The sequence below is a fragment of the Scyliorhinus canicula genome, chromosome 10 (assembly GCF_902713615.1).
Source record: "Scyliorhinus canicula chromosome 10, sScyCan1.1, whole genome shotgun sequence".
Lineage (NCBI taxonomy): Eukaryota > Metazoa > Chordata > Chondrichthyes > Carcharhiniformes > Scyliorhinidae > Scyliorhinus > Scyliorhinus canicula.
The window spans coordinates 112,616,884-112,688,972 of NC_052155.1; the positions used below are offsets into that span (position 1 = coordinate 112,616,884).

The following is a 72,089-nucleotide window of genomic DNA, read 5'->3' on the forward strand; positions in this document are numbered from 1 at the left end:
GAGTCATTGCCTGGCATTCCAGTCAAACCTTGATGTCTGGACACTGTGTAGGGGTCAACACCACACATGCAGCAGCCAACATCCAAACACCCAGGGGATGGGACACAGCTCCCGGAAGACAACCAGGGCCAGAGGGTGGGTTGGTGCTACTGGGAGGGGGGCTGCCTGGAGAGACAGGCAAAGGGTCTGGGGGTCAGAAATTGCGAAAGAAAGTGGCAGGGGTATCATAATCTTTGTGCAAAGAGTTGTTCAATGTGCTGTACAATGCCCCATTCCTGATAGGACTGCCCCCAACCCCCCTAGCCCACCCCTCCCCCCTGCTTCAGTGCCTTCAGTGATGCTCAACGTGCTTGGCCCTCCTAGCTCTACCACTACGCCTTGGTGTTTCCCCAGGATCCAAATCTGAGGTGGTGACAGCCAGCTACTTACCTTGTCCCGTGGTCTTCGATGCCCTGATTGGGTGTGCTCTGGGGCCAGAGGGCCCGGGCTCACTTGTCGGGGGCACATGCACATTTATGCTGCCCTGTCCTGTGTGCTGACCCTGAGACATGGCCTCATCAGTGTTCTGTTATGCTGCTTCGGATAACACAGGCTGCTACTTGATGCAGTCTTAACTAAAGGATGCTCCAGACTCTGAAATGAGTTCAACTTGTTTATTGAACTATTAACACAGTTCTCAAATGAGTTCGACTCTCTGCTAATCCAACTGTAGTAACTCAGTCTAACTGTACCAGCTTGCTCTAAGCCACGTGTTGGGGTGTGATGCTGCTGATCAACCCTGTCTAACTCTCTAGGTGTCTGTCTGTGGAAAGAGGCAGGGTGTGAGTGTGAATGTGTCTCTAATTCACTTGTCTCTCAGTGACATGTCTGCCAAATCTTAAGATTTGTAAGTTCCAATTAAAATGCATCTTCAGCTGTGTGGACTGTTCATTACTTTATCAGAATTAAAAGGCCAGAGCTCATAGGCAAACCAGCATGGGAGTGTCAAGACATCTTTTGGATTACGCACAAAAGCTTGTTGAAAGGGTTAATTGTCTTGCAGAGCCAAAAAGGGGCGTATAGGGGGTGGATAAATTGGAATTATGCCATTCGCATCTCTAAACGTTTTTTTTAATTTTTCACTCAAATGGACTGGGAGTAAAAGTTGGAGTGCTGCCAAATTCCCGTTATCAAGTCTTTCAGGGAACACAATATGTTATTGAAACTCATGGACATATCTCATTTACTCATCTGTTGTTTATAAGTAATTCTGCAATCTCATAATTAAAACATCTGCGTTGTCAGACAGTTTAGTTTCACCCTACTGAAGATTATTTGTGTCAGGGAAGTTTTAACCCTGAACTAATGAAACACCGGCTTGACCATATTTGTCATATGTATTTCAACTATCCTAACCTCCACTGAACACCATAAAACTAATATTTTCTTATTCTTACATACGTGATTTTGTACCCTGATTAAAATTCCCTGTGTATCAAAATTACACTGGAAATGCCAATGATAGCCTTTGAAAAGAAAAAATTGTTAACTGTACTCAAACTATAATCTTTAAAGACAATGTGTAGACAGTTTGAAGCTTTCAAATAATCACAGCTCGTAAAAAGTCAAGGTCTGAATACAGAGACAGTGAATAGTTCAGAACAAAGTTTAAATGCCTAAAACTCCCTCTCTACAGATGCCTAAAACTCTCTCTCTCTCTCTCTCTCTGTCTGTCTCTCTACGTAACTCTGTCTGTCTCTGGAACTCTTGTCACTCTTTCTCTTTATCTAACTACCCCTCCCCATCTCTGTCTCTCCCTGACTCGCTCTCTTTCGCTCTCTCAATTTTCGCTGTCTCTATCAGTCCCTTTCTTTGTCTCTGGCTCTCTCTCTCTAACCCTCTCACTCTTTCTCTAAAATGGAGCTCAATTAAAATACTGAACAAAATTTTTCATTCTCCTTCGAAAACTTTATCTGTGTCATCCATTTAAGTCAATTTCCACTGATTAATTTTAGAGGCATTAGCTATTCTTAGAGATGTATATTTCTTTGTGCAGATGACCTGCTTGCTGAAATGGTTAAAACTTTTGTACAGAATCAAAAGTGGTGGAGAACTTGGCATGATGCCATCTCTGTCCGTTATGTGACCTTAGACATTACCCATCCTTTCTTTCAATTTTCAATGTTCGTTATTTAACCGGTTTTTGGAAAGAGACATTACTGGATGTTTATTTTTCTTTTATTTCAAATGAGTTGAATTACTGCTGAATTTATCTGGACGGCTTGAAACGATTATTCTCGACATGTATCCATTGTTAAGTTTCTAACCGTAATCTTGTATTGATTTTCCTCCCCATTTTTTCGTTTTGGGAGGGGGGGGGTTAGTCATCCTCAGATATTCCTGAACAAAACTAATTGAGTGTTTTAGCCCCTTTCTGATCTTTTGGACTTCACTTAATTTGATTATTTTTTCTCTCCTTGAGACATTCCGGGACAGTCGTTAGCCGTAATTGTTGGCAGTTTTGTGAGGTCTTTTGCTAGTTTGCTGTTATCTGTACCGCCGTATCTTTACCCGCTTTGTTGACATGCTTAAAGGAGTTAGAGCTCAATTCCTTTAAACCAGCCTATCTTCCAAATGGTGTGAAGGTTTAATTGATGTCATTTGTGCTTCTAATTTTATTTGTCTTATCTTTACTTCTGTGTATCTCACCATTTTTCTCCGTTCCACAGAAATCACACCCATCTTTGACCATTGTTTTTTTTACCAGAGTATTTTGCTCTTCAAAAACCAAAAAAAAAATTTTAAACTGACTTTTTTACTCATTTGGCCTTGATACCAGACTTATTGGATGTTACCTCACCGTCTGTCCGCCTTGCCAAGTGATTCTAATTTTTGGCGGTCAAAGGTTTGACTACTTGCCTTGTCCACCGGCTCGAGCGGCGTCCAGCTCAGCAAATCCTTCCAGACTTACACTAAATGTTAGGGGTGAAAATATTCACACGAAGGCCTGAATATCAGTAACAAAGCAGTTTACTATGCCAGAATTCTGGGAGATAAGATTTGGGAACTCCGCAGTCCCTGACAGCACCTTATCTCACTTAAGCTTAAACTCACATGGATTAATATACAGATTCAAGGCGGATAGCCTAATGACTTGGTTCTTTTCCCATATGCGTCTTCCTCTTTTTTTTTAAGACCTTGGCTGTTTTAACTATTTCTTTCTCTGTCAATTTTATACCCAATTTTAATGCATTAGGTTTCCCCCAGTGGCCATTTTTCTTCTAAATTTTTATGCAATTCTCCTGACAATTGTCTCAGTTGCTTGATAGTGTTCACGCAAGGTTTGAAGCGTGCTTCCACTATCAGAGGTTGTATTACCCATCTCTAACACTATTGGCAGTTAATGATCCTTGCGATTATTGTTTATTTAGCGAAATGGTCCTGGACCACTTTATTCAATCATGAATATAAACGGAGTTATCCTGCTCCATTGCCCAATTCAGGCAGGCTCATCTGTGCCTGCAAGCCTATCTAACTACAAGGTTATAACGTCCTTGTTATATTTTTATCACGCACCCTTCTAAAGCCTCTTATCGCGGGGGCACTTTAAGACAAAAGCAAGGATCATGATGATGCCGAAACCTCTTCTGTAGCTATTACTGTAGGGGCTACACTCCCTCCCTCTAAAGCACTAGTCCCTGACTGTGCCTGTGACTATTGCTGTAGGGGTCACACTCCCTCCCTTAAAGCACTAGTCCCTGACTGTGCCTGTAGCTATTACTGTAGGGGCTACACTCCCTCCCTTAAAGCACTAGTCCCCGACTATGCCCAGTGACGATTACTGTAGGGGTCACACTCCCTCCCTTAAGGCACTAGTCCCTGACTATGCCTGTAGCTATTACTGTAGGGGCTACACACCCTCCCTTAAACGGGTTCGCCGGACTGACCTGGATTTCGTAGGAGCGTCCCTGAGCGCTGACAGCGGGGCCGACTCGTGGACGGTACAGCGGAGGGGAATACCAAAGTGGTAAAAGCTTTACTCACAATGGTGGCCCAATTCCTCCTTCGCTCCCGAACTCGATCAGTCGCTTATGCCACCAGGCCCAGCGGTGACTCTTTGAAATCCCACCGCTGCCACCAAAATGTGAATGTGTCTCTAATTCACTTGTCTCTCAGTCCGGAAGAAACGGTCTCGAACACGTTCGTACTTTAGAATATTCTTTATTGGGTAGCCCTCTAGGTATTCTAAAGAAACACCTGTGAGAGTGTGCCAAAGTTTTGCTCAAAACATCCTATCTTTATATGGTTTTTAAGGGGCTGTCCCTTACATTCACTTGAGCTTGCCCCCATTACAAAGCATAGCTTGTTTTTACCATAGTTTCGATACATGATTTTACAGACTTTAAAGTTATCTATTGGCACATTAGTATATAGCAATTTTAGCAAAACACCAGGTGTCCAGCCATGATTTATCAATGGCTCCCACATTTCATATTCCGTCATCCAGCCATCTTCCTTGTTTCTCAAGGCTATTTGGCTTACTGTCATGAGTCGGCTCACAAATTCAATAATAACTCCCTTATTAGTAACTTTCCACTAATGTGTCCCATTAATTCTGGAGTGTTCTAGCAATTAACCCTTGCTTCACATTCTCATGAGTGCCTCATCCCTTTTATAGTGTTTATGTCATGCCCCCTTGAAGTGATGCCACCTCTGAGTGTCCTGACTGCCCATTGGTTGTGTCCTATTCTGAGTGTTCATTGGTTGCATGCTTGCATATCATGACAATCAGAGGGGTGGAACTCAGGAGTGCTGGTGGCCACCTTTGCTGCCCTATGGGACGGGTCCAGTTAGTGCTCAGCGCCCCTTCCTCCCGCTCGGTGCCTTTAGGGCCCCGGGGTTCACCCTGGGACGGAGGAGCAGCTGGTTCGAGCCCCGGCTGCCCCTGCATCATCTAGCTCTGTCAGCCCTGGAGGTTCCCCATAGCCCGCACCCTCATGTCGACGCCCTCGGCAATGCTCCTCAGTGACTGGGACACATACCCCAGTCACCGGGCCATGTTCTGCAGTGCCTCAGCCATGCCCAACTGTGACTGGGACAAGCTCTGCATTGCCGTGGCCATTCCCATTTGAGAGTGGGGCATGTCCTGGTACTGGGTGACATCCCCCAGTGTGGCGCAGTGTGACCCTCAGCTATGGCCGTCACCTTGGGGGGGTTGAGGGATGGGACATTGGTGTCTACTCACTCTGGCTGCTTGGTGTAGGTTGTTGACCTTCTTCTGACACTGGAGGCCCATCCACCTGGTCACACTGCCCGAGCTGACTGCTGCCGCCACCTCGTCCCAGGCAGTACTGGTGCCTTGTGGCTGACTCTCCGGTACCCTCAGGAGAACTGGACATCCCTCCTGGTCTCCACCACATCCAGGAGTCTCCCCAGGTCAGCATCAGCGAATCTTGTGGCTGGTCTGCTGAGCACCATTATTGCGAGCTGGCTGGTGTTGGCTGAGCAAGTGCAGCTTAAGTGCTGCTCTACCTTGTTAGCGGGGAGGGGGGCTGTGAGTGCACTCCCGGCGAATCTGCTGGTGAGCTGGCATTTGGGGCAGGAAGCCCGTGAGGCCTCGTTAAGTGGACCAATTAGCGTTGAATAGTGTTGCCGGCCTCGCCAGGCTGAGCGCCAGGAAACACGCGGCATTCCCGCTCGCTACAGCACTTGGAAATGTTTCCGGAGAATTGCGCCCGTAACTTCCAGAGTACTGCAATCCATGTGGTGTAAGTACACCCACAGTCAGGGGTGGATTTGCAATGAAAGCACTGTGCCTCGGCACAGGGCCAGGACCAATATGGGAGGCCCCATGCTGACCGGTGACTGTGTGCGCCAATCTTGGCCCGATAACTCTACATTTGTTGATAGGCTCAATGACCCTATCAACAGGCAATGCATAGCAAATCAGACTCATGTTGCTCAAGCCCCCTTAGAACAGGAAAACAGACTGGTCTGAATGTTGAGGCACATAGGCGGGAGGAATGAGAAGCGACTAGGTGAGGAGGGAGAGAAGCAGAAGATCCTGGGCTGGATTCTCCGTCCAGCCGTGCCAGATTTCTGGTTCAGCACGCTGGCGGGATGCTCCATTTCACCGGCTGGTCAATGCGGTTTCCCATTGTGGGGCAGGCTCATGCCATCAGGAAACCCCTGGGCTGCCTGCACTCATTTAACATGTGAAAATTATAAATGCTTCAATAAAATATTTTCTAAAAAAATAAGAAAAAGCTGGACAAGAAGTGGACTCTGAAATGACAACGGAACTACAAGATTTTGCTGATTCTTCTGTTGAAGTCAGGGAAGAAACCTACCCTGAAGACATTGCCCCATAGGCAAAATCTTTTCCACTGGGTATGATAGAATATTTTGTACTAAAAACAGGAAATATAGGTAATATGAAAACTTTGAGAAAAGAGTTTGAGATAGGAGGCTGAAAGCAGGTTAGAAAGTCATAAGTCCCATTTTCTAAGGGCAAAGAGAAATGGGATGACGGACATTAGAAATTGGTTGATTTTTTCAGAAACCTCTAACACAGTCTACTGTTATGTTTGCAAATTATTTCCTGAACCTGGTAAAGGGAAATAAGCATTTGTCGATGGGAACTCTAACTGGAGAAATGTTGGAAGAGATATTGCTGATTATGAAAATTCCAATTCAGCAAGTATGCGTACTGTACAGGCATGTTTTTGCAAGTTAAGAAGCACTAAAGCAGTGATCAATTTATGTATTTTTGCGGCTTGCGTTTTTGTGTTCTATGGGTCAAAGGTGGGCGCAATCGGGAGGGGTGTGACATCATGTTGGGGGGGGGGGGAGGGCAGAAATGAAGGTGAGCATGGAGCCCACAAAGTGCAAATCTGCCTCCCCCTACAGTGCTGTGAGGGAGAGAGTTCCAGTATTTTGACCCAGTGACAGTCAAGATGGTGGGTGGCTTGAAGGGGGAATTGCAGGTGGTGGTGGGCCCATGCATCTGCTGCCCCTGTCCTTCTAGGCAGTAGAGGTTGTGGGTTTGGAAGGTGCTTTTGAAGGAGCCTTGGTGAGTTACTGCAGTGTATCATGTAAATAGTAGACACCGCTGCCATTGTGTGCCAGTGGTGGAGGGAGTAGATGTTGAATGTGGCGGATGGGGTGCCAGTCAAGTGGACAACTTTGCCCTGGATGGTGTTGAGCTTCTTGAGTGTTGTTGAAGCTGCATTCATGCAGACATGTGAAGAGTTTTCCATAACACACCTGACTTGTGCTTTGTAGGTGGTGGTAGGTTTTGGGGAGTCAGGAGGTGAGTTACTCACCACAGACTCCCTAGCCTCTGACTGGCTCGTGCAGTCACAGTATTTATTTGGTTGCTCCAATTCAGTTTCTGGTCAATGGTAACTCCCAGGATGTTGATAGTGGAAGATATGACCCATTGGTTGTGGGATCGCTTAGTTCTGTGTATTGCATCCTCTTTCTATTTGGCATGCAAGTAGGCCTGTTTATAGCTTCATCTCATTTTTAGGCGTGCCTTGAGTTTCTCTTAACATGTCACCTTGAACTTTTATTTTTTTCTATTCATTCATGGGATGAGCCAGCTTTTGTTACCCATCCTGAATTGTCCTTGAACTGAGTGGCTTGTGAGGCCATTTCAGAGGGCATTTAAGGGTCAACCACATTACTGTGGATCTGGAGTCACATGTAGGTGAATTCAAATTGCAACATTTGCCATGGTGGGACTCGAACTTGGGTTCCCAGAGCAATACCCTGAGTCTCTGGAGTACGAGTCCAGTGACAATACTACTATATCGTCACTTTCCCCTCATTGAACCAGGGTTGATCCCCCAGCTTGATTGTAATGGTGGAGAGGCTGATATGCTGGGCCATGAGATTGCAGATCGTGGTTCAGTACAATTCTCCTGTGCTGATGATCCACAATGCCTCAGGAATGCTTAGTTTTGAGTTGCTAGATTTGTTCAAAATTAATCCCATTTAGCACAGCAGTAGTCCCACGCAACACATTGGAGGGCATCCTCATTGGGAAGACAGAACTTCATCTCCACAAGAACGGTGCGCTGGTAACTTCGACCAACGCTATCATGGACGGATAGATCTGTGACAGATAGGTTCGTGAGGATGAGGTCAAGCAGATCTTTCCTTCTTGTTGGATCCCTCATGACGTCCCTCATCAGTCAGCAGCCATGTCCTTTAGGACTAAGCAACTCAGTTAGTAATGATGCTACTGAGCCATTCTTTGTGATGGAAATAAAGTTGCCCACCCAGAGTACATTCTGTGCCCTTGCCACCCTCAGTGCTTTCTCCAAGTCATGTTCAACATGGAAGAAGTTTAGCATGCCCATGCTCCTGATGCCATGAAACTTCATGGGGTACATGCTGGTTGTTAAGAACACCCACGGAAACTCCATTCCAACTGTACATCACTGTGGTGCCTTCTCTGATGGGTCTGTACTTACAGAGCTGGGCGTGGAGAGGCTTTTGTCAGTCAGAACTGGAAGAGCTTGAGATAGACAGCTATTTGTCAGTATGAACTGACAGAGCAGGTTATGGACAGGCGTTTGCAGCACAAAATGAAAATGTGGATATGGATATGTGTTTGTCAGTATGAAACGGCACAGCTGGATATGGACAGGAGTGAGTCAGTGTGAACTGGCAGAGCTGGATATGGACAGGAGTGAGTCAGTGTGAACTGGCAGAGCTGGATATGGACAGGAGTGAGTCAGTGTGAACTGGCAGAGCTGGATATGGACAGGAGTGAGTCAGTATGAACTGGCAGAGCTGGATATGGACAGGAGTGAGTCAGTGTGAACTGGCAGAGCTGGATATGGACAGGAGTGAGTCAGTGTGAACTGGCAGAGCTGGATATGGACAGGAGTGAGTCAGTGTGAACTGGCAGAGCTGGATATGGACAGGAGTGAGTCAGTGTGAACTGGCAGAGCTGGATATGGACAGGAGTGAGTCAGTGTGAACTGGCAGAGCTGGATATGGACAGGAGTGAGTCAGTGTGAACTGGCAGAGCTGGATATGGACAGGAGTGAGTCAGTGTGAACTGGCAGAGCTGGATATGGACAGGAGTGAGTCAGTGTGAACTGGCAGAGCTGGATATGGACAGGAATGAGTCAGTGTGAACTGGCAGAGCTGGATATGGACAGGAGTGAGTTAGTGTGAACTGACAACGCTGGATAGTGTTGCTCTGTTTATCTGTTTCTAAATATGCCGCTTGATTGGGGGTGGTATGCGATATGGAATTTCTGTTTTAAACCGAAAATTGTGAGGATGTTTTTCATAACACGTCCTGTAAAATGGGAGACTTGATCGGACTCTATACTGCGGGGAAGTCCCCATCTTGTAAAGATGTGCTGAGTTAGGATTTTAACTGTTGTTATTTGCTGTGTTCATTCTGGATGGAAACGCTTCCACCCATTTTATGAAGGTATCAATGACTGTGGTGATCTATACCACTGTATATATGTGTGTGCTTGCATTAGGGGATGTATGACAGTACCTGTATTACAGGTTTGCTGGTAAGTCCCTGCCGGCTAGCTCCGCCCCCAGGGAGCCATATAAATATGCATGAGTTTTCCTGAGATGTCATTCTACAGCTGCAGTCAGAGGAATAGCATCTCACTGTAATAAAGCCTCTCTTGTACCTCATTGAGTCTTTCGTGTGCAATTGATAGTGCCACAATGACCACCAACACATACTTGAAACCATTCCTGCAGGGGGGCAGTGGTCCTATATAATCGATTTGCAAATTTGTCCAGGGGCCATTAACGGGGCGGGTGTGACTCAGCTGACCTTTTCTTGCATATCTGTCCGGATTGCTCTGGGCACAGATCAAGCAATTCTCAATGTAGTGAGTCACATCAGCCTTTAAATCAGGCCACCAGCAGAGAGGTCTGAGGTGGGCTAGGATGGGTTCAACGCCCTGGTGTCCATGGTTGTCATGGAACTGACAAATAATTTGATTCCGGTCCTGGCTGGGGACGACATAAATGCCGTCTTTTAAAATAACACCATCATGGGTTGTCAACAAGTGTTTAAACTTATCATAAGGGGCTGGGAAGTTCCCTGAGCTTCTCATCTTCCTTTTGGGCCTTTGGTAGGTATTGAATGTTGGTCTGTGAGACCTTAACCGCGTGTACTGGGGTGCTCTGGGGGGTTCCAAAAGTGACCATATCTGGAATCTATCTTTGCTAGGACGTCTGCCTTAACGTTACCGGGATGGGGGGGGGGGGGGGGGGGGGGGGCGAAGAATGATGATGGCTGCGAACTTTAATAATGCCATATCTCCTTTCTTTAGCTGTCTCTAGGATATGCCGGAGTAATGGGGCTGAGGGTAGGGGTTTTCCATCTGCGGAAACAAATCCTCTAGTTTCCCACAGGGATAGAAATTCGGTTAAACTATTGCAGACATATAAACTGTCAGAATATATGTCGGCTGGGGTCGGAAACGAGTTGGGGTGGTCTACAATGTACGCCATGGCTGCCAGTTCTGCTGCCTGCAAGCCTAAGTGTCCTGGCAATTTTAATGAAATCTTTTCTAACGCGCGTCCCTGCGCGCCCTCTACATAGATACCGCAACCGGTAATCCTTTTGCCGTTTAAAACTGTGGAGGAGCCATCCACATAAATTCTAAGGGGTGCGCATGTGTCTCTGGGGTGAAGTTCCTGCTTTCAGGAGAGCTGACTTAGGTATAAAGGGTCCTGTACTGTGTTTAGTGGAGATGATTTCACATTCATGTGGGGTGCCTGCATATTGTAAATTGTCAGCGAGGAAGGTGTGGGTCTTTGTCCTCTTAACTGTAATGTCCCGTCCCTGTAAGAGAAGGGTCCAACGGGCTGCGCGTATTTGGCTAACTGTGCCATCCTTACGTCTACAATCTAATAGGAGTTGTGTTAGGGTGTGCTCAGTGAGAATGGTGATGGGGTTGAGTCCTGTAATGTAGGCGAAGTATTGTACTGCCCAAAAAACTGCGAGCAGGTGCCTCTCACAGGCAGAAAATCCTTGCTCGACAGGATCTAACACGCGTGAGGCGTATGCCACGGGGCCTAAACGATCATGTCTTTCTTGGAGGAGCACGACCGAAAGGGTTCGGTCGGTGCTTTCAACTTCAATTGCGTACGGGGAGAGTGGATCTTGGACCTGTAACGCGGGGGCTGTGCTGAGGGCTCTTTTTAATGCATCTACGGCATCCGTGTGTTGTGGAAGCCATTCCCAAGGTGCTTGTTTCTTGGGACGGTCGGATCGGGGCGCTGCCTTTGTGGTGAAACCGTCAATATGGTTTCTACAGGAGCCAACCAGTCCTAGAAATGACTGGAGGGCTGTGACATTATGGGGGAAGGGCAATTTTACGATTGAGTCAATTATCTTTTGCTCGATCTCATGTTTACCATGCGTGATTACTGTACCCAAGTAAATCACTTTTTCCCGTAAAATCTGGGCCTCCTTGGGGTTCGCTTTACATCCAATTTGTTGTAGGAGTCCTAATAGTTCTTCGAGAAGCAAAATGTGCTCTTTCTTAGTGTCTGTCTGCAGAAGTAAGTCATCTACGTATTGGACCAGACAATCGGGTCAGGAAAATTTCGCTAAACCATTTGCCAGCTATCGGTGGAAAATGGAGGGGGAGTTGTGGAAGCCTTGTGGAAGGCACGTCCACGTATATTGCTGTCCCTGGAATGTGAAAGCAAATTTGTATTGGCACGCTTTATCCAATGGAATGGACCTAAAGCCGTTGCTAATGTCCAAAACCGAAAAAAACTTTGACTGTAGTCCCTGTTTGAGCATGGTCACGGGACTCGTGGCTACGGTGAGGGCTGCTGCTGGGGTTACTTTGTTTAGTGCCCGATAATCAATGGTCAGTCGCCATGATCCATCCGGTTTCTTGACAGGTCAAATTGGGGCATTGTTCATGGAGGCTACTGATCGGAGTACGCCTTGATCAAGCAGACTCTGTATCACTTTTGAGATTTCTCCCTCTGCTTCTTGGGAAAAACCGTACTGCTTTTGGGGTCTGGGGTCGGGACCTGTAATGTTCACTAAGCTAGCGATCTTGCCACAGTCATGCTTGTGCTGTGCAAATGCTGCTTTGTGTCGCTGCAGGACTTCCCTAACCTGTTTGTCCTGGCTAATGGCTCGAGGGTCGAACCAGAAGTCTCCTACTGCGCTGATCCTATTTTCATAATCTCCAACTGTGAGCGTGGTGGGGGTTTGTGCTGCCGTTGCCATTTTCCACACACATCTATTTACGGGGTCGAATGATAGATTGTGGGAGCTCATAAAGTCAATTCCTAAAATATGTTCGGCTGTCTGGTGTAGGCCAACTAGAACTACGGGATGTTTTGTTTTAATGTTCCCGATCTGTATTGCTACAGGGGCTGTGATGTTCCCTGCTGTAAGTGCCCTGTAAAACCTCTGAGAGTAATGGTGTCCGTGGTGGGCCATGTGTCTCTCTGAAACATTGTGGAGGAATTTATCGTGGTACGGGACCCTCCTGTGTGCCAAAGAAATTCCATGGGGGGTCCCCGGACTGTGCCTGCCATTACCGGTCTACCGGATTTGTCCCAAAGGGTGTCGCAGACCCAAGTTGGGGAATCTGAACACCGTCAATCGGTGCCGTTTATATCTGGGTTATCTGAACGGGTGCTAACACTGTGAATTGGCTTTGCTCTATTCCTATTTAGGGTGCCTGTCTGCTGGTTTCTCTGCTGTTTCTGGGGTGCATTGCACTCTCATGCAAAGTGTCCTAATTGGCCGCAACAATTATAACACTCCTGGGATTTGGTCTGCTGTGGGCTGTTCCTGCCCTCATTTACCCATGCGGGGTTCTGGTGCGTCCTAACTGGATGCATGTCTGCCTGTTCTTCTTCTGCTCTACCAAACGCTGATTTTCCCTCCATGGACTATTCCCAAGCGCGGGACAATCTTTGCAAAACCCATTTCTCATTGTGGGCCTCGTCTGAGGGGTCATAATTTGCACAAGCTCTCGGTCCTGCCTCTGTTGCATGAGAGACCAGGATTCAAATCCATTTGGCCATATTATCTGGGGATAAATGGCCGCGTGCTAAATCTCCGAACACCGCAGTAAAATGTATCCACAAGCGTCCTGCAAATGCTGTGGGGTGCTCTGTCTTCTTTTGACTACACTTGTTTCGGCCTTCTACGGGGTCTCCTTTGTTATATCTGATCGCTTCCAGGATCGCTTTGTGCATTTCTTGGAGTGTACCTCCTCCTACATTTTGTGGGTCGGGAAGGGCTTCCCAACTGAAGGGTCGAGGCTTAAAACTGTGAGCTTGCTCCTGACTTTTGCTCCTTGCTCAAAACTTGCTCCTTTTCATCCAGGCCGTACATGGTCGCCCGCTGCTTTACTCTTGCAAAGAACTGGTGGGGGTCCGATGTGGGTGGGAATGGTGTAATTTTCTCACATGCGTCCCTTAATTGAGTGACGGTTAATGGGGTGGTGTATAGGAAATCTGGGCCTCCGTCTGTTGTGGCCCTGTGCTGTGTGGTTACAGGGTTCATAGGGGTGTGTTCTGCCAGTGCAGTCGGGGGTTGGGGCGCTTTTCGCTTCTGGGTTTTTTCCTGTGCACATGTGCCATGTACGTATCTATAGGCAGTCTCACTTAACTCCTGCCAGTCGGGGCCGTTTTCTTGGTCTAATTGGGGTCCAAACATGCTCTGGAACCCATTCTGAACAGAAAGCAGGGATTGCAGTTCTGCAATTTGCTTCCGGCACTTTGCGTGGTCTACCGAGCTCTACCTTTGTTCCATCGTGGAAGTGTGGCGTGCGTGTAGGGCTGCTTTTAAGTCATTACACTGTTTCTGCAACTGCTCAACTTGTTCAGTTTCCTGTCTTACCAGGACCGCACGTTGTGTGTCTTGGTAGGCTTTATCATATTGGGCCTGAAAACTACTCAAATGGGCGAGACAAGATTGGTGTGCCCGCTTGGCATCAGCCACCTCTTTGTCCCTCGCCGCTAACTGCTCTCTCAGTTCCCTGTTCTCTCTCTCAAATTCGCTCACATCTCCTTCACTATTCCTGTCTCTCTTCTCAATATCTCTACGGAGCGTCCTCACGACCTCTACTGTGCCTCGCAATTGTACCAAGCAGGACACAATTGCCATCGGTTTGCGAGCTTTCCCTCAGCTCTTCTTATGAATCTCTGACAGGTTCTTCCACCAAGTATTCCCTCTACTTCCGGGACCTGTTTCATCATTCACACAGAATTCACTCCAAAGGGGCCAACCTTTCCCTTTGAGGTACTTTGATTTCCTCTTCCCATACGGGACATTGTCCTACTCTACTGATCACTGCAACCTCGAATTCTTGGGGGTTCATAAGGCGTCCCATTGCCTTCATTGCCATTTTACTCTCTATCTCTGGGTTCTCTACTGAATTTGGGGAACAGAGGGTGATAAAGTGGTAATGTAAACACGGGTACGGCTTACGTTAATTTCCAGCCTATAAAACTCCCGACAGTTTTACGCAACAAAATCGCTCAGGTTTACCTTATATCCCTGTTAGTACGCATGCAAGTAACACACTTCCGAATCTTGATGGTTTGATCAGTATTGGTCTTACACTTGTGGTTTTTCTGTTTCCAATTGGATTCTAATTCAAAGTTCTCTCGGAGTGACAAGACCACTTCTAGGTCGAGTCCCATCTGGGTCGCCAGTAAATGTTGTTCTGTTTATCTGATTCTAAATATGGTCCCCTTCCTTAATCCTAATTATGTTTTCTCTAGAGTCGGCAGGTATCTTTCGATACCGCCACAAGGTTCAAACCTGAATACTGATCAAAGAACCAATGCGCCAGTTAGTTAGTTCAAAGTCAATACTATTTATTTACACACACACAGTAATATCTACTCATGCACGGATACCATAAACTAAACTATCTCTACCGCTAATGCCTATACTTAACTTTGGGTGCACACTCAGTCAGAGGAACAATGGCCGTTGTTTGGATCTGAGGCTGCTAGGTGTGAAGGTGTAACAGGAAAACAGCTAAGGTTGTCTGTCTGATGGCGAGTGTTGACCGTGGACTTACTTGCTTCTGGTGCAGCTGCTGGACGGGTCTCTCTGCTTCGAGAGCCGAGTCCAAGAGAGTGATTCTCTCTCGGGGGCTTCTTCTGAAACTCGAAGGAGCTACATGCGCTTTTGGGCGGGCCTTGAACCTGGCCCCAATTAATTGGACCGCATCTTGATCATTGGTATCGATCTTGACCAATAAAGGGGTGGGTGCCCTGATGGCTGGGCTTGTCCTAGGTGGCCGTTGGCCTTGCTTTGTTTGTGTCTTTCTGGCGCCGGGGTGTCTGCCTTAGTATCAGTTACTTGAATGTTATTCCTTTGTTCCCGGAGATGGGCCATCAATATGCTAATTGACCTACAGTTTCAGTCTCGTCTGGGAGTTGCCTTCTCAATACGCATCCAGGCTCTGTGCTTGCCTGCTTTCTTAGCACTGTCCATGTTTCCCTATAGTCTTTGCAAACATCCATTTTGTAATGTGGAAGTGGCCATCCCAGTTGGCTACAATATGGACAGGAGTGAGTCAGTATAAACTGGCAGAGCTGGATATCATAGATTTTACAGTACAGAAGGAGGCCATTCGGCCCATCAAGTCTGCACCGGCTCTTGGAAAGAGCACCCTACCCAAAGTCAACACCTCCCCATATCCACATAACCCAGACACCCCACCCAACACCAAGGATAATTTTGGACACTAAGTGCAATTTAACATGGCCAATGCACCTAACCTGCACATCTTTGGACTGTGGGAGGAAACCGGAGCACCCGGAGGAAACCCACTCACACACGGGGAGGACGTGCAGACTCCCCACAGACAGTGACCCAAGCCGGAATCGAACCTGGGACCATGGAGCTGTGAAGCAATTGTGCTATCCACAATACTACCGTGCTGCCCTTTATGGACAGTAGTGAGTCAGTGTGAACTGGTAGAGCTGGATATGGACAGGAGTGAGTCAGTGTGAACTGGCAGAGCTGGATATGGACAGGAGTGAGTCAGTGTGAACTGGCAGAGCTGGATATGGACAGGAGTGAGTCAGTGTGAACTGGCAGAGCTGGATATGGACAGGAGTGAGTCAGTGTGAACTGGCAGAGCTGGATATGGACAGGAGTGAGTCAGTGTGAACTGGCAGAGCTGGATATGGACAGGAGTGAGTCAGTGTGAACTGGCAGAGCTGGATATGGACAGGAGTGAGTCACTGTGAATTGGCTGAGCTGGATATGGACAGGAGGGAGTCAGTGTGAACTGGCAGCGCTGGATATGGACAGGAGTGAGTCAGTGTGAACTGGCAGAGCTGGATATGGACAGGAGTGAGTCAGTGTGAACTGGAGGAGCTGGATAGGGACAGGAGTGAGTCAGTGTGAACTGGCAGAGCTGGATATGGTCAGGAGTGGACAGGAGTTTGTCAGTATGAACTGGCAGAGCTGGATAAAGACATTAATTTGTCAGTATTTTTAAAGAAAGTGTTTTTATTGCGTTATCACATTTTCTATTTCACAACTCATATGTTATATGTTACACTTCACATAACTGCGCCAACCAGCAAAAAATAAAACATAGCAAAAACGAGCAGGAAATATTAGGAAATAAAAACACAGGCAGATGTCTGGACACATATTTACATACAATTGCTTTCCTTCCTGCTGTGGCCATGTCTTTCTTTTGATCAGCATACATTTGTTGCCGTTGCTAGTTTGGCCTGGGTGTGTATTTACAGATGTCTGTCTACAGTTTTAGTCCATTATCCCTCTCGTTTTTATGGTGTGTTCTCCCTCCACCCGCCCCCTTCCTCCTCTCTTTTGCATGAATTGCATGTTTCTTCCCCCTCCTCCCTCTTACTCTGCTGGCTACAAACAGATTTTGGAACAGGTTGGTGAATGGCTTCCACGTCCTGTGGACATCCTCTTCTTACCCCCGGAAGACAACTTTTATTTTCTCCGGTTTGAGAAACTTCGCCAGGCCGGACAGCCTTGGGTGGCATTGCCGATCGTCAGCCGAGCAAAATTCTCCGGCGGTTATCCGGAAAGCAAAGGCTAGGGCTTCGGCCCCTTCTGCCCATGAGAGGTTCTGACTCTTCTGAGAATCTGAAGAACACCACTTTGGGGCATGGCTCCACCGTTACCCCCACAACCCTGGACATGTCCTCAAAAAAAGGCCATTCAGTGTGGTGACATGCCTGTCAGTAATATTGTAAACAGTTAGCAACGCGACCTCCAACCAGTGGGTGGCGTCAGGCATGTAACATCCGACTTTCGGCAGTAAGGTGTACAGCAGGACAGTCGCACATAAGCATAGTTTCAGGCGAGTTAACGCAACTCACCTCATAGCTCAGTCTGTATAATATTCTGGTTGTGATCTTTTTCACATGTCAAATCGATAAATCATCATTCTAGTTAAGTCATCAGTAGTTCTGTGTGCATCATTATAATGGCAAGGTCACAGAACACAACATTTAGTACCTGGCAAGTCTGGGGCAGGCCCAGAACATGTGGATGTGGTTGGCCAGGCCTCACTGGCACCGTTCACACTTGTCCACTGCTTCCGGAAAGCGCCCACTCATTTGAGTTCTGTTCAGGTGCGCTCTGTGCACCAGGAGTTTGTCAGTATTTTTTTTAAAGTTAGCTGCGTTAGGCTGAGCCCTGCGCAATTGGAGGTGGAGTTAGCCTCGTGCTGAGCTTCAATCCATGGTCCATCCCCTATTTCTATGCCTAGTTCCTCCTGCCATTTTTCGTAGGTCTCGTCCAGGGAGGAGCACACCATCTCCAGCAGCCACTCGTACAGGTCCCCAGTTTCCCTTCCCTCGGTTGTCCTCGTCCAGCAGTTCTTTGACTAACTAATATCCTAGGGGTATCTGCGAGTACGTCGTTGTTTCCTTACAGAGCATGTCTTTGACCTGTATGTGTCTTAGCTCGTTTTCTTTTGGCAATTGGAACCACTCCGTGGGTTCCACCAGGGTCGTAACTCTGTCATCTGCGTACATGTCCCTAACCATTAGTGTCCCCTCATTCTGTCTCCAATTTGTGAGGGTTGAGTCCATTATAGCGGGAGTAAACCTGTGTTTGTTGCAGATGGGAGCCGTGGTGGACATTTTGGTTTGGCTGAAGTGTTAACTCGTCTGGTACCATGTCTGGAGCATGGCTACTACCACTGGGCTTCTCGAGTGCTCGGTTGGGGAGATGGGAGTGTGGTTGTGACTAGGGCTCGGAGGGACATGCCTATGCAGACACGCTCCTCCATCTTCGCCCAGTCTGCACCTGGTGCAGTGAAATAGTACTCCCTGTCCTGGAACGTCACCCAGAGCTTGGTGGGGCACAGCAAACCGAACCACACATTGTTCTTATATAGAGGGCCGCCTTGGCTGTATTAAATTCCACCCGGCACTTGGCCAGGTCTGCCCCAATGTCCTGGCACACCCGGATAGAGTGCCCTTCCTGTTTACAGGACCTTGTGCATCCTGCCCAGTTTAGGATCTATTCCAGGTTTTGGTACCAGTGCAGTTTCGCAATGATGACCCGCGGCTGTTCCCTGGCCTTGGGCTTTGGCTGGAGTGACCTGTGGGAACTGGAAGAGATGGATATGGACAGGAATGAGTCAGTATAAACTGGCAGAGATGGATATGAACTTTGAAACGTTTCCACATGAATTGCACTGTGGTTAGGGGGCACGGTGGCGCAGTAGTTAGCACTGCTGCATGTGACACTGAGGATCCGGGTTCGATTCCGGCCCTGAGTCACTGTCTGTGTGGAGTTTGCACATTCTCCCTGTGTCTGCATAGGCGTAACCCCCACAACCCAAATATGTGCAGGTTAGGTGGCTTTGCCACGCTAAATTGCCCCTTACTTGGAAAAAAATAATTGGATACTCTAAATTTATATAAATGAAGAATTGCACTGTGACTCTACTGCAGAGAATTTTACACCTGGGCTCATCAAAGTCCACTTCAATAGGGACTCTCTTGAAAGAATGTCATTAAAAATGCAGAATGCCGGACTTTAATGAACTGTCATTCCATCAAGACAATGGGAACTGTTAACCAGCCATCTATGCATCAGATATTCAAAACCCCTTGTGCAGGACAAAGCATCCCAATTTTGTGTTGATTTTTATATTGAAATGTATCAAAAGGTTTGGAGAGGAAAAGATTTTAAAAATTGAGTCTAGTTGGTCTGCAACAATGACTGCAAGACATACTAATCAAATTCCATTGTGGGAATATACAGACAGGAGTTTAAAATCTTGTTCAGCCAAACACACTGAAGGAGGAAAATGAAACATGACAGTCACCTGAAAACACTGCTGGAAAAGAGCAGTAAAGATCTCTCTCTCTTAAGGTAAAAGAGTGTGTTCAACAAAGGGTTGTAGAGAATGAATGAAGGTCAATGATAAAAGCAATGGATGTCACTGAAGGGGTATGGGTGGTAACAAAGGTGTTAGGTATGAGATCCAGCACATTCAGCAGAATTCTCCACCGGCAGTACGCACGGTAGCGCGCCCACGTGTTTCCAGATGGCTTGAGGCGTTGACAATGGGAAGGAAACTCCATTGGCCAGCGTCAGGAACAGTAACACAGTGGTTAGCACTGTTGCTTCACAGCTCCAGGGTCCCAAGTTCAATTGTTGGCTTGGATCACTGTGCGGAGTCCGCACGTTCTTCCTGTGCCTGTGTGGATTTCCTCCAGGTGCTCACATTTCCTCTCACAAGTCCCGAAAGATGTGCTTGTTAATTGGAATTCTGAATTCTCCCTCAGTGTATTAACGTGGCGACTAGGGGACTTTCACAGTAACTTCACTGCAATGTTACTGTAAGCCTACTTGTGACACTACTAATGATTATAATTATTATTTGAAATAAATCAGAATGTATCCTTTAATAGTAAAAATCTAATTTTTTTTGGAGGGGGGGTCATATGATGTGAGCACGGAAGCTGCCATGTTTTCGGAGCTCTGGCTCCACTCATTTTTTAATCCTTTATTTTATCCTGGTGCATTTTTCATAATTATCTTCTTATTGGATGCCCATGTGGTGGGGTTCCCAGGTATCTTCCGCTCTTGCCCTTTAACACGGTAGCAGTCGTGGGTTTGGAAGGTGCTGTCTAAATCAACCTTGGTGAGTTACTGCATCTTGTAGATGGTACACATGGCTGTCACTGGAGGGTTTGAATGTTTGTGGAAGGGGAGCAATCAAGCGGGCTGCTTTGACCTGGATGATGTCGAGCTTCTTGAGTGGTGTTGGAGCTGCACTCATCCAGGCAAGTGTGTTCCATTACACTCCTGACTTGTGACTTGTCAATGGGGGACAGGCTTTGGGGTCAGGAGGTGGGTTACTCGCCATACGATTCCTAGTCTCTGACCTGCTCTGGTAGCCACAGTATTCATGTGGCTAGTCCAATTCAGTTTCTGCTCAATGGTAACGCCCGGAATGTTGAATGTGGGAGATTCAGCGACAGTAATGCCATTGAATGTCAAGGGGCGATGGTTAGATTCTCTCCTGTAGGAGATGGTCATTACCTGGCACTTGTGTAGTACGAATGTAACTTGCCACTTGTCAACCCATCACTTGTCAGTTCATCAATAATTCTGGACTTTATTCCTTTGTGATTATGCTGTTGATTTAATATTATTGTTTTTTCTCCTAACAAGGGTGTACGATGCTTGTGCAAGAGGGCGGGGTTGTTTGTTACTCTGTTTTAACAAAAACCATATTGGATTGGTAAACTGATATGTGGTTTGCGCATTTTTTTGTGTGCTGTAATCGTTGCATCCATGAGAAGGGATTGCATTTTAGGCACCTTGCATATCTTTTATAGAGATGAGTGGAGCCATGGCGGGCTGATGGGTGGATGGTTGGTGTGGTGGCTAGTGGGATTAGATTAGTCGATAGCCCCCAGTTAGAGCTAATTGTATCCGGTTTTCAAATTGCATTTATTTTTGCTGTAGCTTTGAATTTTGAGAATCCGTACTTGTCTCCTTCGAACGGCCTGTGCAGATCATGTACCCTGGAGAGAGGACAGAGTTCCTTTTGATTCATTTTTGTGGTTTGCTTTTTTACGGCTATTGGGGTAGGGGGAAATGAATGATGACTCATGCCTGGATGTGGTTGGTTTATCCCTGTTTGATTTGTTGAAGTGACAGCCTATGTTCGATGCCTCTTCTTTGTCGGAGCCCTTCCTCCGTTGGAGCAGGCATGATGGGGGAGTTAGGTGGTTTTTTCCAAGTGATCTTATATTGTGGATTCCGGAGTGTCCTTCTTGTTGTGGTTGGGTCTTCCATGGGGAGGCAGTGTTTTGGCTCTGTTAAGGCAGTTCTGCTCTATCCCCAATTAATCTTCTTGCAAACTTTAGCACACTGGGCTAAATCGCTGGCTTTGAAAGCAGACCAAGCAGGCCAGCAGCACGGTTCGATTCCCGTAACAGCCTCCCCGAACAGGCGCCGGAATGTGGCGACTAGGGGCTTTTCACAGTAACTTCATTGAAGTCTACTCGTGACAATAAGCGATTTTCATTTCACATTGCAATGGCATACAGAGCTAGTCTGTGTCTAATGTTCTTGGGTCTATCTGGGCATTCCTCCCTCTTCATCTGGGTGCTGTTCTGGTGTTGGTGAGCTGGTACGCTACCCTGGGTGGAGTTGGTGACGTGCAGACTGGCCCGAGTGGTGGGTCCGGGTGTGTGCTGGGTGCCTTGGGGTATTGACACCTTTGTCTCAGAGTGGACTGGACTAGGCCGAGCACCCAGATTGATATACTGTGGTTTTGTTGCATTATTTGTTAAAATGAAAATATAAATACTAAAAAATTTCAGGGAGCATCATAGAACATAGAACAGTACAGCACAGAACAGGCCCTTCGGCCCTCGATGTTGTGCCGAGCAATGATCACCCTACTCAATCCCACGTATCCACCCTATACCCGTAACCCAACAACCCCCCCTTAACCTTACTTTTAAGGACACTACAGGCAATTTAGCATGGCCAATCCACCTAACCCGCACATCTTTGGACTGTGGGAGGAAACCGGAGCACCCGGAGGAAACCCACGCACACACGGGGAGGACGTGCAGACTCCGCACAGACAGTGACCCAGCCGGGAACCGAACCTGGGACCCTGGAGCTGTGAAGCATTTATGCTAACCACCATGCTACCGTGCTGCCCCAAATCATGCCTTAGGATCCATTAGAAATGCATTACAGTTATGTGCCATCAACAGCTGGATTTCTCCTTTAGATTCTCATGTACTTACATGCTTTCCTGCAATACAATTGGAGGAATATTAGTTGGGCTCTGGGCACCGTTTAAGTTGCACAGCCTTTCGCATGCCAGCCTGGCAGAGCGGACCTCCCGCTTACTACAGAATCGTCTGACTTTCACAACATTGCTTTCATGTTGAGAGACTTCTTACTGTGCCCACCCCTGTCCAGGGCCGGCATCGCCACATCGGGAAAATCAGGCGGGAATTGTTCTGCCGGATTGCTGCCACAGGCACTGAAAACGAAAATGAAATTCCTTCTTGTTTTCAGGAAATGGACAGAGCGCGAATTGAGGTAGCGATCGCATTTCATTTTTGGAATTGTTGGTTGACTTTTTCAAGTTACAGCCACATTGCATCGTCGACGAAACGACATCATGAGATGGTCAGAAGACCGACAGCACATGAATGAAAAGTCTGGGATTGAGCAATGTGCAATCTGACTACATGTCAATCTTATTGGACGGAAGGGGGAGGAGACGGATAGTTGGCCTCTGGCCGCTCCCTCAGGCGCTTCTGAGAGGGACTTCGCTCCCCTGCTGTGCAGTCATTTGCATTACTGGACAGCCAATTTCTCCTCGCAATCATATGATGACTGACAGGTTTTCACCCAGATGACAACATGCATTTAACATTGGACTAATTCGAGTGACGTTCCCTGGCTACATTGAAAAGTGAAAGAAAAAGTCACCCTCACTCAAGTTGGGACTTTAACAGCAGTTCAACAAGTCACTATGGTTTGACTGCGAGAAGGATTGCAGCTCACAATGACACGCCCGAGAGAGTTCACCAAATTCGATTTTCTATTGACCCTAGCTGGATTCGTATTGTACCTGGTAGACGTTACGACCGACGTCTGGGTCGCTGCATTGTATTTTTCCGAAGGACATTTTATTTGGTGTGCGCTAGTTGTGACGGTGACACTGGTTTCCGCGACGATACTTCAGAGTTTTAGCTGGTCTTGGTATAAAGATGACGAGGAAAGACAGCAGGATAATTCAGAAATGGACTGTCCCCACAACCAAGGCTGCAAAGGTGCTGGTCTCTGTGTGATGCATATCTTTCAGATGGGGATGCCACTAAGGTAGGTACCTTCAGTTCCCTTCCATCCATGGGTGGCATGGTGGCACAGTAGTTAGCGCTGTGTCTCAGCTCCAGGGTAACTGTGTCTCACAATTCCAGGGTCCTGGATTCAATTCCGACCTTGGGTGACTGTCGATATAGAGTTTGCACGTTCTCCCCGTGTCTGCATGGGTTTCCTCCGGGTGCTTCCCACAGTCCAAAGATGTGCAGGTTAGCTGGATTGGCCATGTTAAATTGCCCCTTAGTGTCCAAAAGGTTAGGTGGGGTTATTGGTTTCCGGGGATAGGGTGGAGACATGGGCTTAAGTAGGGTGCGCTTTCCAAGGGCCAGTGCAGACTCGATGGGCTGAATGGCCTCCTTCTGCATTATTACATTTTTTTTTAAATTCTAAATACCTTGCACGTCCTTTGGGAGGCAGAAAAGCTGTCAAAATGGCCAATGGCACAGGATGGCATGCCTGATTATGCCCCCATGTCTTTTATGCCATCAGCAGGAAAGCTGGCAGATTGACCCCCACCCTTATGTGACCAAATAAGGGCCATTTCCCATCTCTGTGGGAACTTTGATCTCATCGGGAGGGCCCACTGCCATTTCGGGAGACCGCCAAGTAAACCCTGTTGGCTTCTCAGAAGGCTCAGGAGATTGGGACCTTTCTTTTTGATCTCTCTTTAGTTCCTGGAATGGCCTCCGGTGGCAGTGGCTGCTGTGTGGAAACACTGGTGCTTGCCCTCACCTTGCCCCTTGCCCCCTCATTGATGCCTGCCTTACTGGCTGTGGTGTTCCCAGATCTCACTTACCTAATTTAGAGGCTGCACGGCCCTTGATGCACCCTTATCCTATAGGTGCAACCCTACCAATGGCCAGCCCTCCTGAGGGTGCTGAGCTGCAGGTCCCCAGGTCCTTTAATTGGGCAGACAGCTCTTGGGGTCAAGGATGGAGGTCCTGGTGGCAGCTACAATTGGCTGGTGCTGGCAAATGTGACCCTTGGTCATCCTGTCCAAAGTAGGGTCACCTCTTACTTTTGGGCAACATGACTCATGCAACGTGACAAAAATTTCATGCAAATGTATTCATGTAACTAGTGCAAATGTCCAGAACCTATACTAATATAATAATCTTTATTGTCACAAGTAGGCTTACATTAACACTGCAATGAAGTTACTGCGAAAAGCCCCTAATCGCCACATTCCGGCGCCTGTTCAGGTACACGGAGGGATAATTCAGAATGTCCAAATTACCTAACAGCACGCCTTTTGGGACTTGTGGGAGGAAACCGGAGCACCCGGGGGAAACCCACGCAGACACGGGGAGAATGTGCAGACTCCGCACAGACAGTGACCCAAGCCGGGAATCGAATCTGGGACCCTGGTGCTGTGAAGCAACAGTGCTAACCACTGTGCTACCGTGTCGCCCATTACTACCTACAGGAGTACATAGATGCTGTCAATGTGGGATTATTTAATTAGAGAATCAAATGGGATCAGCTTGGTTTCAGTGCAACCTGGAGCAATGTATCTGGGCTACGGCCAATTGTACATTTTTTGTAAATTTAAAATTTTCTAACCAGTTTTTTTCTCGGGTCAGTTATTTTCTTCAGGAGTAGAATGCAACTTCTCTCTATCTATGGCTCCACGTTTGTTGTATATAAAAACTTTAATCCAATTAATTATAAATGTGTCACTGTTTTTGCAGAAAATCTCCTGAATCAGAGGTTTTCTGATGTTCCAGAAGTTCCTCTGCCTTGACCAAAAGTAGAGGCAACACTGCTTCAGCGGATGCCTCAACACAGGGCTGTATTTTGTAGGATACTATCATGGCATGATATTAAGGATGATGGCCCACTCCCAAGGGCTGCAGGCCCAATCAGAGGTTTGGTAGCTCAACAGCTTCACCACTGGCTGGGGCTGTACCGACAGGATGAGGGCACATCAATGGCAGCTGGAAGTGATGTGAGGGGAGCTGGAGCCTGGCAGGCAGGCCCTGATGATCGGAGGGGGGGGGGGGGGGGGGGGGAGACGTCTGTGGATAGTTGGTGCAGTGTTTGCGAGATGGCCAATGTCTCAGGGGGCCCTCATTAGTCCAAAGAGTGCATAGGAAGAAGCCACAACTACCCCTCCCTCCATCCAGCTCCTGTTGAGAGGCCGTCCGATTTCATTGGATGGGCGGCTCACAACGTGTAGGAAAACAACTCTTAACTGGCCACTTATGTGGCTCAATCGGGCTCCCAGCGGGTGGCTTGTCTGCTACCTTACCTCCTGCTAGCAGAGCGGCATGGCAGTGTGAAGGTGTTGGACCTTCCTAATCCATTTTGCCTGCCTCTCACCTTCCATCCCAGCTGATAAAATTCAGTCCATGGTTTCTAGTGGACTGACTACAACAGTTCCAACCTCTTTACAAGTTACTCTTTTTACACTTTACATTCTGATAATATTTATAAATAATGATGCAATTCAAATTATTTACCACACAAAAAAATGGTAGTTTTGCCCTTTGGCTCTATGCTGGTGCTTGTTCACTCACCCTCCTCCCATCCTTCATCTCACCCCATCAACATATTCCTTCCTCTCTTTATTTCTCCTTTGTTTCTTTATCTGGACTTGTCTGTAACGTGTCTCTGTTATTCAAAGTAACTTAATTGCAGTGTTAATGTTAGCCTACTTGTGACACTAATCAAGATTATTATTATTTGTCTCAGCTATTCTTGTGAGAGTAAGTTCCACATTTTAACCACTCTCTGGATAAAGGACATTCTCTTGAATTACCCAATCAGGTGCCGAAATGTGGCAATTAGGAGCTTTTCACAGTAACTTAATTGAAGTGTTAATGTAAGCCTCCCTGTGACAACAAGGATTATTATTATTATTGGGCTTTTCTCTGAACATGGAACATTGTTTTGTAATATTCAGCAACATTTGAGTCTGTATTGACTGTGTGGCATCTGAAGCAGTGAACATGTCTGTGGAAGGCAATCCAGGCAGTAAAGAGTTAATGATATGGGCATTGCTTTTGGCAAATATCTCACACTCAGACCTCATGTCATTGAAATTGGACCTCATAAGTGAATGAGAGCACAGTGGGATAAACAGCTGGCTTGTAATGCAGAACAAGGCCGGCAGCGCAGGTTCAATTCCCGTACCGGCCTCCCCGAACAGGCGCCGGAATGTGGCGACTTGGGGCTTTTATCCAGTAATCCAGTGGATTATTCCCTCTCTAGCCAATTTCATTCTGGCTCAATTTTCATAGATTATCATAGAATTTACAGGCCGACGGAGGCCATTCGGCCCATCGAGTCTGCACCGGCTCTTGGAAAGAGCACCCTACCCAAGGTCAACACCTCCACCATATCCCCATAACCCCACCCAACACTAAGGGCAATTTTGGACACTAAGGGCAATTTATCATGGCCAATCCACCTAACCTGCACATTTTTGGACTGTGGGAGGAAACCGCAGCACCTGGAGTAAACCCACGCACACGATCAGGAGGATGTGCAGACTCCACACAGACAGTGACCCAAGCCGGAATTGAACCTGGGACCCTGGAGCTGTGAAGCAATTGTGCTATCCACAATGCTACCGTGCTGCCCGCACAATATCAATCAGGTATTGATTTATAATCTATTTTAAGATTTAATTAAACAAAATCATGTTGTACTAATGTGACGTATTGTAAATGTCGCCAAAATGTGGATGTCATTGCATTAATATTCACTATTTGCATTGGCATTTAGGATTGCTTGAAGCTGATGTGATCTAATGATGCAATTGTTGGAGGGAAATTTTACAGCAGCTTGTTGAAGGAATAAGTCATCACAGTTACAGTATAGGCCAGGGTTGGGCAGTAGTATAGGCTGGACAGTCACTTAAATTGAAGACCGTTCACGTAATATCAATTGTGTTAAGAACAGCTATTTTAATATTAAATATGTATAAGGCCATTCTTTGTTGAATATTCAGCATTCAACATCTACTTTTCTCTTCTTTGATGAGATCATTCCCTAATTTAGGTGATGGTCTGAGGAATCTGGTCAGATTTTGCAAACATAGTCACAACAGAATCAAAGAACGGCAACAAGGCCCAAATTACACCACAGAGATATGCCTTTATCAATATGCACAGTGGTAATATATATATGTATTATATATATTCCCTTTTGTTTTTCTTGTTGCTGGACCCGTGGTCCTCAAAGGTTTTGGTTGAACAATCTCTTTGAAAATAGATTAATAATCATGGATCCCCCATCTCATAGGCATAAGGTTTTACAGCACAGCAAGAGGCCTTTTGGTCAATTGTGTCTGCGCTGGTCATCAAGCACCTATCTATTCTAATCCCATTACATTGTCATTTAAAGGCTAATGGAATGCTGGTTTATCTCAAGGGGACTTGAACATTCTTCTTCTTAGGCAGTTCCTCAGGACCGAGGATAACTGTTTTCCACTCCAGGGTTGTAGTTCCTGAGGTAACTAAACAATCCAAAGCTGGCTCAACACACACTGCCACAGATGGGGCGGGTAGTGTTTGTTGAGGCGGTTTGGTGGTGTGCTCGGATTTTGGTATGCTCCTTCCACTGTTTGCATCTGTCCTCCACCTGGGTGTGTAGAGATGTTTGAAACGATTGGCGCCTTTACCAATAGTTCTTCTCCAATTTGGATGGTCTCATGCAAGAGATTACAACATACCAATGGAATGTTGCTTTTTTTTCAGGGAAGCTTTGAGGATGTCCCTGAAATATTTCCTCTGCCCACTTGGTAATCACTTTCCATGATGAAGCTGAGAGTAGACAGCTTGTTTTGTGAATCTTGTGTCAGGCATGTGGACAATGTGCCCATCCAATGTAAGCAATTACCCATAACCAGTGCTTTGATATTGGGATGTTGACCTGAGAGGGACACTGATATTGGAGTGCCAATCCTGTCATTGAATTTGGAGGATTTTGCTAAGGTATCATTGGTGTTATCTCTTCAGGGATTTAATGTATCTGCTGTATGTTGTCCATGTCTCTGACACAAACAGTAGAGCAGGTAGCACTACAACCCTGTAGATCATGAGATTGATCTTTTCCACAGATGACTGAAACTGTGTTGTCATACTGGAAGCAATGTTAACTCTTATCATCAATGTCTGCCCTCACTGAGAGGAGGCTCCCAAGGTATGAGAAATGATCAATATTGCCCAATGGATGTTAAGTGGGTGTACTGCGCAGAGGGAGAAAGCTAGTAGAAGACCCTTGCTCTCTGGATGTTTAGCCTAAGGCCCATTCTTTCATACGCCATTGTTAATGCATCAACAATAGTTTGGAGCTCGGCCTCTAAATGTGTGCTTATGTATGTGTCGCCAGCGTTGTTTAGCCAGTGTTTGAGATGGGATGAAATACAATAGCTATACAGCAAAAATATATGACTATGACAAGTAGTGAGTATCGGGCCAGATCAGGCAGGATGGTTGGCAGGCACAATCAGCTCGTTTTTTCCTTCTTCCATTTTTTGCTTGGTGCCACAACACTTCTAAATCTCTCATACCCTTCATGAGTGCTGGGAGCTTTGCTGGAATTGTGCCAGTGATTCATTGATTGGTCTGTGAAGCTGGCAGCTAGAGAAATGCACAGACTGTAAGCCACAATTGTTCGCGAGAGAGCTGGAATTGTGCGAGGGAAGCGGGAAATTGTTGAGGCAGTATGAGTTGGAGCAGTTTTTGAGGTAAATCAGAGGCTAGAGTGAGAAGAGCTGAAATCTCTCAGGAGGAAGAGTTTTAAAGAATGCTTGCAACTCACTGACATCTGGGTAGGTTGCTGAGAAATTTGATGAACCTGTCGTTTGTGACTGCCATTTAATGTGCAGTTTGGGTGTGCACGACAACAGTTTGATTCATGTTTACCTCATATTAATTCTGTAAGTCAGAGTATAAGATAAAGCATTGACTGTTTTGTTGATTTTTGTTAAGTAAAATTTCTTCTGTTTGTTGAAAACTGTGGAAACTTGTGGCTACATTCTCCTAGTAAATAACTGGGATTTCAAATTTTGTTGACTTTTACAAAAAAGGTTACTGGCCCCTAATTGGATTGTAACAAAATTTGGGGGGTTTTAACTGGGATCGTAACAAATTTGAGTGCAACATCAGGGATCGTAACAAAATTTTTGGGGTCTGGTCTGGGACCGAAACATCTCAAGCAGTTCTCCCTGACCAGTTTCACCACCCAGCAACATTTCATCCCCAGTAAAATTTACCAAAATTCACTAGACTCTGGAGTGGTCCCGGCGAATTGGAAATTAGCAAACATGACACCACTGTTTTAAAAAGTAGGTAGGCAGAAAGCGGGTTATTATAGGCTAGTGAGTTAACTTCAGTAGTGGGGAAGATGCTGGAATCTATCATCAAGGAAGAAATAGCGAGGCATCTGGATGGAAATTATCCCATTGGGCAGACGCAGCATGGGTTCATAAAGGGCAGATCATGCCTAACTAATTTAATGGAATTTTTTGAGGACATGACCATTACGGTAGACAATGGGGAGCCAATGGATGTGGTATATATCTGGATTTCCAGAAAGCTTTTGACAAGGTGCCACACAACAGGTTGCTGCAAAAGATAATGATGCATGCTGTTAAGGGTAAAGTAGCAGTATCGATAGAGGATTGGTTAATTAATATAAAGCAAAGAGTGGGGATTAATGGGTGTTTCTCTGGTTGGCAAACAGTAGCTAGTGGTGTCCGTCAGGGATCAGTGTTGGGCCCACAATTGTTCACAATTTACATAGATGATTTGGAGTTGGGGACCAAGTGCATGTGTCCAAGTTTGCAGACAACACTAAGATGAGTGGTAAAGCAAAAAGTGCAGAATATACTGGAAATCTGCAGAGGGGTAAGGATTGTTTAAGTGAATGGGCTAGGGTCTGGCAGATGGAATACAATATTGACAAATGTGAGTTTCTCCATTTTGGTAGGAATAACAGCGAAAGGGATTATTATTTAAATATTAAAACATGCTACTGTGCAGAGAGCTGGGTGTGCTGGTGCATGAGTCGCAAAAAGTTGGTTTAAAGGTGCAACAGGTGATTAAGAAGGCGAATGGATTCATTGATAGAGGGATGAAGTTTAAGACTAGGGAGGTTATGCTGCAACTGTATAAGGCGTTAGTGAGGCCACACCGGAGTATTGTGTTCAGTTTTGGTCTCCTTACCTGAGAAAGAACGTACTGGCACTGGAGGGTGTGCAGAGGAGATTCACTAGGTTAATTCCAGAGTTGAGGGGGTTGGATTACGAGGAGAGGTTGAGTAGACATTGGAATTTAGAAGGATGCTGGGGGGGGATCTTATAGAAACATATAAAATTATGAAGGAAATAGATAGAATAGATGCGGGGAGGTTGTGTCCACTGGCGAGTGAAAGCAGAACTAGGGGGCATAGCCTCAAAATAAGGGGAAGTAGATTTAGGACTGAGCTTAGGAGGAACCTCTTCACCTCGAGGATTGTGAATCTATGCAATTCCCTGCCCAGTGAAGCAGTTGAGGCTCCTTCATTAAATGTTTTCAAGATAAAGATAGATAGTTCATGATGAATAAAGGGTTATGGTGTTCGGGCCAGAAAGTGGAGCTGAGTCCACAAAAGATCAGCCATGATCTCATTGAATGACGGAGCAGGCTCGAAGGGCCAGATGGCCTACTCCTGCTCCTAGTTCTTATGTTCTTATGTCTGTATATATATTCTGTTATTAGTTATTTATGAGAAAGGTTGTTCCTAAGACTTGTTATCAAGTTGTTCATAATGGCCATTTAAGTTCAGCTGCTCTTATTCCTTACAAAGCAGTTGGACCATGTTGCTGTTCACTCAAGTAACTTTTGTTCTACATCCACTCACTAATGTGCTCACAGAATTCAGCAAGCATCTTAATCAGGCAAGGATAAATGAAAAGCCTAGTATAGCTAAGTATCCAATAGTTACTCTCACGCCAGGCCTCATCTGTCCATGGACCCTCTTTCGGGTTAAGTGCTTCTTTAGTGCTTCTGTCATCATCATTCCACTCGCTTTTTTTGAAAATGGAAATGGAATCATCAGCACTAACCTATTCCTTTACCTGTTTTGAGCTTATACAGATAGAATCCTAGAATTTACGGTGCAGAAGGAGGCCATTCGACCCATCGAGTCTGCCCTGGCCCTTGGAAAGAGCACCCTACCCAAGCCCATGCTTCCACCCCATCCCCATAACCCTACCCAACCCTTTGGGTAGTAAGGGGTAATTTAGCATGACCAATCCACCTAACCCCCACATCGTGGACTGTGGAAGGAAACCGGAGCACCCAGAGGAAACCCACACAGACACGGGAGAACTTGCAAACGCCACACAGGACAGACAGTCACCTGAGGCCGGAATTGTACCCGAATACCTAGAGCTGTGAGGCAGCAGTGCCTCTTAACTTTGCCAACGTGTCGTCCCTAGATGTGTCAACTATACAGTAGGCATAATATTAATTTCTTACATTACCTATGAGGATGCTAAACTGACTAGCTGTGTATGGAATAAATTATTGAGATCAGTTGTATTAATAAATGATTGGTGAACTCACTTGGAAGCTAATTTTAAACCATAGTGAGTAATAAGTTAACCTTGTTACAACATGCTAATAAGTGAGCTGAGGAGATCATATTTCAAAATAGGCATGTTAGAATATAAAGTGTTTATTAATATTCCATATGGTTGTATCCATTATAAATTTGCTCGTAGTTTTACCACAATATACAACTCATCCAAATATCTCAACTACTCTGTTATCTGCACTGATGCCATTATTATCAAGTTTCACTGAGCTCCAATCATGTGATTGTTAAGATACTTATCCTTGTCTTCAAACTATTCATGGCTTCACCATGCCCTACTGCAGCAAACTCTACCAGCCCAACAGCCTTGCACACAATCACCATTCCTTCTTTACCACTCTCTCTATTTCTTCTTCCACTATGCCTTTTGTTTATTGGAGCTTTCTTTCCCAGCACCTCCACTTAGACACCTTTACTTGCCTTGAAAACACTCCCTTAAGATCCTTCTATTTAACTTAACTTCTTTCTTTTCTCCTCTTGGTTGCTGTCCATTATTTTCCCACTACCCTTTCAAGTGACGATTCTTAACTGTGGTTTGGAGACCCTTGGGAGTCTGTCGAGACTTTCCGGGAGGTGTACGAAGTAATGTGAAACATGAGCCAGGAGGAGGGAGCAGTGTGTGTGACTGTCACAGGTGCAGCGAAGAATGGGCTGTCTGTCTCACTCAGGAGGGGAGCATAGATGGACAGACTCAGTAATGAGAAGCAGGCAATGTTCTCATTAATTTCTCTTTGCTATGTGCTGTTTATTGCACTGTGTGGTCCCTTTAAGACGCGCATTCAACCACGCATGTTTACATCTTAAAGGGAACATTGGTTGTGCATGGTCTGTTTGTTATATGGGCAGCACGGTAGCACAGTGGTTAGCATTGTTGCTTCACAGCACCAAGGACCCAGGTTCGATTCTCGGCTTGGGTCAATGACTGTGCGGAGTCTGCACGTTCTCCCTGTGTCTGCGTGGGTTTCCACCAGGTGCTCTGGTTTCCTCCCACAAGTCCCGAAAGACGTGCTGTTAGATGAATTGGACATTCTAAATTCTCCCTCGGTGTAGCCGAACAGGCACCGTAGTGTGGCGACTAGGGGATTTTCAGAATAACTTCATTGCCATGTTAATGTAAGCCTACTTGTGACACTAATAACGATTATTATTATTCCCTGTCTGATAGATTACAGAAAGCTACAAGGCTGTGTATCTGTGCAGCTTTGGAAGAATATTGGAACATCTCACAGATGTGTAAGTTATTGTAAAAACATTATATAATAGCGTGGCCCCTTTAGCCAATCACGTGAGCACATGACCGGTTTGGGGCCAATCGCACAGGAGCGCGCAAACCCCAGCCAATGGGAGTTTGCGTGGGGCAGTGTGGATCAGAGAGCTGAACCATAAAGACCTGTTATATAGTGTTCTGTGCCTATTATCTATCTGCGTTTGATCAATAAACCTCTTTTTACTACTGGAAGCCTTCAGTGTATCAGTGCAACCACATAGGCGACGAGGAAAATAAATTTGATTGCAGCCGACAGATGTTGTGAATCGAGGGGGGTGGGAAGAGAGGGAGGAACAATTGGGGAAACAGAGAAGTTCCATCAATGGTCAGAATGATTCAAACTGTGAATGAAAGTGTCCATCATTGGGTAAACCAGACCCAAGGGGTTGTGTCAAGGAGTCAGTACATCGAACGGCTCAGTTTCTTCTTTGTCGCGAACAAGATCACTGGTGAGCCAATGGACATTGCAGGTACCACCATGACTTTGGTGGTTTATGGTCACCAATCAGCATGTCTCCCACTTATTGTGGTCAGGGAACAAGATCCCAGTTTGTTGGGCTGTGGTTGGTTGAGCCATTTACAGCTAAATTGGCAGCGCATCCTCCAGGTGGGATTCAGGGGCCTAAGCGAAGTTTTGGCAAGGGGCCCCGAAGGATTTCAACCCAGCCTGGGGAAGATAAAAGGGGCTATAGCTTGCATTCATGTCAACTCGGGAGCCCAACCTCTGTATTTCTGGGCATGTTTTCTAGGGCAGCACGGTAGCATGGTGGTTAGCATAAATACTTCACAGCTCCAGGGTCCCAGGTTCGATTCCCGGCTGGGTCACTGTCTGTGCGGAGTCTGCACATCCTTCCCGTGTGTGCGTGGGTTTCCTCCGGGTGCTCCGGTTTCCTCAAACAGTCCAAAGATAGAACATAGAACAGTACAGCACAGAACAGGCCCTTCGGCCCTCGATGTTGTGCCGAGCAATGATCACCCTACTTAAACCCACGTAACCCGTATACCTGTAACCCAACAATCCCCCCATTAACCTTACACTACGGGCAATTTAGCATGGCCAATCCACCTAACCCGCACATCTTTGGACTGTGGGAGGAAACCGGAGCACCCGGAGGAAACCCACGCACACACGGGGAGGACGTGCAGATGTGTGGGTTAGGTGGATTGGCCATGCTAAATTGCCCGTAGTGTCCTAAAAAGTAAGGTTAGGGGGGGGGTTGTTGGGTTACGGGTATAGGGTGGATACGTGGGTTTGAGTAGGGTGATCATTGCTCGGCACAACATTGAGGGCCAAAGGGCCTGTTCTGTGCTGTACTGTTCTATGTTCTATGTGCACTGTTGGAAAAAGTAGAAACTGAACTCAGAATCTGGGTATTATCAGGTCTGTTTGTTTTGCACATTGGGCAGTGCTGGTGTTAAAACCTGACAAGACAGTCCGGCTATGCGGGGACTATAAGCTCACCGTGAATACATCTCCAAGGTTAGATTGCTATTCCATTCCCCGCATTGAAGATCCTTTTGTGAAGCTGGCGGGTAGATGATCGTTCACTAAGCTTGACATAATCCATACATCTTTACATCTTGAGTTGGACGCGGCCTCCTGGAAATATGTTACAATAAATACTCACAGGGGCCTATACGAGTACTCCCGGCATTTTGGTGCATTAGTCCTCTGTCTGCACTATATTTTAACGAGTAATGTAAAACATCCTGAGGGGGTTGCCATGCGTGGCAGTTTATTTCGATGACGTGCTGGTCACGGGAGTGACCAAAGAAGAGAACCTTGAGGCCGTGCTGAAACTTTTCTTTGAGTCTGGTGTCTGCTTGCAGTGGGCAAAATGTATCTTAAATACTTGGGAGGTGGTCTACCTCAGTTACTGAGTGGACTGCAAAGGCTTATACGGCGTTGTGGACAAGCTGCGTGCCATTCAGCAGGCCCACCCCGATGGATTGTTCAGCACTTTGTTCATTTTTAGGACTTGTTAATTATTGCAGTCAGTTCATCCCAAATCTTGCGACCGTGTTGGCACACTTACATCTCCTTTTGAAGAACAATCAAGCATGGGCATGGGGGAAGCTGCAGGAACAGCTTTTCTGCAGGTGAAGTGGCAGTTATCATCTGTCAGGTTACTGACCCACTACGATCCTGCCAAACCCTTACTCGTCACATGCGCTTCATTGCCTTATCTTTTCACAGTAACTTCATTTGAAGCCTACTCGTGACAATAAGCGATTTTCATTCTTTCATTTATTGGGGCCATCCTGTCACACTGTCAGGAAATATGTCAACCACCTGAGAAATCGAGGAGTGGTGACCCTCATGGAATTGACGAGTCCAGTGAGCACCGTGAATATTCCTGTAACTCGGTCCAGCCAAGGGGCTCCCACTTCTGTTCAACCAGCTGCATCTGTCAAGGTTGGTGAGTCTAGTTCTCCCCTTATGGAATTGGTCCTGCCTCAGATGGCATCATCTGTGGACCACATGGTCGCCCAAAGGAATGCTGAGCCTGTGGTGTGTCTGTGGAGGTCTGGGAGGACCCAGAGAGCTCCAGACTGATTGACTTTTTGATGAACTCTCTTTCCTCAGTTATCCCGGTTAACAATTGTGACTTTTGTTCATAGATATGGGAAATATATTAAGAGACTTAAGAAGGGAGGCACATGGCAGCGTGGCCCCTTTAAGGGAGCAAGATTCACTGACCACATGACCGGTGATGTACCATCAATTGAACGCGAGACGAGTTGTTGTACAAAAGTATGGCTTTAATCAGCTAGATGTTAGCCCTGCGGTCGATTACAGTATATGGACGACCGCCGGGCGTACTGGGGAGCCGTCACATGACTGGTCTCAACCAACCGGTCGAGAGGCACATGACCGACCAGGGCCAATGATAAGCCGGTGTTCTGCACCAATGGCAGGCAGCTATGCTAATCATACCACCACAACCGGCATGGGGCCAATTGTACAGGAGCGCGCAAAGCCGGCCAATGGGGAGTTTGCACGGAATCCTAAGATCAGGACCCTAGGCAATGTGGACCAGGGAGCTGGAGAGTAAAGACTTGTGCATAGTGTTCTGTGCCTGTTATCTCACTGCCTTTGCCTTTCACCAATAAACTCCTTTTTGTTTACTACTGGAAACCTTGAACCACCACACATTACTAAAACACATTTTAAATGTAGCATTTTTATATTATGAATATAATGTAGTTTTGCCACTTAGATGGGTAGTCCATGGCTACTAATACATTTGTTATGGTCATGCACCAAAAAGCTTTGAGAAAGACTGCTTCAGAGCACTCTGAGAATTCTCTCTATATGCAAGGACCAGACCACTGTAGCAAGGCAAGTTGTTACGTTGTATACACCTTAGGAAAATACATATTTAGCAACTTTCAATTACAAAATTTAATAGCTAAATTAAAGTACTTCCAAATGTATTCAGTTATTCTTACAGTTCATATTTACCATGCTCATCTGAAAAACTGCGTCAGCACTAATTTTTAAATGTAGCTTTAAGTATGTATGTAATGTTAAATTTAAGATGTAGCCTTAATAAGTTTGGGCATGCCTAAATTTGTTGCAGCAAAATAGGGAAATTCTGAAGGAAAATTAAATTTCAGTTTGATATTTTGAAGCCACCTTGCTCTTGGAAGTCTTTGCACAGGAATTTGTGGTGATAGTTGGGTTCTTATCAGCTGGCTGGAGAGTTGGCAAGAGGCATGTGTTGCCCCCTTTGGGGAAGGCCACTGAATTATGAAGCAAGTAACAGGTCATCGGCAGGCTTTGCATTGGGTCGGAGCCTGGGAATGAGAAGTCCCACCCACTAAGAGCTACCGGCCAATCAGAGACTGCCAATTATTTTGCTCAGGAATGTCCCTGAGGAGGTGGTGGCTGATGCTGGAATGACACCCACCAGAGGCCCAGTATCGCAGGGTGACTCAGGCCAGAGGTAAATAGTGGCAAGAAGAAATTTTAGAGGGTAGGGGAGAGGGGATGCAGGGGGCCAGTATCAAGGGCAGGGAGTGGCTCTATCTGCCCCCTGTGATATTCTTTGTTAAGTTTCTCAGGATGGATTAAAGTTGTAGCGTAGCCAAAGAACATCAAGCTATGTTACCAAACAAAGCTAGTTTATTTACACTACACAAATTATGATTCAAACGCATTACAAGGTATTGACTAATATCTATGCTACAAAACTCTATACTACTGATGTATCTTAACTCACACCACTCCAAGCTTCTCCTTACTCCTTCTTACACCTTCTCCCAGAATCCCAGGAGTCACATGATATTTATATGACTGTTCTGTGGTTCCCTCTAGTGGTAAGAAGCATTAACATTAACTTGTTAACTCTTTACATCCCAGTCAGTATTCATATCATGACATCCCCCTCTCCCCTATATCAGGTCCTTTGATCAGGCAGTATTGTCTTTGAATGAGGGACCTTTCCTGGGAGACCACAAGCAATTTGCACAGGCTTGCATGTCATGCTCCTTGTGTGGCAATATGTTGGGTTCATGTCAGCAGTGACAGGTAGAGGCCCTTAATGAGGTATTAACTTCCCACTTAAGTGCCTCAATCAGCAGCAGGGTGGGAAGGCCATTCATGGGCCTTTCTGCCACTGACTTGATCAGGGTGGAAGGAGCAAGGTGGTGCGATCCCAATATACACAATAATGATAAATACAGTCAATATTTAATTCCTAATTATTTTAATCTAATTAAATCTCTCAAAAATAGTAAATACAGGAGGTTCAAGATTTGTATCAAATGTAAATTTCTTAAATTAAGTTAAATTAGATTTTATCTCACAGCAGTTAACATGGTTAAGAAAATATCCTACTCTATGTTGATGAACATCAATTGTAAATGAAGATTGATCAATTGTTTGATATCAGACGCACACAACCAATACTTTTACACAATAAGTGAGGATATCAGTAATGCCTTATTTATTAATTTGGTTTTATAAGCTGTCAGTAACTCTTTCTTTTTCTGTGGATACACAAGTCTAGAGAGCATGGGCAGGATTCTCCGAGCCCGTGCCGGGTCGGAGAATCGCCAGATGCGCGGGAAATTTCTGCCATGCCGCTCCGACACCGGGCTGTAATTCTCCAGCGACCGGAGAATTGGAGGCGGCGCTAAAATAGACCCCCGCGGCGATTCTCCGTGGGTGACCGGCCGAACTCCTGCCAAGTTCCGCCGAGTCCTGCTGGCGTGGTTCCAAACTGGTACCACCCGGCGGGAGATCAGACCCACGGCCACTGTGGACATCTTGGTTGTGGGGCGGGGAGATCTGACTCCGTGGGGGCCTCCACGATGTCCAGGCCCGCGATTGAGGGCTTCTGATCGGCGGGTGGCCGAGATCTAGAGGGGGCCTACGTCCATCCGCGCGGCCCACTGTAAGGTCCCCGACATGTTGTTCCGCGCCGACGTGGAGACGGCAACCATGCGCATGCGCCGCCGCAGAGAAAGCCATCGCATGCATGCGTGGACCCGCGCCGGCCGTGCAGGGCTGCCTTTCTGGCGCTGGGCTAACCCCCTGAAAACCGGTGAATTGCTGAGCCAGGAGGCCCATTGATGCCAGCGTACACCACTCCGGTGTTTATGCCGGTGTCAACACTTGAAATCCTGGCCCATATTTTCTGTCTAGCAGCATCCTATATTTTGAGTTTTATTCGATGTTGAGAGGAAATGGGAGATTGTTTCACTTGATCTCTGCTCATTTTGTGCACTATATACATTTATGATGGGAGTCTCGTTGGGTTTAGGAAACTAGTGCCTGAAGCAGTGGGAACAGCTTGTCAACATGCAAATCATTTTCTGATATCACTTTGGTCACACAAATTCTTAATGTGAGGCTGCATTACACTGTGATCACCCCAACCATATAAATTTTGCAAGAGAATGCAAAATTTACCAAATTCAGAGTGCCCTGAAAGAAACTTTTAAAACAATTCTCAGGAAATTTCTGTAATTTCTTTCTTGCTTATTCCCTGCTGCTACCACTTGGGTTTTCAGGACCCTTGGGGTTAGTGTGGCCTTTATTCCAGCAGCTGCAACATTGCCACGATAGGTTTACCTATTGTACTATTGTTCGTGGTCTTTGTTAAACCTATTTGAAGCAAGGTATTACCATCATACTGTTGGTGACAGGTTTGTTCGAGCATGAGTAACCAGTAAATTGAAGGTGGTCTGATTTGTCTAGATGACAATGTTGAATTAGTTTAAAGAATTCTTTCAATATTGAATGAAGTTTTATGAGTTGATTCACTAGAGTATTGGCAATGGGTGTTACCAATTGTTCCTCTGCTCCAGGGTGGAGCAAATAGCTACGATGCATTTCAGTATTGATTTACTTAATTGTGTCATGACTCAACTCAAATGTTCATTCGAAACCGTCAGGTAAGAACAGGGAGTTGCATCACTGTAAGTTGGTTAGGAACCCAGGAGTGTGTAGGTCTAGAGGAGCACGATGTGGTCTATTTGATTCTGAAATTCAGGATTACTAAAACAATGTTTTATCTCTCCCACTTCTCACTGTGTGCCATCTATCTAGCCAGTTACCTCTTGAATATACAGTTACCATTTGGCTCACATGCCTTCCCTGGCAGTCTTTATCTAATATTCACCACCCCTTATGCAAAGCAATTAAATTTAATCTCTATGCTCACCTTCTTTCCTCTAACTTTGAACCATGTTCTTCTTAACATTGTTTGTCAGTGTGATAAATGTGTTATCAAAACTCAATTTATCTACACTTCTTAGAATTTTTTCTATGTCTCCTGAGCTTTCCTGTATTATAATAATATATATTTCACATTTCTGGAACCACTGTTCATCGGTGTCTCATGAAAGGTTTCAATTTTGTTGTCCTTGGTTGTATCTTTCTAAAAACCAGGAAGTTCCAATTGTAGTATGGTAGCCTACTTGGGTTCATCAAGTAGAAATTGCAGCACAAAACTAGGCCACTTGACGCTTTCAGTGAAATTTAATGGTTGTGATAGTCTCGTTTGCTAGGAATTTTGCAAAGAGTAACTAACCTGCTGACTCCCCAAAGTCTGTCCACCATCTACAAGGCACACGTCAGGAGTGTGTTGGAATATTCTCCACTTATCTGGTTGAGTGCAGCTCCAAAGGCACACCAGAAAGTCTGCACTATGGAGGACAAAGCAAACCACTTGATTGACATCCCATTCACCGTCTTCAACATTCACTCCTTCCACCAGTGACAAACATTATCAGCAATGTGTACCACCTACAAGATACACTGCAGCGATCTTTGATTGCACCTTCCAAATCTGCGACCTCTACTACTAGCAAGGACAAGAGCAGCAGATGCACAGGAACACCACTACCTGCAAATTCCCTTTCAACTATCTCACCATTCTTTCATTGTTGCTGGGTCAAAAACCTGGAACTGCCTTCCTAACAGCACTGTTAGTATATGTGCACTAGAAGGCAATCCAAGAAGGCAGCATACCAGCACCTTCTCAAGGGTAACGAGGGATGGACAATAAATGCTGTCCTTGAATGAATTAGAAAAACTAATTGTTTAACTAAGGGAGGGATGTTATTATTAATATTGACTTGCATTGGCAGGGGTCCTGTGCCAACACACTTATGGGTCAATGGCAATTCAGCCCACAACATTCACTTTATGTTCTCATTGCTTATTCCCTTTTTGCAGTCTTATCTCTGCATTTATCCACATTAAAAAAAACTTACGCTTGGAAGCCCAACTTCTTAATTTGTCAAGCCTTAGTTCTCTGTTATTTACGGCCACCTGCCACTTCCCAGTTGGCATCATCAACAAATTATGACTGCCTTGTTTCTGTCCCTCTTCCAAATGATTTATTTATCATAAATGGTGAATCCTTGAGTGACCTGTCAGTTGTCTCCTTGCATATTCATGCTTGACCAAACTTATGAAATGTTTTGAAGAAATAATGGAACACAAAATTTAAAAGCACCGTGATTTACATAAATTTTCAAAAATAAGGTATCACATCAGGGACTCATGGAAAAGATGCATTGAATTGAATTAAGAAGAAAGAGATGGTTGGAGGCGAGAAAACAAAGAGTGGGGTTAAAATGAAGTTGTGAACATGTGGTGAATACTGATCCTCAGGAAACTTGGTTGGGGCGCTGTTATTTACTACATACTTAACTGAAGGCCCTACCTTCTGAACCTTGCCCCTCGCCTGAGCTGTGGTGACCCTCGAGTTAAATCACCACCAGTCAGCTCTCCCCCTCAAAAGGGAAAGCAGCCTATGGCCATCTGGGATTAGTGACTTTACTTTTTACTTAAGTGACATTAATACAGTAGAATGTTATGAGGGCTGAAGGGTTACAGCTATGGAGAGAAGCAGGACCATTCTTTGTTTGAAAACTTTAAGGGGGAAAGTGATCAAGGTGTTTGTGGTTACAAGGATTTTTGATTGGATAACTAGGTTGACTTTTTCACTGGCTAGAGTGACTGGATGTCTAGGTTTGACCAGGACAGTCTCAGTTTTTCACTAAGTTTTCCGGTATCCTGACAATTTTCTCCAAATTGCTCAAATGTCTTAGTTTTCAGCTCTATAAGGCTTTGCCCTGCCCTTCACATTGAACTTACAGTCGGGAAAAAAAACCTTATCACTGCATTGCATCCTGGGAATCCAGCCAGCTCCACTCTGGATTCTACAGCAATTTAGCAATGGCCACCACTGTTATTTTACAGCCAAGAAGAGCAGGAGCTCAGTCCAAGGGAGTTAACACTACCTTTTTGGCACCAATGACTCCATTACTGATTATGCCTTTTAAACATCCTTGTGGCACCAAGCCACTAGTCTGGCTTGCCTGGCGTCACAACACGCACCGCTCAGCCCAACCTGCTGCTGGTGCTCCATAACCATTCTGCCCTTCAGTCCTCCTCAACAATCCCATTGTCTCCTGCTCTGGAAGTCACTCTCGCTGATGCGTCAACATCTGTGTGGTGAGGAAATATCAATTACTTTGCAGGTTAGGATGGTCCTGTCCCACTGTTCCAGTTGACCTCAAGAGGCGGAGTGGTATGTTCATAGTAGGCAACTCAATTGCACAATTAATCTCCTATTAAACTTCAGAAATATTTGATCTGCCAATTAGGTAAAGAAGGACTAGGTGTAACTCAAGTATCTAATACTCAAGGTGCACCTACTACCAGAAAGAATTCTGTATATTTGTCAAAATGTATTCACTGATATATGATAAATGTTCATAAATGCAATCCTCCTTCTGCGTGCCAACACAATCTGTTCAGAATATGTGTTCAACTGTAACTAATGCTTGGATTGCTGACAATGCTGTTCTGAGCTACATGTTATGTTGCAATTGTATACGGTGTTAGTGCGGCCACACCTGGAGTATTGTGTTCAGTTTTGGTCTCCTTACTTGAGAAAGGATGTACTGGCGCTGGAGGGTGTGCAGAGGAGATTCACTAGGTTAATCCCAGACCTGAAGGGATTGGATTATGAGGAGAGGTTGAGTAGACTGGGACTGTGCTCGTTGGAATTTAGAAGGATGAGGGGGGATCTTATAGAAACATTTAAAATTATGAAGGGAATAGATGCGGGCAGGTTGTTTCCACTGGCGGGTGACAGCAGAACTAGGGGACATAGCCTCAAAATAAGGGGAAGTAGATTTAGGACTGAGTTTAGGAGGAACTTCTTCACCCAAAGGGTTGTGAATCTATGGAATTCCTTGCCCAGTGAAGCAGTTGAGGCTCCTTCATTACATGTTTTTAAGGTAAAGATAGATAGTTTTTTGAAGAATAAAGGGATTAAGGGTTATGGTGTTCGGGCCGGAAAGTGGAGCTGAGTCCACAAAAGATCAGCCATGATCTAATTGAATGGCGGAGCAGGCTCGAGGGGCCAGATGGCCTACTCCTGCTCCTAGTTCTTATGTTCTTATGTTCATAATGACGACAATTCCACTGCATATTGTTGTTGGTACAGAAGTAGAGTAACAGTGCAATATGTAAAATTGTAGCACAATGAAGAATAATTGAAATGGTTTCTTGAAAACGTGAAGTGTGTTCCAGCGAAGCAATACTGGGTTATAGTAAATGGATTGGGCACTTCTCAGTGATTCTAAATCAAGTTTCTCTGCTCTGTGTGCGATCTCACAGTCCTCATTTAATGTCCCAAAAGGACCAGCCATGGTTTTCCTGTTGCTCTGATGCTTCTTATTTGCTTTTGATCAGAAAACAATATGGCAGTTATGTTTAAAGTAGTTAATATGACGTGGGTCTATGTTGCCTTTACTTCCAAAAGCATTTTTCTCTTTTAAAGGTTCATAAAAGCACTTGTGACAGGATACAAAGCAGCATTTAAGCAAGAAGATACTCACATGGCTGTCATTTATGAAGTAACAGACTTGAGCATGTTACGATTGTTTGAGGCATTTTTGGAAACCATACCTCAACTTCTTCTTCAGACGTTCATCCTCCTGGTGTCTGCTGACCGAGATTATATTCAGTGTAAGTTTATTTGATATTGCTTTTACTTATAATGTCACTGGCCCCAGAGGCAGAAATTTTACTGACCTGATCTGCAAGGAGTTTTAACTCCACAGTGTTTCTCTGAAATTAGTGTTAGGTTCGCTGCTCAGAGGTGCAGCATGTTTGATAGCTGGGCCTTTAGTCAGGCAGGAAGCCAGTCAGTGGCAATCGCAGTAACAGATGATAATGTGAGTGGGAATGAGGCGGGAGTGTCAACTGATGGGCCATGATTGGAGGGTGGCTGACCAAAGAGGGGCACTTGATTCTTGAACCAGTAAGACCTTGAAGAAGCTGCTAGGTCCCCTGATGCTTAGGAAACCCGGCTGGCAACAGTTAAATTTCAATGAGGTTTGCTGCCTCATTATCATATATAAAGTTCCAGACCTCCTCGGTGGATCGGATTTCTCATCGGGCCAACGTCTGGCCTCAGTTAAAGCTAGAAATGGACAGGTTTGGGCGGAGAAACGAATTCCTGAGACTTTAACCACCACCATCCCCAGGCCTCCCAATCCAAATCCACTATTTTTCTTTTCAGTTAAAAATTTACTCCTAAACATAGTTGTTTGAAGAATTCGGTTTATGGTTTCTTTAGGGTATATTTTTGTGAGTTTAATACCTATTTTATTACATTTCAAAAATTGTGTGCGATCTCACAGTCCTCATTTAATGTCCCAAAAGGACCAGCCATGGTTTTCCTGTTGCCATGGTTGAATTTCCACTGGGATTTACTGATCTCCCATCATAATGTTGGCTCAATATTTGTTCAAACTCTGGAGAAATTAATGAAATTACCTGTACACCATTTCTTTGGGGTGTCTGCTAATCTTCCATTCGAGTTTAGAAACAAACCACCATAGATGTTACAGGCATCTTGGGAGGTGAGGTCGGAGGGCTGAGCTCCCATGTTAATGGGGTCCAGACGTTGTCACAGTAACTTCGGCCTCACTATCCTATATTTACTCCAGGTGCTGCTTCTCTCCCTATGAATTGAGGACTATGAAGCTTTCCAACAAGGTTACCAGAGAACATAGAACATAGAACAGTACAGAACAGGCCCTTCGGCCCTCAATGTTGTGCCGAGCCATGATCACCCTACTCAAACCCACGTATCCACCCTATACCCGTAACCCAACAACCCCCCCTTAACCTTACTTTTATTAGGACACTACGGGCAATTTAGCATGGCCAATCCACCTAACCCGCACATCTTTGGACTGTGGGAGGAAACCGGAGCACCCGGAGGAAACCCACGCACACAGGGGGAGGACGTGCAGACTCCACACAGACAGTGACCCAGCCGGGAATCGAACCTGGGACCCTGGAGCTGTGAAGCATTTATGCTAACCACCATGCTACCCTGCTGCCCCAAAATTTGTGATCTCTTGGAACACCTCCATCTGAAGATGCGGGTATGAGATACCAGCATACGGACAAAGCACTTCTCTTTACAACCTGACCGCAGAGGAGGTCTGGAACTTTAAATATGATAATGAGGCAGCAAGCTTAATTGAAATTTAACTGTTGCCAGCCGGGTTTCCTAAGCATCAGGGGACCTGGCAGCTTCTTCAAGGTGTTGCTGGTTCAAGAGTTAAGTGTCCTTTCATCGACCGCCCTCTTCTCCCATTGAGAAACCTATTGTGATATTATTGGAACTGTGGGGAAATAGCAGCAATACAGCAATTGCTACACTGCCTAAATGACAGCAGAAAAATAAGCAAATAAAATGCTCTAAAAATCATTGGCTTTGACCTCTGACTAGGTTCTTTAAATTAACTTTTCTATAAAGCTCATTCCCTTGCAACCATATACACCATTTCATATGGGTGCTTACCTCACTCAGTGTAATGTACTGTACATAACAGCAGAAAACTGTGTGAATGTCAAACTGATATTTTTTTTTACACAACTTCAAGCAGAAGCTTCCTGCTTCATTCACTGCTTTGTAACTGGATGGAGAGTTTATGATTCATGCTCAAATTTCCAATTGGATTTCGCCCATTTAGAACCAGACAACTGTACAGGTGGATGTAATTTGGCCCATTTTGTCAATGCCATCTCTTTGCTATGGCTATCCGAATTCTACATTTAACTGGATCTAGACTAACTGGTTTATGACTATTTGTTTATCCCTGTCTCCCCTCCTGAATAAACATATTAAACAAGCAATTCTGCAGTTTCACTGTGTGTCGACATAACTAATGATAATTGTGACCATGGCCTCTGCAATCTCTTCCCTGACCTCTTTCAACAGCCCCGAGTACAAGTCACCTGGGTCTGGTGACTTCCTCACTTTCAATTCAGCAAACTGTTTAGAGCAAATTCCTGTTCTGTCTGACAACTGGAATATTTTATTCTCCACTGGTGAACCAGTGGATCTGGTGTATTTGGATTTTCAGAAAGCTTTTGATAAAGTCCCACATAAGAAGTTAGGGTGCAAAATGCTAAAGTCCATTATAAAGGATGCAATAACAGGACACTTAGAAAATAGACAAAGTCAACATGGATTTATGAAAGGGAAATTATGTTTGACAAATCTGGAGTGTTTTGAGGATGTAACTAGTAGAATAGCTCAGGGTGAACTAGTGGAAGTGGTGAATTTGGATTTTCTGAAAGCTTTTGATAAAGTCTCACGTAAGAGGTTAGTGTGCAAAATTAAAGTACATGGGATTAGGGGTAATATATCGGCATGGATTGAGAATTGGCCAGCAGACTGGAAAAAAGAGTAGGAATAAATAGGTATTTTTCAAAGTGGCAGCCTGTGACTAGTGGGGTCCTGCAAGGACCAGTGAGTGGGCCCTAGACATCCACAACACACATCAATGATTTGGATGAGGGAACCAAATGTCATATTTTCACATAGTGGAAACATGAGCAGTGAGGAGGATGCTAAGAGGCTTCAAGGTGATTGAGATAAGTTGAGTAAGTGGGCAAATACGTGGCATATGAAGTATAATGTGGATAAATGTGAAACTATCCACTACAGATGGAGAAACAGAATGGCAGAATATTATTGAAATGGTGAGAGATTGTTGAAATGTTGATTGTAAGGATCCTTCTGTAACCTTGTTTATTCATGTTTTCTCCTTTCTTTTATTTTTATTTTTATTAAGCAATTTTTGTCCATGGACAATTAAGGGGCCTGTGCCTTTAATGCGGACTTTGCTTTTAATTCGAGAAGATGCCTTGGGTGGTTTAAACTGAAGATTGACTGGACCCTAAGACAAAGCAGTCTGCGTGGAGCTGTCTGGAATTTCAACCAGCAGATTCCAGCGGGTTGTGCTGTCTTTAATTCAAACAATCAGAATCCAGAATGATTTGACTGAGATCAGTGATTTCTCAGGTTGACTGACTTGGCTGGTGGCCAATGAATGAGCCAAAGAGGCTGTATTTAGCCCGGTCATGGGTAGTGATTGGATATTGTCTTTCTGGAATGTTCTTCAGAGACATGCGGTTCCATTTTTTCTTTTGAGTTTGAATTCTGGCAGCAGAGGTGTAAGACCCAGCTAAGTTCCCTCCAGAAAAAGCGATTGCTAACCCACTGCATGAAACGATCCAGCCAACTCTTTCTCTCGAACAAGCCTATGAGTGTTTGATTGCTGAAAACAGCGCCAGGCGGAGAACCCATGAGCGGATGCAAATTCTGAGGAAACAAAGTCTCTGTCCCTCCGGGGAATGTTTAAAAAAGGTTCAATGTTTTAAAAATTGCAGGAATACCAGTGCGGGCTGCAAAATTAGAGACTTTAAATGACACCTATACTGGGAAGAAGGTACACTGAAGAAATCATCAACTGAAGCAAAGACGTTTATCTTTTTCCCTTAACCCGTATTATTTTCATCCCTTTCCACCCATCTGTGTGTTTCTGTGTGTGTATGGGTAGAACGTGGGACAGTTAATGGGGGGGGGGGGGGGGGGTGTAGTAGTAGACTTGCCGTTATTCCATATACTCATATTTCATCTTTATTTCTGTTATAAATACACAATAATCCTGTTTCGGATTACAAACCAGATGACTAGATTATTGCAATGTTCAAAGATTTCGAGAGTTTTATCTGAATTATTGGTTAATTCACTTGAGTTGGGATTCTGGGGCCTGTGGGGCTAGAATCAACCGCGCACTCACACAGGGTGTGGGAACATAATGTACAAAGGGACATGAGTGTCCTGGTACACAAGTCGCTGAAAGCAAGCATGCAAGTACAGTGAGCAGTTAGGAAGGCCTTCATTGCAAGCGGACTTGAGTACAGAAGCAAGAATATCTTACTGCAGCTGTACTGGCCTTGGTGAGAGACCACACCTGGAGTATTGTGTGCAGTTTTGGTCTCCTTATCTAAGAAAGTGTATACTTGCCATTGACGGAGTGCAGTGAAGGCTCACCAGACTGATTCCTGGGATGACAGGGCTGTCATTTGGGTTGACTAGGGCTGTAGTCACTGGAATTTAGAAGAATGAGAGAGAATCTCATTGAAATGTATAAAATGATGGCCGATATGCAGGGATGTTCTTCCCTCTGGTTGGGGGGTGTAAAACAAGGGGTCACAATCTCAGGATTTGGGGTAGGCTATTTAGGACTGAGGTGAGGAGAACGTTCCTCACTCAGAAGATGGTAAACCTGTGGAATTCTTGACCACAGAAGACTGTGGAGGCCAAGACACTGAATATATTTAAGAACAAGGAAATAGATTTCTAGGCTTTAAAGGTATCAAAGATGGGGAGAGCACGGGAATATAGTGTTGAGGTAGAGGATCAGCCATGTTCATAAGGAATGGCTTAAGGGCCGTTGGGCCTATTCTGCTCCTAATTTCTATGTTTCTATATTTCTAGGACACGTTCATGCATGTGTCCAATTCAGTTCATTGAGAGCTAAGAGCAAAGGGATAAAACTCCACTATCGTCGCTGTGATATTTCCACAGCTAATGCCTGGCGTGAAAGCAAGTTACACTGGAGACGTTGTCCCAGCTCATAGTGGCTGTGCTAAAGATAGAAAGACTTTATTTAGTGTTTTTCACTGGATATTCAAAGCACTTTACAGTCAATGATGTACTTTTGAAGTGTAATGTAGGAACACTAAAAATTATTAACATTAAAATTATACCATTCCCCACTCAATTTACAGCTATGTTACATCCTGGTAGTGAAGTTATGACTAGACCACACACAACATGACAAAGATGGTTCATAGAGTGTCAAAAATCACTTTAGCGGCCTGGAATAAAACTACCATAAATAATAATAATATGATTGGAAGCATTTTGTATCTTTTGGGATTGACCCTGATGTTGCAATGATAGACAAGTTCTAAAGTGCTCAATATTGCTGTTTATTAATACTATAAAGTAATGAAGGACACTGAATTTTATCAACATATCGTGTTACTTTTCTATTGCAGATGGTTCTGTGATTGCATCTTGCATGAGCATTTCATGGGCTACTTTGGATTACTATGCGGCACTAAAGAAATCTTTGTTCACTCAACAGAGAGTAACTTGTGGATTCCCTTATGTGACGTACTTTTCTTACAAGCTGTTAACACTTGGTGCCAGGATTTTGAGCATAATCCTACTGGTTATTCTGCATCCCTTGATTGCTGTTGCTTACCTGGTTGTTTTGTGGCTAATCATGTTTATCTGTGTCTTGATGCAAAAGACCACATTTTGTAAATCTAACTGTCAAGAAATTATTTACAGGATAGTAGTCGGCATCATCTTGCTTTTCACCTTTTTCAATATAAAAGGTCAGAATACAAGAGTAGTAATGACTTTCTATTATTTATTTAGAACCGTTGAAACTACCGCAATACTTCTCTTATACTGGTTTCTGAAAGGCTTTCCGCGTGACAGAGGATATGATCTGCCCATCAGCATAACTGTAGGGCTATCATTTATTATAGGGATTGGCTGTCTTTTGCTGTTCTACAAATGTTTCCATCCTCACGTTTATTCAGAAGCTGCAACTGATGAAGACTCTAATCATTCTGAAAGGTTTTCTGATGAAGTTGATAATTCTCAAAGGGTTCCTGATGAAGTTGATGGAGTTCGGCCTGAAATTCCAGCAGTGAGACTTAACAACATAAATGAAAACAGCAGCATGATTCACTCACCGGTCCCTCATCCTAGAATAGGAAACAGTAGAATAACCAGTTGTTTAACATTTTAATTAAATGAGAATGGGGCACAAGCGGATTTTATTTGAACACCTTTTGGACTTGAACGGATCCATTTTCTCTCAAGTTTCACAGCAGCTCTCATAACTGGTGGATGTTGTTCTTTCCGGTCTGAAAGCTATATTTATACTTACAATCTAGAATTGATGATTGGCGAGTTGTTAAAATGAAGCCTCCTGCCATCGAGGTGTACATTAAATATTCCGTGACACCATTCAGAAAATAATAGGGAGTTTACCTGGCAGCAGTGAGTAATGTTTCTCGTTCCTCAGCTAACACAGAAACAACATAAATAATCACTCCCCTCATCTCATGGAATCACATGTAAGCAAAATCATTGTACTATTTGGCTGAACGATGGTCACTATACTTCAAAAATACTTGGTAACATTGCTGAATGATGTGACAGGGTTGTTCCCAACCCATGAATAAATAAAAAGCACGTGTAAAGGCAATTTGGGGTAATATATATATAATTGGTTGCACACATCCTTGTGCTTTGCTATCAACAATTTCCACTGCCATATTTTAAATCTGAATTTATAGATTAAAACAATAAATACATTTAGCTACAGCTAAATAGATGGTGCCCTAATGTTCAGTGAATGTTAACTACACCTCCAGCTCTCTTGGGAAAGCGGGCAGCATAATCAAAGATCCCTCCCACTTGGGTTATTCTCTCTTCCAACCTCTTCAATCGGGCAGGAGATACAAAAGTCTGAGAACACGCACAAACAAGTTCAAAAACAGCTATTACCAGAATCCTGAATGACCCTCTTATGGACTGAACTGATCTGTTCAGATATCTTCTCTACTGAATAGTTCTACACTCCGTATGCTCACCCAAGGTCTATGTATTTATATTGTGTATTTATGTATGTCCTATGTTTTTCATGTATGGAATGATCTGTCTGGATTGTACAGAACAATGCTTTTCATTGTACCTCATTACACGTGACAATAAATCAAATCCAAATTCAAATGTACCCATAGAGACATCTTTAATAGGTAATTTATCCTTAGTAACTGATATGGTAGTTCTTTCTGTTTTTGAAAAACAAAAGTTCCTGGCAAAATCAATTCAGTGGTTTCATATTCACATAAAACTTTCAGTTTCTGCATGCCTTAACATAATAATTTTTACTATAGGGTGCTAAAAGAATTAAGCCAGATCTATAAATAAACTTCAAGAAGTTGCATGTCATATAAAGAGGACAAACTTAGCAAATTATGAACTATGTACTTTATGCCAGTGTAAAGATCACCAATATTCACATAATATATTCATCAGAACATCTGGGCGAGGAATGTCCAAACAGTTTATCAACTTCTCGCAATAATTCCATCAAATATTAATAGGAACCATTTGGAAGTTCAAAAGTCTCTAGCCTTGGTAATTACCAAATAAACAAAACAAACTTAGATTTATGATAGTGGGCTGGGCTGATAACAAGAGGAGACTTCTAATGACATCTTGCTGCTACAGACACAGTAAGAACAATGAGAGAGAGAAGTTGCATTTTCATACCGCCTTTCATGGCCTCACCAATGAAGCACATTTGAAGCATCTTCTTGCAATAATGTTGGGAAATGCCGTAGCTAGTTTGCACACAGCAAGGTCTCACAGACAACATTGAGATAAATGACCAGGCAATATGTTTTAATGATGTTGGTTGAGTGATAATTCTTAACCAAGATAGCAGGGGAATTCCTCAGATGTTCTTTGAATAGTGCCATGTTCATATTCATCTGAGAGGGAAACCAGAGGCTGGATTTGACATCTCATCCAAGGATTGGCACCGCTCTCTACTGTACTGGTGTGCCAACCAAGGTTATGTGCCCAGGTGTAAAACTGGAAAGCACATTCTCGACTTAGAGGCATCCTTGATTCCAGTGAGCTACAGCTGATTGCTAAGCAATTTAGTGACTACTCAAGTCAAACTCAGACAAGGAAAAATGTACCTTTGTCGAGAAAATCCCTCTCCCAATGTCCACAACAATTAAACATCCTGATTCTGAAGCATGCAACATTACTTCACCAGTATGTACAACTGTGATATGGATTTCCGAACTGGAATCTCTGAGGCCATCTGATCTTTGAATTTGTTTGTACTTATTCTCTTGCCAGCATGTTATTTCTGTTATTGTTGTGAATAAAGTATGTTTCTTTTTAATTCTGGCAATTCTGATTTCCTTTGGGCAGGTGACTCCTTTTGGAACGGAAGTCACTGAATGTAATAAAAACAGAAGTGCTGGGAAAACCCATCAGGTTTGCAGCATCTGTGGCAAGAGAAAAAGTTAACATTTTGTGTCCAATTTGACTCTTCTTCAGAATTGAAGAGAGGCAGAAATGTGATGGGTTTTATGCTGTTAAAAAGGGAGAGGGTAAGGTGGAGCAAAAGGGAAGTTCAGGGGTAGGTTACAGGACAGAAGAGAGTACATTACAAAGGTATCATGGGACAAAGGCAAAGAGAACGGGATTGGTAGTTGTAAAGGAGCAAAGTGATGACCCAGAGAACAAGATAATGAGTGGAGGAACAAATACAAAATGCTGGTCAGAGTTAATGATCTGTTGAACTCAATGTTGAGTCCGGAAGGCTGTAGAGTGCCCAATCAGAAGATGAGGTTCTGTCTCTCAAGCTTGAATTGGGCTTCACTGGAACATCGCATCTGGCCCAGGACAGAATTCTGAGCGTGAAAGCAAGGTAGGGAATTGAAATGGCAAGCGACATAGAAGGTCAGAGTCATGCTTGCAGACTGAATGGCAGTGGTCTCCAAAGAGGTCATTCCGTCTATATTTGCCCTCCCCAATGTGGAGAGATTGCAATGTGAGCATCAAATACAATGAACAAATTGAAAGAAGTACAAGCAAATCACTGCTTCACTTGGGAGATGTATTTGGGGTCTTGGACAGTGAGGATGGAGGAGATAAAGGGCAAGTGTTACATATCTTGTGATTGGATGGGATAATGGTATGGGAAAGGGGGTGAGGCGTTGGGGATGATGGAGGAGTGCAGCTGGGTGTCGAGGAGGGAACGGTCGCTTCAGAATGCTGACAGGAGAGTGTTTGACGTGCTATCTTACCAGAGTTGGTGGAAATGATGAAGAATAGCCTTTGAATAGGGAGGCCGGTGGGTTGGAAAGTGAGGACAACGGGAACCCTATCCCGGTTCTGAAAGGGAAGGGAAGAGATTAGATGGATATGACACAGTTGAGGGCCCTGTGTCAATGACAGTGTGGGGCGATCCTTGGTTGAAGAAATTGGAAGACAAGTTGGAAGTGTCATTGTGGAAGTTAGCATAACCAGAACTGACTGGGCAGAGACAGTAAAACTGGGAGAATGGAATGGAGCCCTTACACAAAGCAGGATGAGGCGGTGTAGTCAGGGAGACAGTCTGCTGAAGAGGTGTAGTCAGGGTGGCAGTCAGGTGAGGAGATGTAGTCAGGGTGGTGACAGTCGGGTGAGGGGGTGTAGTGAGGGTGGTGACAGTCAGATGAGAAGGTGTAGTCAGAGTGACAGTCGGATGAGGAGGTGTAGTCAGGGTGACAGTCGGGTGAGGGGGTGTAGTGAGGGTGGTGACAGTTGGGTGAGGAGGTGTAGTCAGGGTGACGGTCGGGTGTGGAGGTGTAGTCAGGGTGACAGTCGGGTGTGAAGGTGTAGTCAGGGTGACAGACGGGTGAGGGGGTGATCAGGGCGACAGTCGGGTGAGGGGGTGTAGTCAGGGTGACAGTCGGGTGAGGGGGTGTAGTCAGGGTGACAGTCGGGTGAGGGGGTGGTCAGGGTGACAGTCGGGTGTGGAGGTGTAGTCAGGGTGACAGTCGAGTGTGGAGGTGTAGTCAGGGTGACAGTCGGGTGTGGAGGTGTAGTCAGGGTGACAGTCGAGTGTGGAGGTGTAGTCAGGGTGACAGTCGGGTGTGGAGGTGTAGTCAGGGTTACAGTCGGGTGAGGACATGTAGTCAGTGTTACATTCTTAGAACATAGAACATAGAACAGTACAGCACAGAACAGGCCCTTCGGCCCTCAATGTTGTGCCGAGCCATGATCACCCTACTCAAACCCACGTATCCACCCTATACCCGTAACCCAACAACCTCCCCCTTAACCCTACTTTTATTAGGACACTACGGGCAATTTAGCATGGCCAATCCACCTAACCCGCACATCTTTGGACTGTGGGAGGAAACCGGAGCACCCGGAGGAAACCCACGCACACAGGGGGAGGACGTGCAGACTCCACACAGACAGTGACCCAGCCGGGAATCGAACCTGAGACCCTGGAGCTGTGAAGCATTTATGCTAACCACCATGCTACCCTGCTGCCCCTACAGAGACAATTACTGAGTCGGTGTACCAAAGTATATCTAGTTCAAGATAGTTAATTTTATCACAGTGGGCGGCATGGTGGTGCAGTGGTTAGCATTGCTGCCTCACGGCTCCAAGGACCTGGATGCAAACCCGGCCCTGGGTCACTGTCCATGTGGAGTTTTCACATTTCCCCTGTGTCTGCATGAGTCTCACCCCCACAACCCAAAAAGATGTGCAAGGTAGGTGGCCACGCTAAACTGTCCCTTAATTCATAAAAAAGAATTCGGTACTCCAAATTTATATTAAAAAAAATATATTATAGTATTAAAAACTGATTAGGAAACTAATGCTGTAAAACTGGAACGAATACAAACCCGATTGAGCAGGATGGTTTCTCCTCAAGACTCCCCCCAGGCTATAGAGTCACGTGCTACTTCTTGCCTGACACCTACTGGTCGGAGGCTATATATATTTACACGTACAATTGTTAATGCATATCATTACATCCCCTTTCCTTGAGAGTTTGAAGAAAACATATAATATTTCAGTAAATTTTACATATGATATGCATAACAATGTATTTTACATTATGTACAATTATATTGTCCATTCACAGATCCAACCGTTCCGGTTTCTTTCTGTTTCTCGTTGATCGTCTCAACTTTGGTAAATCTGGTGAATCTGTGTGATAGTTCTGAACTTCTGTTGGTACATCTACTGTGATTGTATCATTGGTCTGAACATCCTTCTGTGTATTGACATTTAACTCGTTCACTGCTTGTGTCGGTTTCGATGAATGTGAACTTTCATATACATCCTCGCCTTGCTGTTCAGCAACAGGTTGTTTCACTTTTAGGAGTGCTTGTCTGTTCCTCCTTAAAACCTGTCCTTGCTTAGTTATCACAGAATGGGACCTTGGACCTGTTTTATGCAATATCTTAGCATGTTTTGACCAGCCATCAGGATCCTCCACTCTCACCATGTCATTTGGATTCAAAGGTTTCAGACTCCTGGTAGACTTGTCATAATATTCCTTTTGTTTCCTCTTCTGAGATTCCATTTGATCCCTTATCTTCTCAGTCAGCCTTTGCTTGGTGTGGCATGGCAGAGTTGTTCATAGTTTCCGATTCATCAACATTGCTGCTGGCAATAAACTTCAACTTAATGGAGATGTTTGTTAACTTAGCAGTGCTAAATATGGATCATCTTTACTGTCCATAGCCTTCTTCAGTAACTGCTTGACTATTTGAACCTCCTTTTCTACTTTGCCATTTGATAGCAGGTATAATGGGCTTGACGTGACATGCTTAAAATCATATTGCCGTGCAAATTCCTGCCATTCTTTACTGTTAAAGCATGGTCCATTATCACTCATTACTAACTCAGGTATTCCATGCCGTGCAAACATTGCTTTTGCATGCATGATTACATAATTTGTTGTTGAGCTCGATAATTGTGCTATTTCTGGATAATTTGAGTAATAATCTAGCACTATCAAATATTCTTTACCATCAAAGTAGAATGAGTTTACCCCAACCTTTTGCCAAGGAACTGACACAATTTCACCTATTTTCATTGGTTCATTTGCTTGTCCACCATGTTCTGTGTGCCTTTGTTTATTCCTGACCAATATCCAGTGTTTTGTGCTCTTCGCTTGCATTTCTCGATTCCAAAGTGACCCTCATGAATCTTTTGGAGCAACTCCTTGCGCAGAGCCTGTGGAATTACGATTCTCTCTTGCCTCAGTAACAAACCATTTGCTGCACTTAGCTCTGATCGTTTGTGATGATATTTAGAACATGAACCTTTCAGCCATCCATTGTTGAGATTATGTATCACCATTTGTAATACTTCATCCTTCTCTGTTTCTTCAACAATCAGTTTTGACTTTGCATCCGACACTGGTCGTGTTTCCATAATCATATCTACATGAACCTGCACATCCTCTCCAGTGGAGTAATCATCTTGTTCTGTTGTAGCTCTCTAGACAATGCATCCACTACCACAATATGCTTGCCAGGTGTATAGATTAATTCAAAGTCATATCTCTGAAGCTTCATCATTAGACGTTGAATATGAGGAGACATCTCATTGAGATTCTTCTTGATTATTGCAACCAGCGGTCTATGATCTGTCTCGACAATGAACGTAGGCAGACCATATATGTAGCTATGGAATTTCTCCAAATCATTCACTAGCCCGAAACACTCTTTTTCTATTTGGGCATTACAACACTCAGATTCTGTCATACATCTTGAAGCATGTGCTACTGGTTCCCAATCACCACCATTTTCTTAGTTGCAGCAATACAGCACCTAGACCAGTGTTCTTCAAACTTTTTATCCAGGGACCCATTTTTACCAAATGGCCAACCTTCGGGACCGAACCCGGCCGACCTTCGCGACCCATGCCGGCCAACCTACGCGACCGACGGTGAAGCCTTCCGGTGTCGGAAAGTATGGAGTCTCCATCTGTCCAAAGTTCTGAATTTTTTTTCCTGTAATGTTTTATCAAATAACCTCCCCCCGAACTTGTAAAAATAAAATAAAATGAGTAAAATAAATGAAAAAATGAATAAAACCCCCCTGAACTTGTAAAAAAAAAGAATAAAATAAATGAAAAAAAATGAATAAAACCCCCCCCCCCCGAACTTGTAAAAAAAAAAGAAATTATTAAAATAAATGAAAAAAATGAATAAAACCTCCCGAACTTGTAAAAAAAACAAAATTAATAAAATAAATGAAAAAAATGAATAAAACCCCCCCCGAACTTGTAAAAAAAATGAAATGAATGAATAAAAACCCGGTCGGCCGGGTTGGGTCCCAAAGGTTGGCCGGTTAGTAAAAATGGGTCCCCGGAAAAAAAAGTTTGAAGAACACTGCTTTAAGACATGCTCAGTAAGAAGTCTTACAACACCAGGTTAAAGTCCAACAGGTTTGTTTCAAACACGAGCTTTCGGAGCACGGCTCCTTCTTCAGGTGAATGGAAAGGCTTGTTCCAGAAATGTTTATATAGACACAGTCAGAGATGCCCCGGAATGCGAGCACCTGCAGGCAATCAAATCATCAAAGATGCAGAGAGAGAGGTAACTCCAGGTTAAAGAGGTGTGAATTGTCCCAAGCCAGTTCAGTCGGTAGGCCTCTGCAAGTCCAGGCTTGTTGGTGGGGGCCGAATGTAATGCGACATGAATCCCAGATCCCGGTTGAGTCCGCATTCATGCGTGCGGAACTTAGCTATAAGTTTTTGCTCAGCAATTTTGCGTTGTCGCGTCTCCTGAAGGCCTCCTTGTAGAATGCTGACCCGGAGATCAGAGGCTGAATGTCCTTGACTGCTGAAGTGTTCCCCAACTGGAAGGGAACAGTCCTGCCTGTTGATAGTCGCACGATGCCCGTTTATTCGTTGTCGCAGTGTCTGCATGGTCTCGCCAATGTACCACGCTTCGGGACATCCTTTCCTGCAGCGTATGAGGTAGACTACATTGGTCGAGTCGCACGAGTATGCGCCGCGTACCTGGTGGGTGGTGTTTCCACGTGTAATGGTGGTGTCCATGTCGATGATCTGGCATGTCTTGCAGAGATTACCCTGGCAGGGTTTTGTGGTGTTGTGGTTGCTGTTCTGAAGGCTGGGTAATTTGCTGCAAACAATGGTTTGTTTGAGGTTGCGCGGTTGTTTGAAGGCCAGTAGTGGGGGTGTGGGGATGACCTTGGCAAGATGTCCATCCTCGCTGATGATGTGTTGGAGGCTGCGAAGAAGATGTCGTAGTTTCTCCGCCCCAGGAAAGTACTGGACGACGAAGGGTACTCTGTCAGTGGTGTCCCGTGTTTGTCTTCTGAGGAGGTCGGTGCGGTTTTTTGCTGTGGCGCGGTGGAACTGTCGATCAATGAGTCGAGCGCCATATCCCGTTCGTACGAGGGCATCTTTCAGCATCTGTAGGTGTCTGTTGCGCTCCTCCTTGTCTGAGCAGATCCTGTGTATATGAAGGGCTTGTCCATAGGGGATGGCTTCTTTAATGTGTTTCGGGTGAAAGCTGGAGAAGTGGAGCATCGTGAGATTATCTGTGGGCTTGCGGTAAAGCGAGGTGCTGAGGTGACCGTCCTTGATGGAGACGAGTGTGTCCAAGAATGGAACTGAATTTGGAGAATAGTCCATGGTGAGTTTGATGGTGGGATGGAACTTATTGATGTCATCGTGTAGTCGTTTCAGTGATGTCTCGCCGTGGGTCCAAAGGAAAAAAATGTCATCGATGTATCTGGTGTATAGCATCGGTTGAAAGTCCTGTGTGGTGAGGAAGTCCTGTTCAAACTTGTGCATGAAGATGTTGGCATATTGAGGTGCAAATTTGGTCCCCATGGCTGTTCCGTGCGTCTGGATGAAGAATTTGTTGTCGAAGGTGAAGACGTTGTGGTCTAGAATGAAACGGATGAGTTGCAGAATTGCGTCTGGAGATTGGCAGTTGTCGGTGTTGAGGACTGAGGCTGTTGCAGCAATGCCGTCGTCATGGGGGATGCTGGTGTAGAGTGCCGAGACATGCTGTCTTTGCTGTGAGATTTGGTTTGAACCTTCCAATGAAATTGATCATGCCCAGTACTCTTAGTACTCCCTTTTTATCTGTAGGTTGTGGCATATTTATGATGGCTTGTGTCTTCATGTCATCAGGCTCTATTTCTTGAACAGATAATCTGTCTCCGAGGAATTTTATTTCCTTTACACCAAGCTGAGTTGTGGCCCATTTCTTCTGATATTTTGTAATATCCTATTTAGCCTTTCATTGTTGTTCTCTTGGGTGGAACCTCAAATTATGATGTCATTGACATATGCTCGAACACCCTGAATGCCTTCAATAATATTTTCCATTGCTCTGTGGAATATTTCTGACGCTGAGATTATGCCAAAGGGCATACGAAGAAAGCAATATCTGCCAAACGGAGGATGGAAATACAGGACTTGGTACTTTCTCCATCTAGCTTGAGCTGCCAGAATCCTTAGGAAGCATCAAGTTTTCTGAAATATTTTGCAGCAGACATCTCACTTGTGATCTCTCTTTTAGGTATCGGATAGTGTTCCCTTTTTATATTCGCATTTAAATCTTTGGGATCCATACATATTCGGAGTTCATTGTTCCTTTTTTTTACACATACCATCGAATTGACCCAATCTGTTGGCTCTTCAATCTTTCTTTTGACGCCAAGATGTCTCATCCTGTCTAATTCTGCCTTTAGACGGTCACATAATGGTGCTGGAACTCTTCTCAGAGCACGTATCACTGGTTGAGCATCCTTTTTTAATTGAATCTTTTAAGTGAAAGGTAAAACACCAAAACCCTGGAATATTTCTGGAAAAGCCTGCACAATGAACTCCACTGATCCACGACATATGCTCAGTGCAGTCAGTGCTATACGTTCTTCTCACCAGCTCTCGTACTTCACACGCTTTAAGACCTGAGAACGATTCACAACCTTCAGCCACTATAGAGAATTTCAATTTGTGCACTTTATTTTTTACTTGTACGCCCAATTCACACATTCCCAATGTGTCTATTTTCTGACCATTATAGACCTTCACCGAGACTGGTTTGTTCAATATTCTTGGTTTCAATTGCATAGTCTTGATATCACTGGTGCTTATGAGGTTTGTTCTTGTTCCTGTATCTAACTTCACAATGATAAGCAATCAATTTTTCAAAAAATCTTTTTTTAAATTCTCCTCATTTTCATTAAATACACAACAAAAGACAACCGACAATAACAAATACAGTATCAATCCCCAAACAGCGGCCCCTTCAATATACAAACCCAAACATCACCCATAAATTCCAAATCAAACAAAACAAAAAGACCAAAAGGAAATTAACAGTCATCCCATAAACAATGTACTCAACCCCACCAATAGCGCCCCCTCCCTAATGTTTGATGGCATCTAATTCTTGAAAGTGCATGATAAACAATGCCCGTGAATTATAGAACTCTTCCATCCTCTCCCGTAGTTCAAACTTCACTTTCTCGAGGGTCAAAAACTCCAGCAGGTCCCCCCACCAAGCCGAGTCACAGGGCGGAGAAGCTGACCTCCACACCAGCAGGACCCGCCTCCGGGCAATCAGCGAGGCGAAGGCTAAAACACTTCCCGACACCCGCCTGCAGCCCGGGCCGGTCCGACACCCCGAAAATGGCTTCTAGGAGCCCTGGCTGCAAACCAATGTGCAATCCTGAGATGACCTTAAAAACCTCCCTCCAATACTTCTCCAGCTTCGGGCAGGTCCAAAACATGTGAACATGGTTTGCAGGGTTACTCCCACACCACTCACATACATCCTCCACCCGCTCAAAGAGTCGGCTCATCCTCACCCTCATGAAATTCACCCTTTAAACGACCTTCAGATATACCAGCCCCAACCTCTTACACGAGGTTGAGGCATTTACCCTCCTGAGCACCCTCACACCATAGACCGTCTTCCATAACCTCACCAACTCTTCCTTCCACTAGGCGATAATCCCCTCCAAGGATTCTTTATCCACTCCAAAGTTCCTCCCATATATCGCCGACATCTCCTCCTTCTCCATTCCCCCTGCCGTCAATACCTCTTCCAACAATGTGGGGCCGGCTCCATCAGGAAGCTCTGAACCTCCTTCCTGGCAATGTCCCGGCCATGTGACTATTTGACCCTGTCCGATTGTATGGCCAAGGAAAGTGACTTGGGCTTTTCCAAATTCACTTTGGGCTAGGTTTATCACCAAACCCGCCTCCTGAAGTCAATCGAATAACTCCATCAGATGTTTTAAATGGTCTATCCATGTCTGGCTGAAAATTACCAGATCGTCGATGTTTACCGCACAATTGGATAATCCTGAAATGACTTTGTTAGTTAACCGTTGAAACGTGGCTGGGGCGTTTTTCATGCCAAATGGCATAACTTTGAATTGGTATATACTATCTGGAGTCACAAAAGCTGAAATCTCCTTCACCCTTTTGAATAAAGGTACCTGCCAGTAACCTTTAAGTAAATCCAGTTTAGAAATAAAAGCTGATGGTCCCACTTTCTCAATGCAATCCTCCAAACGTGGATAGGATAAGAGTCCATTCTTGTAACTGGGGACTGGTTAAGCACAGGGCTAAATCGCTGGCTTTGAAAGCAGGCCAAGGCAGGCCAGCAGCACGGTTCAATTCCCGCACCAGCCTCCCTGAACAGGTGCCGGAATGTGGCGACTAGGGGCTTTTCACAGTAACTTCATTTGAAGCCTACTTGTGACAATAAGCGATTTTCATTTTCATTAACCTTTCTATAGTCCACACACAACTGTTGGGTACCGTCTGGTTTAGGTACCATCACTATGGGTGAGCTCCATTGACTGCAACCCACTTCAATTATGCCGTTTTTAAGCAAACTCTCAATCTCTTTGTTAGCCTGTGCCACTTTTAAAGGGTTAAGGGATGTTGTTTGATCGGAACAGCCTTTCCTACATCTACAATGTATAGCCATTTTAGTGCTTCCCAATTTATCTCCACAAACTTGCCCACGTGATATCAATAACTCTTTCAGGTCAGTTCATTTTTCCTCTGGAAGGTAATTCAACTATTTATCCCTATTTTTAAGAACATCCTCGTTTTCCAATTTAATTTGAGGTACGTCAAATTCACCGTCATCTGGATTTGGTTCGCCATTTTGAGTTGGAATCATTAAAACCTCCTCCTTTTTCTCTCCTTCCCTTTCAAAGTACTTTTAAGCATATTCACATGACGCACTCGGTGAGTCTTCCTTCTATCTGGTGTTTTTACTACATCATTCACCTCACTTAATTTCATTTCAATCTGATAAGGTCCACAAAACCTTACTTTTAAAGGTTCACCTACCACTGGTAACAACACTAAAACTTTATCTCCACTGGCAAAACTACAAACTTTGGATTTCTAGTCCGCTACCCGTTTCATCACATTTTGTGCAACTTTTAAATGTTGTCTAGCCAATTCACCTGCTCTATTTAATCGTTCTCTAAAATTTGACACGTAATCCAATAATGAAATTTTTGATTTCTCACTCATCAATTATTCCTTAATCAATTTAAGTGGTCCTCTTACCTCATTATCAAAAATTAGTTCAAAAGGACTGAATTTGGTTGACTCATTAGGTGCATCCTTTTTTTAATATAAATTTAGAGTGACCAATTATTTTATTTTCCAATTAAGGGGAAATTCAGCCTGGCCAATCCACCTAACCTTCACATCTTTGGGTTGTGGGGGTGAAGCCCACGCAGGCATGGGGAGAATGTGGAAACTCCACACGGACAGTGACCCAGGGCCGGGATTCGAACCCAGGTCCTCAGCACCGCAGTCCCATTGCTATCCACTGCACCACATGCCGCCCTTTTTGGTGCATCCCTAATTGCAAACAGTACGAATGGAATTCCTTTATCCCAATCCTCTGGATAATTGTGACAATAAGCCCTCAACATTGTCTTTAATGTCTGATACCACCTTTCTAAAGCTCCCTGCAATTCTGGATGGTACGCAGTTGATTTAAATTATTTTATTCCTAAACTATCTATAACTTCTTTGAATAACTTTGAGGTAAAATTTGATCCTTGATCCGATTGTAGTTCTGTGGGTAGTCCATATCTAATAAAGAATTTAATAACTCCTCCACAATCTATTTAGCTGTAATATTATGCACTGGAATGGCCTCTGGAAACCTAGTAGAAACATTATCGTCAAAAGATATTGATTCCCAGTTTTTGTTTTCAGAAGCGGTCCTACGCAATCAATTAGGACCCTTGTGAAAGGTTTGTCAAATGCTGGAATGGGTATTAAGGGCGCTGGTTTTATCACTGCTTGAGGTTCCCTATCACTTGACATGTGTGACATGATTGACAAAATTTAACTACATCTTTATGTAGTCCAGGTCAATAAAAATATTTTTGGATTTTAGCTTGCGTTTTTCTTATCCCCAAATGACCTCCCACCGGTACTTTGTGTGCAATTCGCAACACCTCCTTTCTATACCCTACCAACAATACTACTTGATGAACTTCTGTCCACTTTTCATCTGCCTGCATATGTAAAGATTTCCATTTTCTCATCAAGACATAATTTTTACGTTAAAAACACTCTGGTATCCACTCAGATTCTTCTTCTGTGTATGCTTTCTGATAAATCTGTTTTATTTGAAAAATGAAAAATGAAAATGAAAAATTGTTTATTGTCACGAGTAGGCTTAAATGAAGTTACTGTGAAAAGCCCCTAGTCGCCACATTCCGGCGCCTGTCCGGGGAGGCTGGTACGGGAATCGAACCGTGCTGCTGGCCTGCTTGGTCTGCTTTAAAAGCCCAACTCCGCCAATTTTCCTGATGTAAAAAATATCCGCCTCATCCTCCACCTGTTCTTGTTCTTTTTCAACCATCTGATCAAAAATCGTTTCTGATAATTGCACTTCAACTTCATCTTCACTCTTTGATTCCTCCTCTTGTCTTAACCTGTGACTTTTTGACCTTGTTACTACATAATCCGGAGAAATCCCAGGATATTCATCCTTCAACACTTCAGTTGTCTGATTCTCTACTGACTTATCAACTACCGTAGGCATCACTCCCATCTGCGATCCACCGTAATCATTACCCAAGATAAACTGTATTCCTGGACAAGATAGTTTCTCTATTACTCCTACTACCACTTCACCACTCTTCACTGGACTTTCCAATCTTACCTTATATAATGGGACACTCCTCCTCTCACCCTGAATTCCACATATCACCACCTTTTCTGGCAACATTCTTCCCAAACTACATAACTCCTCATCTCTTTTCATTAAAGATTGACTAGCTCCCGTATCTCTTAAAATTGTGACTTCTTTACCTGCTCCTCCTGATACACATGAGTAAACTTTACCCACACAAGTAAATTCTTTAAAGAGATATGGCACCTTCTTATCAATCATCTCTTGATCAGGCTGTACAATCTCTTGCAGCTCCTTCACTTCACTTGGGCTTTCCTTTACAACTCTAACAAACCCCACTGTCTTATCCTGTTTCACCACATCAGCCTTCCCAGTGCTTTTCTTCAACCACCAACACTGTGACTTTACATGGCCTAGTTTATTACAGTGAAAACATTTGAAACTTTTGATTTCTTTTCCACCCTCCAGGATTTCTTTTTTCATCTGAGGTACACTCTCCTTATTATCTCCCATCAGATCACCTTTACCTTTATCACTTAGGTATTTCTCACGTCCCCAGTTTCTATCCCTCAGCGGCTGAAACTGATGTCGGAAACCAAGCTTTGATTTATGAACTAATTAATAATCATCTGCCATTTCTGCTGCTAATCTCACAGTTTTAACCCTCTTTTTGCACTTTCACATGAGCTCTCACTACACCAGGAATTGAATTTTTAAACTCCTCCAAAAGTATAATTTCTCTGAGAGCTTCATACATTTGGTCTATTTTCAAAGCCCTTATCCACCTATCAAAATTACTCTGAGCCTTTCAAACTCCATGTATGTTTGACCAAATTCTTTCCTTAAATTTCTAAACCTTTGTCTGTTGCCTTCAGGCAGCAGTTCCTATGCACCTAAGATGGATTTTTTCACCTCCTCATATGTCCCAGATACCTCCTCCGGTATTGATGCAAACACTTTACTAGCCCTACCTATCAGCTTTGTTTTAATCAGTAATACCCACACATCCTGTGGCCATTTCATTTGTTTAGCCACCTTCTCAAATGAAATGAAAAAGGCTTCCACCTCCTTCTCGTCAAAACTTGGCAATGCTTGGACGTATTTAAATAGATTCCCACCAAGCCTTCAACTTTGACCCTCTTTCTCACTATCCTCATCACTATCATCCAACGTTTCCCTTTACATCTGCCAGTTTTAACTGACTGTCATGTTTCATGGCCATTTTCTGAAGTTCAAACTCTCTTTCTTTATCTTTTTCCCTGATCTGTATCTCCCTTTCTCTTTCTTTTTGTTCTGCTCGGGCTATTCTTTCTTTTCTCCTTTCTTCTCTCTCCTTTTCTTTTTCCTCTCTCTCGCTTTCTTTTTCCTCTCTATCTCTTTCTCTCTCTCTTTCTTTTTCCTCTGTCTCTCTTTCTCTCTCTCTTTCTTTTTCCTCCCTATCTCTTTTGTATTCAAGCTACTTTAATTTTTTCTCATGTTCCATTTCTTTAATTTGTAACTGGATCTTTGCCATTTCTAATGAGTCAGACTGTATCCCAGGCAACTGTAAATGCTTAGCCACCATCATAATTACCTCATCTTTTCCCGCTTTGTCAGGTAATGTTAAATGCAATGTTTTTGCCAAATCTAGCAGTCTGCTTTTAGTCTCTGTCCGTAAGGTACTGTGTGACCGTCTCCACCCCCAAAAACCTCAGAGCCTCTGAAAGAGCGATTGTCCACAACACACTCCTCACTTAAGCCAGAATACCGCACCTGATAAGCAACCACAATATGCTCATCCCTCACTGTCTTTAAGTTTATTAAGCCAATCCAATGCATAGACTTTTATCCCCCCCCCCCCCCCACCCCACCCCCCAAGCCCTTAATTTGTTATGGGCCAGGGTTTAGAGAATCCCAAAGTGTAGCATGGAGGTCACCTGACCCACAACTTTTAATATATTGTGGTATGGGGAGCACACGGCCCACTCTACTGGTGTGGTACAGCAGAAATGGAAATGTATTTTTAAAGCAAAACAATGTTTATTCTATGAACTCAAGTTAACCTTTTTAAAACATACAGTGAACATATTAGCAACCATTAATTCAAATACAACCCCCAAAGACTACAACACTAAGTAAACCTTTAAGCTTTCCTTTTTAACATCCGTATGACTTAAAAACAAAACATTTATCAGAAGCACATGAGATTAAAGTCACTACTGAAAATATTTATAATTCTGAATTCACCAAATGATCAAGAGATAGTCTTTTGATGGCAGCGAGAACAGCAGTACACCTGCTTGGTCCGGCTTCAGCTCCAACACTGAAAACAAAACTAAAACACACCCTGCAACCTGCTCAAAAACAAAAGTAAAAAGCTGACAGACAGCTCAGCTCCACCCACTCTCTGACATCACTGCAGTAGTAAACACCCATTTCTTAAAGATACTCTCACTACAGATATTTATGTACACACCCATTTATAAACACCCATTTCTTAAAGGTACTCTCACATGACACCTCCCCCCAAGAAACAAAAACACATCAACTTCAAGATGGTTTCAGTTTTCACCTTTACACCATCCTTTAAGAAATGCACACAGTAAATATACTTTATCGTTTAAAAAACCAAGACACGCAAACAGGTATAATAATATAATCCATTTCTTTTCGTTCTTCTTCCTCCAACTGAAATCCTTCCCGATTGACAGTCTCTATCGAGACAAGAAGGTTCTTGCACAATCCGTCCATTTCTGTACGCCTTGGCATTTCTATTTAAAGTCAGATACTTTAGTTTAATCTGATCACAGAATCACTTGTAATTCCCCAACACAGGAGCATTGGTTATCACAGCTGTTCACTGAAATTTTCGACGTTTCTTCAGCAAGTCGATCAGTGGAGCAACCACACTACAAAGATTTTGCACAAATGTTCGATCAAACCCACTGATGACAAGAAATCGCATTATGTCCCTTTGTCTTGAGGGTATCGGATATGCCTCAATAACTGTTGGTTTCACATCCCACGTAACAATTCAACCCTGTCCGATTGTATGGCCAAGGAAAGTGACTTGGGCTTGTCCAAATTCACTTTTTTCTAGGTTTATCACCAAACCCGCCCCCTGAAGTCGATCAAATAACTCCATCAGATGTTTTAAATGTTCTTTCCATGTCTGACTGAAAATTACCAGATTGTCGATGTATAACCCACAATTGGGTAATCCTGAAATAACTTTGTTAGTTAACCGTTGAAAGGTGGCTGGGGCGTTTTTCATGCCAAATGGCATAACTTTTAATTGGCATATACCATCTGGAGTCACAAAAGCTAAATCACCTTCACCCTTTCGGATAAAGGTAACCTTTAAGTAAATCCAGTTTGGAAATAAAAGCTGATTGTCCCACTTTCTCAATACAATCCTCCAAACGTGGGATAGGATAAGAGTCCATTCTTGTAACTGCATTAACCTTTCTATAGTCCACACACAACCGTTGGGTGTCATCTGGTTTAGGTACCATCACTATGGGTGAGCTCCATTGGCAGAAACCCACTTCAATTATGCCATTTTTAAGCATACTCTCAATCTCTTTGTTAACCTGTGCCAATTTTAAAGGGTTAAGTCTAAATGGATGTTGTTTGATCGGAACAGCATTTCCCACATCTACATCATATATAGCCATTTTAGTACTTCCCAATTTATCTCTACACACTTGCCCATGTGATATCAATAACTCTTTCAGGTCAGTCTGTTTTTCCACTGGAAGATAACTCAATAATGTATCCCATTTTTAAGAACATCCTCGTTTTCCAATTTAATTTGAGGTATGTCAAATTCACAGTCATCTGTATTTGGTTCGTCACTTTGAGTTGGAATTATTAAAACCTCCTTTTTCTCTCCTTCCCTTTCAAAATACCTTTTAAGCATATTCACATGACACACTCGGTGAGGTTTCCTTCTATCTGGTGTTTTTACCACATAATTCACCTCACATAATTTGCTTTCAATCTGATGAGGTCCACAAAACCTTGCTTTTAAAGGTTCACCTACCACTGGTAACAACAGTAAAACTTTATCTCCACTGGCAAAACTACGAACTATGGATTTCTTGTCCGCTACCCGTTTCATCACATTTTGTGCAACTTTTAAATGTTGTCTAGCCAATTCACCTGCTCTATTTAGTCGTTCTCTAAAATTTGACACGTGATCCAATAATGTAATTTCCGATTTCTCACTCACCAATTTTTCCTTAATCAATTTAATTAGTCCTCTTACCTCATGACCGAAAATTAGTTCAAAAGGACTGAATTTGGTTGACTCATTAGGAGCATCCCTGATTGCAAACGGTACGAATGTAATTCCTTTATCCCAATTCTCTAGATAATCGTGACAATAAGTCCTCAACATTATCTTTAATGTCTGATGCCACCTTTCTAATGCTCTCTGCAATTCTGGATGGTACGTAGTTGATTTAAATTGTTTATTCCTAAGCTATCCATAACTTCTTTGAATAACTTTGAGATAAAATTTGATCCTTGATCCGATTGTATTTCTGTGGGTAGTCCATATCTAGTAAAGAATTTAAGTAACACCACCACAATCTTTTTAGCTTTAATATTATGTACTGGAACGGCCTCTGGAAACCTAGTAGACACATCCATTATCGTAAAAAAATATTGATTCCCATTTTTCGTTTTCGGAAGCGGCCCTACGCAATCAATTAGGACCCGTTTAAAAGGTTTGTCAAATGCTGGAATGGGTATTAAGGGTGCTGGTTTTATCACTGCTTGAGGTTTCCCTATCACTTGACATGTGTGACATGATTGACAAAATTTAACTACATCTTTATGTAGTCCAGGCCAATAAAAATGTTTCTGGATTTTAGCTTGAGTTTTCCTTATTCCCAAATGACCTCCCACTGGTACCTCATGCGCAACTCACAACACCTCCTTTCTATACCATACCGGCAATACTACTTGATGAACTTTTGCCCACTTTTCATCCACCTGCAAATGTAAAGGTCTCCATTTTCCCATAAAGACATCACTTTTACGGTAATAACACACTGGCATCCACTCAGATTCCTCTTCCGTATATGCTTTCTGACACATCCGTTTTATTTCTTCATCTTTCTATTGGAGCTCTGCCAATTTTCCTGAAGTAAAAAGTATCTACCTCATCCTCTACCTGTTCTTGTTCTGATTCAACCATCTGATCAAAAATCGTTTCTGATAATTGCACTTCAACTTCATCTTCATTCTTTGATTTCTCCTCTTGTCTTAACCTGTGACTTTGCGACCTTGTTACTACACAATCCGGAAAAATCCCAGGATATTCATCCTTCAACACTTCAGTTGTCTGATTCTCCACTGGCTTATCAACCACAGTAGGCATCACTCCCACCTGCGATCCAGCTATATCATTACCCAAGATAAACTATTCCTGGACAAGATAGTTTCTCTATTACTCCTACTACCACTTCACCACCCTTCACTGTACTTTCCAACCTTCCCTAATATAATTGAACACTACTCCTCTCACCCTGCATTCCACATATTACCTCCTTTTCTGGCAACATTCATCCCACATACATGACTCCTCATCTCTTACTATTAAAGATTGAATAGCTCCCTTATCTCTTAAAATTGTGACTTATTTACCTGCTCTTCCCGATACACATGAGTAAACTTTACCCACACAAGTAAATTCTTTAAAGTGATCTGGGAGCTTCTTATCAATCACCTCTTGATCAGGCTGTACAATCGTTTGCACCTCCTTCGCTTCACTTAGGCTTTCCTTTACCACTTTAACAAACCCTGCTGTCTTATCCAGTTTTACCATATCAGCCTTCCCAGTGCTTTTCTTCAACCACCAATACTGTGACTTTACATGGCCTAGTTTATTACAGTGAAAACATTTGAAATTTTTCATTTCTTTTTCATCCTCCTGGATTTCTTTTTAACCTGAGATACACTCTCTTTATTATCTCCCATCAGATCACCTTTACCTTTACCACTTGAGTATTTTTCATGTCCCCAGTTTCTATCCCTCAGCGGCTGAAACTGATGTCGGAAACCAAGCTTTGATTTATGAACTAATTCATAATCATCTGCCATTTCTGCTGCTAATCTCACAGTTTTAACCCTCTTTTTGCACTTTCACATGAGTTCTTAACATTTCAGGAATTGAATTTTTAAACTACTCCAAAAGTATAATTTCTCTGAGAGCTTCATCCATTTGGTCTATTTTCAAAGCCCTTATCAACCTATCAAAGTTACTCTGTTTGATCCTTTCAAACTCCATGTATGTTTGACCAGGTTCTTTCCTTAAATTTCTCAAACTTTATCTGTCGGCTTCAGGCACCAGTTCATATGCACCTAAGATGGATTTTTTCACCTCCTCATATGTCCCAGATATCTCTTCCGGTAGTGATGCAAACACTTCACTCGCCCTACCTATTAGCTTTGTTTGAATCAGTAATACCCACATAGATCATAGAATTTACAGTGCAGAAGGAGGCCATTCAGCCCATCGAGTCTGCACCGGCTCTTGGAAAGAGCACCCTACCCAAGGTCAACAACTCCACCCTATCCCCATAACTCAGTAACCCCACCCAACTCTAAGGACAATTTTGGACACTAAGGGCAATTTATCATGGCCAATCCACCTAACCTGCACATCTTTGGACTGTGGGAGGAAACTGGAGCACCCGGAGGAAACCCACGCACACACGGGGAGGATGTGCAGACTCTGCACAGACAGTGACCAAAGCCGGAATCGAACCTGGGACCCTGGAGCTGTGAAGCGATTGTGCTATCCACAATGCTACCGTGCTGCCCATGTCCTGTTGCCATTTCATTTGTTTAGCTACCTTCTCAAATGAAATGAAAAAAGGCTTCCACTTCCTTCTCATGAAACCTTGACCATGTTTGGACATATTTAAATAGATCCCCACCAAGCCTTCGACTATAACACGCTTTCTCACTGTCCTCATCACTATCATTCAACTATATGTTTCCCTTTATGCCTGCCAATTTTAACTGACTATCATGTTTCATGGCCATTTTCTGAAGTTCAAACTCTCTTTCTGTATCTTTTTCCCTGATCTGTATCACCCTTTCTCTTTCTTTTTCCTCTCTCGCTTTCGTATTCAAGCTGCTTTAATTGTTTCTCATGTTCCATTTGTTTAAGTTGTAACTTAACTTTTGCCATTTCCAATTAGTCAAACTGTATCTCATGCAACTTTAAATGCTTAGCCACCACCATAATTACCTCATATTTTTGCATTTTGTCAGGTAATGTTAACTGCAATGTTTTTGCTAAATCTAACAGTCTGCTTTTAGTCTCTGTCCGTAATGTACTGTGTGTGACCGTCTCCACCCCCAAAAACTTCAGAGCCTCTGAAAGAGCCATTGTCCACAACACACTCCTCACTTAAACTAGAATACCACACCTGATAAGGAACCACAATATGCTCATCCCTCACTGTCTGTAGGTTCACAAAGCCAATCCAATAGATAGACTTTTATCCCCCTCGAGCCCCCAATTTGTTATGGGCCAGGGTTTAGAGAACCCCAAAGTGTATCATGGAGTTCACTGACCCACAACTTTTACTAGATTGTGATAAGGGGAGCACATGACCCACTTTACAGGTGTGGTAGGGCAGAAATGGAAAAGTATTTTTTAAAGCTAAACAATGTTTATTCTATGAACTCAAATTCAACTTTTTAAAACATACAGTGAACATCTTAGCAACCATTAATTCAAATGCAACCCCCAAAGACTACAACACTAAGTAAACCTTTAAGCTTTCCTTTTTAACATCCATACGACTTAAAAACAAAACCTTTATCAGAAGCACATCAGGTTAAAGTCACTACTAAAAACATTTATAATTCTGAATTCACCAAATGATCAAGAGATAGTCTTTTGATGGCAGCGAGAACAGCAGTACACCTGCTTGGTCCGGCTTCAGCTCCAACACTGAAAACAAAACTATAACACACCCTGCAGCCTGCTCAAAAACAAAAGTAAAAAGCTGACAGACAGCCCAGCTCCACCCACTCTCTGACATCACTGCAGCAGTAAACACCCATTTCTTAAAGATACTCTCACTACAGATATTTATATACATACCCATTTATAAACACCCATTTCTTAAAGGTACTCTCACATGACAGTCAGCGAGAGCACTCCCTCTACCCCAGAACCCTCGGATGAACTTGTATCTGAGATCACCATTGCAGATGTCA

General features: G+C 44.1%; 1 protein-coding gene across 2 annotated transcripts; it reads left to right on the plus strand.

Annotated features, from left to right (window-relative positions):
- Nucleotides 1-22,806: 22,806 nt before the first annotated feature.
- xkr9 (XK, Kell blood group complex subunit-related family, member 9) lies at nucleotides 22,807-52,037 on the plus strand. 2 transcript variants are annotated; one of them, XM_038809590.1, is made up of 3 exons: nucleotides 22,807-23,356; nucleotides 43,526-43,713; nucleotides 49,123-52,037. In XM_038809590.1, the coding sequence occupies exons 1-3, from the start codon at nucleotides 23,040-23,042 to the stop codon at nucleotides 49,887-49,889; spliced, it is 1,272 nt and encodes a 423-aa protein (XP_038665518.1). In that variant the 5' UTR covers nucleotides 22,807-23,039; the 3' UTR covers nucleotides 49,890-52,037. The 2 variants fall into 2 exon arrangements, with proteins under 2 accessions (XP_038665518.1, XP_038665519.1); XM_038809591.1 differs by lacking the exon at nucleotides 22,807-23,356 and adding an exon at nucleotides 33,160-33,178.
- The last annotated feature ends 20,052 nt before the right edge of the window (nucleotides 52,038-72,089 follow it).

Coding starts and splice junctions, on each gene's coding strand:
- xkr9 (XM_038809590.1), top strand. CDS start 23,040: ATGACACGCCCGAGAGAGTTCACCAAATTCGATTTTCTATTGACCCTA. Junction 23,357..43,525: donor CAGATGGGGATGCCACTAAG/GTAGGTACCTTC, acceptor TCTCTTTTAAAG/GTTCATAAAAGCACTTGTGA. Junction 43,714..49,122: donor TGACCGAGATTATATTCAGT/GTAAGTTTATTT, acceptor TTTCTATTGCAG/ATGGTTCTGTGATTGCATCT.